The sequence below is a fragment of the Oncorhynchus mykiss genome, chromosome 15, assembly GCF_013265735.2.
Source record: "Oncorhynchus mykiss isolate Arlee chromosome 15, USDA_OmykA_1.1, whole genome shotgun sequence".
NCBI classification, from domain to species: domain Eukaryota; kingdom Metazoa; phylum Chordata; class Actinopteri; order Salmoniformes; family Salmonidae; genus Oncorhynchus; species Oncorhynchus mykiss.
Genome location: NC_048579.1, coordinates 78,660,950 through 78,733,038, shown reverse-complemented (window position 1 = coordinate 78,733,038; position 72,089 = coordinate 78,660,950). Strand labels below are relative to the sequence as shown.

At 38.6% G+C, this 72,089-nt stretch overlaps 1 protein-coding gene across 5 annotated transcripts; it reads left to right on the top strand.

Annotated features, from left to right (window-relative positions):
* Positions 1-37,257: 37,257 nt before the first annotated feature.
* Positions 37,258-55,645, top strand: LOC118936340. 5 transcript variants are annotated; one of them, XM_036945460.1, is made up of 13 exons: positions 37,258-38,257; positions 39,060-39,121; positions 39,717-39,865; positions 40,245-40,373; positions 40,548-40,659; positions 40,740-40,806; positions 40,902-40,948; positions 47,188-47,369; positions 47,504-47,617; positions 50,736-51,022; positions 51,343-51,441; positions 54,339-54,417; positions 55,372-55,645. In XM_036945460.1, the coding sequence occupies exons 2-13, from the start codon at positions 39,073-39,075 to the stop codon at positions 55,381-55,383; spliced, it is 1,326 nt and encodes a 441-aa protein (XP_036801355.1). In that variant the 5' UTR covers positions 37,258-38,257; positions 39,060-39,072; the 3' UTR covers positions 55,384-55,645. The 5 variants fall into 5 exon arrangements, with proteins under 5 accessions (XP_036801355.1, XP_036801356.1, XP_036801352.1 ...); XM_036945461.1 differs by having other exon boundaries at positions 37,258-38,340; XM_036945457.1 differs by having other exon boundaries at positions 37,258-38,425.
* The last annotated feature ends 16,444 nt before the right edge of the window (positions 55,646-72,089 follow it).

Sequence of the window (72,089 nt, the reverse complement as noted above, 5' to 3'; positions counted from 1 at the left end):
GGTCTGTGATAATATAATAGAGACCGTAGATCTAGCTGGTCTGTCATAATATAATAGAGACAGTAGGTCTAGTTGGTCTGTCATAATATAATAGAGACAGTAGATCTATCTGGTCGGTCATAATATAAATGAGACAGTAGATCTAGCTGGGCTGTCATAATATAAATGAGACAGTAGATCTAGCTGGTCTGTCATAATGTAAATGAGACAGTAGATCTAGCTGGTCTGTCATAATATAATAGAGACAGTAGATCTAGCTGGTCTGTCATAATATAACAGAGACAGTAGATCTAGTAGGTCTGTCATTATATAATAGAGACAGTAGGTCTAGTTGGTCTGTCATAATATAATAGAGACAGTAAATCTAGCTGGTCTGTCATAATGTAACAAAGGCAGTAGATCTAGCTGGTCTGTCATAATGTAATAGAGACAGTAGATCTAGCTGGTCTGTGATAATATAATAGAGACCGTAGATCTAGCTGGTCTGTCATAATATAATAGAGACAGTAGGTCTAGTTGGTCTGTCATAATATAATAGAGACAGTAAATCTAGCTGGTCTGTCATAATGTAACAAAGGCAGTAGATCTAGCTGGTCTGTCATAATGTAATAGAGACAGTAGGTCTAGCTGGTCTGTCATACTGTAATAGAGACAGTAGATCTAGCTGGTCTGTCATAATATAATAGAGACAGTAGATCTAGCTGGTCTGTCATAATATAACAGAGACAGTAGATCTATCTGGTCTGTGATAATATAATAGAGACAGTAGATCTAGCTGGCCTGTCATAATATAATAGAGACAGTAGATCTAGCTGGTCTGTCATTATATAATAGAGACAGTAGATCTAGCTGGTCTGTAATAATATAAATGAGACAGTAGATCTAGCTGGTCTGTCATAATATAAATGAGACAGTAAATCTAGCTGGTCTGTCATAATGTAAATGAGACAGTAGATCTAGCTGGTCTGTCATTATATAATAGAGACAGTAGATCTAGCTGGTCTGTCATTATATAATATAGACAGTATATCTAGCTGGTCTGTCATAATATAACAAAGACAGTAGATCTAGCTGGTCTGTCATAGTACAATAGAGACAGTAGATCTAGCTGGTCTGTCATATTATAATAGTGACACTAGACATAGCTGGTCTGCCATAATATAATAGAGACAGTAGATCTAGCTGGTCTGTCATAATGTAATAGAGACAGTAGATCTAGCTGGTCTGTCATAATGTAATAGAGACAGTAGATCTAGCTGGTCTGTGATAATATAATAGAGACATTAGATCTAGCTGTTCTGTCACAATATAATAGAGACAGTAGATCTAGCAGGTCTGTCATTATATAATAGAGACAGTAGATCTATCTGGTCGGTCATAATATAAATGACACAGTAGATCTAGCTGGTCTGTCAAAATGTAATAGAGACATAGAGACAGTAGATCTAGCTGGTCTGTCATAATAAAATAGAGACAGTAGGTCTAGCTGGTCTGACATAATATAAATAGAGACAGTAGATCTAGCTGGTCTGTCATAATGTGATAGACACAGTAGGTCTAGCTGGTCTGTCATAATGTAATAGAGACAGTAGATCTAGCTGGTCTGTAATCATATAAATGAGACAGTAGATCTAGCTGGTCTGTCATAATATAAATGAGACAGTAGAACTAGCTGGTCTGTCATAATGTAATAGAGACAGTAGATCTAGCTGATCTGTAATCATATAAATGAGACAGTAGATCTAGCTGGTCTGTCATAATATAAATGAGACAGTAGAACTAGCTGGTCTGTCATAATGTAATAGAGACAGTAGATCTAGCTGGTCTGTCATAATATAATAGAGAAAGTAGATCTAGCTGGTCTGTGATAATATAATAGAGACAGATCTAGCTGTTCTGTCATAATATAATAGAGACAGTAGATCTAGCTGGTCTGTCATAATATAATAGAGACAGTAGATCTAGCTGGTCTGTCATAATATAATAGAGACAGTAGATCTAGCTGGTCTGTCATATTATAATAGTGACACTAGACATAGCTGGTCTGCCATAATATAATAGAGACAGTAGATCTAGCTGGTCTGTCATAATATAATAGAGACAGTAGATCTAGCTGGTATGTCATAATATAATAGAGACAGTAGATCTAGCTGGTCTGTAATAATATAAATGAGACAGTAGATCTAGCTGGTCTGTCATAATATAAATGAGACAGTAGACCTAGCTGGTCTGTCATAATGTAATTGAGACAGTAGATCTAGCTGGTCTGTCATTATATAATAGAGAAATTAGATCTAGCTGGTCTGTCATTATATAATAGAGACAGTATATCTAGCTGGTCTGTCATAATGTAATCGAGACAGAAGATCTAGCTGGTCTGTGATAATGTGATAGAGACAGTAGATCTAGCTGGTCTGTCATAATGTAATAGAGACAGTAGATCTAGGTGTTCTGTCATAATGTAATAGAGACAGTAGATCGAGCTGGTCTGTCATAATGTAATAGAGACAGTAGATCTAGCTGGTCTGTCATAATGTAATAGAGACAGTAGATCTAGCTGGTCTGTCAAAATATAATAGAGACAGTAGATCTAGCTGGTCTGTCATAATGTAATAGAGACAGTAGATCTAGCTGGTCTGTCATAATGGAATAGAGACAGTAGATCTAGCTGGTCTGTCATAATGTAATAGAGACAGTAGATATAGCTGGTCTGTCATACTATAATAGAGACAGTAGATCTAGCTGGTCTGTCATAATATAATAGAGACAGTAGATCTAGCTGGTCTGTCATACGATAATAGAGACAGTAGATCTAGGTGGTCTGTCATAATATAATAGAGACAGTAGATCTAGCTGGTCTGTCATAATGTAACAAAGAAAGTAGATCTAGCTGGTCTGTCATAATGTAATAGACACAGTAGGTCTAGCTGGTCTGTCATAATGTAATAGAGACAGTAGATCTAGCTGGTCTGTCATAATATCATAGAGACAGTAGATCTAGCTGGTCTGTCATAATATAATAGAGACAGTAGATCTAGCTGGTCTGTTATTATATAATAGAGACAGTAGATCTAGCTGGTCTGTAATCATATAAATGAGACAGTAGATCTAGCTGGTCTGTCATTATATAATACAGACAGTAGATCTAGCTGGTCTGTAATCATATAAATGAGACAGTAGATCTAGCTGGTCTGTCATAATATAAATGAGACAGTAGAACTAGCTGGTCTGTCATAATGTAATAGAGACAGTAGATCTAGCTGATCTGTAATCATATAAATGAGACAGTAGATCTAGCTGGTCTGTCATAATATAAATGAGACAGTAGAACTAGCTGGTCTGTCATAATGTAATAGAGACAGTAGATCTAGCTGGTCTGTCATAATATAATAGAGAAAGTAGATCTAGCTGGTCTGTGATAATATAATAGAGACAGATCTAGCTGTTCTGTCATAATATAATAGAGACAGTAGATCTAGCTGGTCTGTCATAATATAATAGAGACAGTAGATCTAGCTGGTCTGTCATAATGTAATAGAGACAGTAGATCTAGCTGGTCTGTCATAATGGAATAGAGACAGTAGATCTAGCTGGTCTGTCATAATGTAATAGAGACAGTAGATATAGCTGGTCTGTCATACTATAATAGAGACAGTAGATCTAGCTGGTCTGTCATAATATAATAGAGACAGTAGATCTAGCTGGTCTGTCATACGATAATAGAGACAGTAGATCTAGGTGGTCTGTCATAATATAATAGAGACAGTAGATCTAGCTGGTCTGTCATAATGTAACAAAGAAAGTAGATCTAGCTGGTCTGTCATAATGTAATAGACACAGTAGGTCTAGCTGGTCTGTCATAATGTAATAGAGACAGTAGATCTAGCTGGTCTGTCATAATATCATAGAGACAGTAGATCTAGCTGGTCTGTCATAATATAATAGAGACAGTAGATCTAGCTGGTCTGTTATTATATAATAGAGACAGTAGATCTAGCTGGTCTGTAATCATATAAATGAGACAGTAGATCTAGCTGGTCTGTCATTATATAATACAGACAGTAGATCTAGCTGGTCTGTAATCATATAAATGAGACAGTAGATCTAGCTGGTCTGTCATAATATAAATGAGACAGTAGAACTAGCTGGTCTGTCATAATGTAATAGAGACAGTAGATCTAGCTGATCTGTAATCATATAAATGAGACAGTAGATCTAGCTGGTCTGTCATAATATAAATGCGACAGTAGAACTAGCTGGTCTGTCATAATGTAATAGAGACAGTAGATCTAGCTGGTCTGTCATAATATAATAGAGAAAGTAGATCTAGCTGGTCTGTGATAATATAATAGAGACAGATCTAGCTGTTCTGTCATAATATAATAGAGACAGTAGATCTAGCTGGTCTGTCATAATATAATAGAGACAGTAGATCTAGCTGGTCTGTCATAATATAATAGAGACAGTAGATCTAGCTGGTCTGTCATATTATAATAGTGACACTAGACATAGCTGGTCTGCCATAATATAATAGAGACAGTAGATCTAGCTGGTCTGTCATAATATAATAGAGACAGTAGATCTAGCTGGTCTGTCATAATATAATAGAGACAGTAGATCTAGCTGGTCTGTAATAATATAAATGAGACAGTAGATCTAGCTGGTCTGTCATAATATAAATGAGACAGTAGACCTAGCTGGTCTGTCATAATGTAATTTAGACAGTAGATCTAGCTGGTCTGTCATTATATAATAGAGAAATTAGATCTAGCTGGTCTGTCATTATATAATAGAGACAGTATATCTAGCTGGTCTGTCATAATGTAATCGAGACAGAAGATCTAGCTGGTCTGTGATAATGTGATAGAGACAGTAGATCTAGCTGGTCTGTCATAATGTAATAGAGACAGTAGATCTAGGTGTTCTGTCATAATGTAATAGAGACAGTAGATCGAGCTGGTCTGTCATAATGTAATAGAGACAGTAGATCTAGCTGGTCTGTCATAATGTAATAGAGACAGTAGATCTAGCTGGTCTGTCAAAATATAATAGAGACAGTAGATCTAGCTGGTCTGTCATAATGTAATAGAGACAGTAGATCTAGCTGGTCTGTCATAATGGAATAGAGACAGTAGATCTAGCTGGTCTGTCATAATGTAATAGAGACAGTAGATATAGCTGGTCTGTCATACTATAATAGAGACAGTAGATCTAGCTGGTCTGTCATAATATAATAGAGACAGTAGATCTAGCTGGTCTGTCATACGATAATAGAGACAGTAGATCTAGGTGGTCTGTCATAATATAATAGAGACAGTAGATCTAGCTGGTCTGTCATAATGTAACAAAGAAAGTAGATCTAGCTGGTCTGTCATAATGTAATAGACACAGTAGGTCTAGCTGGTCTGTCATAATGTAATAGAGACAGTAGATCTAGCTGGTCTGTCATAATATCATAGAGACAGTAGATCTAGCTGGTCTGTCATAATATAATAGAGACAGTAGATCTAGCTGGTCTGTTATTATATAATAGAGACAGTAGATCTAGCTGGTCTGTAATCATATAAATGAGACAGTAGATCTAGCTGGTCTGTCATTATATAATACAGACAGTAGATCTAGCTGGTCTGTAATCATATAAATGAGACAGTAGATCTAGCTGGTCTGTCATAATATAAATGAGACAGTAGAACTAGCTGGTCTGTCATAATGTAATAGAGACAGTAGATCTAGCTGATCTGTAATCATATAAATGAGACAGTAGATCTAGCTGGTCTGTCATAATATAAATGAGACAGTAAAACTAGCTGGTCTGTCATAATGTAATAGAGACAGTAGATCTAGCTGGTCTGTCATAATATAATAGAGAAAGTAGATCTAGCTGGTCTGTGATAATATAATAGAGACAGATCTAGCTGTTCTGTCATAATATAATAGAGACAGTAGATCTAGCTGGTCTGTCATAATATAATAGAGACAGTAGATCTAGCTGGTCTGTCATAATATAATAGAGACAGTAGATCTAGCTGGTCTGTCATATTATAATAGTGACACTAGACATAGCTGGTCTGCCATAATATAATAGAGACAGTAGATCTAGCTGGTCTGTCATAATATAATAGAGACAGTAGATCTAGCTGGTCTGTCATAATATAATAGAGACAGTAGATCTAGCTGGTCTGTAATAATATAAATGAGACAGTAGATCTAGCTGGTCTGTCATAATATAAATGAGACAGTAGACCTAGCTGGTCTGTCATAATGTAATTGAGACAGTAGATCTAGCTGGTCTGTCATTATATAATAGAGAAATTCGATCTAGCTGGTCTGTCATTATATAATAGAGACAGTATATCTAGCTGGTCTGTCATAATTTAATTGAGCCAGAAGATCTAGCTGGTCTGTGATAATGTGATAGAGACAGTAGATCTAGCTGGTCTGTCATAATGTAATAGAGACAGTAGATCTAGGTGTTCTGTCATAATGTAATAGAGACAGTAGATCGAGCTGGTCTGTCATAATGTAATAGAGACAGTAGATCTAGCTGGTCTGTCATAATGTAATAGAGACAGTAGATCTAGCTGGTCTGTCAAAATATAATAGAGACAGTAGATCTAGCTGGTCTGTCATAATGTAATAGAGACAGTAGATCTAGCTGGTCTGTCATAATGGAATAGAGACAGTAGATCTAGCTGGTCTGTCATAATGTAACAGAGACAGTAGATATAGCTGGTCTGTCATACTATAATAGAGACAGTAGATCTAGCTGGTCTGTCATAATATAATAGAGACAGTAGATCTAGCTGGTCTGTCATACGATAATAGAGACAGTAGATCTAGGTGGTCTGTCATAATATAATAGAGACAGTAGATCTAGCTGGTCTGTCATAATGTAACAAAGAAAGTAGATCTAGCTGGTCTGTCATAATGTAATAGACACAGTAGGTCTAGCTGGTCTGTCATAATGTAATAGAGACAGTAGATCTAGCTGGTCTGTCATAATATCATAGAGACAGTAGATCTAGCTGGTCTGTCATAATATAATAGAGACAGTAGATCTAGCTGGTCTGTTATTATATAATAGAGACAGTAGATCTAGCTGGTCTGTAATCATATAAATGAGACAGTAGATCTAGCTGGTCTGTCATTATATAATAGAGACAGTAGATCTAGCTGGTCTGTAATCATATAAATGAGACAGTAGATCTAGCTGGTCTGTCATAATATAAATGAGACAGTAGAACTAGCTGGTCTGTCATAATGTAATAGAACCAGTAGATCTAGCTGGTCTGTGATAATATAATAGAGACAGTAGATCTAGCTGGTCTGTCATAATATAATAGAGACAGTAGATCTAGCTGGTCTGTCATAATATAAATGAGACAGTAGATCTAGCTGGTCTGTCATAATGTAACAAAGACAGTAGATCTAGCAGGTCTGTCATAATATAATAGAGACAGTAGAAATAGCTGGTCTGTCATAATACAATAGAGACATAGAGACAGTAGATCTAGCTGGTCTGTCATAATAAAATAGAGACAGTAGGTCTAGCTGGTCTGACATAATATAAATAGAGACAGTAGATCTCGCTGGTCTATCATAATGTAATAGACACAGTAGGTCTAGCTGGTCTGTCATAATGTAATAGAGACAGTAGATCTAGCTGGTCTGTAATCATATAAATGAGACAGTAGATCTAGCTGGTCTGTCATAATATAAATGAGACAGTAGAACTAGCTGGTCTGTCATAAAGTAATAGAGACAGTAGATCTAGCTGATCTGTAATCATATAAATGAGACAGTAGATCTAGCTGGTCTGTCATAATATAAATGAGACAGTAGAACTAGCTGGTCTGTCATAATGTAATAGAGACAGTAGATCTAGCTGGTCTGTCATAATATAATAGAGACAGTAGATCTAGCTGGTCTGTGATAATATAATAGAGACAGTAGATCTAGCTGTTCTGTCATAATATAACAGAGACAGTAGATCTAGCTGGTCTGTCATAATATAATAGAGACAGTAGATCTAGCTGGTCTGTCATAATATAATAGAGACAGTAGATCTAGCTGGTCTGTCATATTATAATAGTGACACTAGACATAGCTGGTCTGCCATAATATAATAGAGACAGTAGATCTAGCTGGTCTGTCATAATATAATAGAGACAGTAGATCTAGCTGGTCTGTCATAATATAATAGAGACAGTAGATCTAGCTGGCCTGTCATAATATAATAGAGACAGTAGATCTAGCTGGTCTGTCATTATATAATAGAGTCAGTAGATCTAGCTGATCTGTAATAATATAAATGAGACAGTAGATCTAGCTTGTCTGTCATAATATAAATGAGACAGTAGATCTAGCTGGTCTGTCATAATGTAAATGAGACAGTAGATCTAGCTGGTCTGTCATTATATAATAGAGACAGTAGATCTAGCTGGTCTGTCATTATATACTAGAGACAGTATATCTAGCTGGTCTGTCATAATGTAATAGAGACAGAAGATCTAGCTGGTCTGTGATAATGTGATAGAGACAGTAGATCTAGCTGGTCTGTCATAATGTAATAGAGACAGTAGATCTAGCTGTTCTGTCATATAGTAATAGAGACAGTAGATCGAGCTGGTCTGTCATAATGTAATAGAGACAGTAGATCTAGCTGGTCTGTCATAATGTAATAGAGACAGTAGATCTAGCTGGTCTGTCAAAATATAATAGAGACAGTAGATCTAGCTGGTCTGTCATAATGTAATAGAGACAGTAGATCTAGCTGGTCTGTCATAATGTAATAGAGACAGTAGTTCTAGCTGGTCTGTCATAATGTAATAGAGACAGTAGATGTAGCTGGTCTGTCATACTATAATAGAGACAGTAGATCTAGCTGGTCTGTCATAATATAATAGAGACAGTAGATCTAGATGGTCTGTCATACGATAATAGAGACAGTAGATCTAGGTGGTCTGTCATAATATAATAGAGACAGTAGATCTAGCTGGTCTGTCATAATGTAATAGACACAGTAGGTCTAGCTGGTCTGTCATAATATAATAGAGACAGTAGATCTAGCTGGTCTGTTATTATATAATAGAGACAGTAGATCTAGCTGGTCTGTAATCATATAAATTAGACAGTAGATCTAGATGGTCTGTCATTATATAATAGAGACAGTAGATCTAGCTTGTCTGTCAAAATATAATAGAGACAGTAGATCTAGCTGGTCTGTCATAATGTAATAGAGACAGTAGATCTAGCTGGTCTGTCATAATGGAATAGAGACAGTAGATCTAGCTGGTCTGTCATAATGTAATAGAGACAGTAGATATAGCTGGTCTGTCATACTATAATAGAGACAGTAGATCTAGCTGGTCTGTCATAATATAATAGAGACAGTAGATCTAGCTGGTCTGTCATACGATAATAGAGACAGTAGATCTAGGTGGTCTGTCATAATATAATAGAGACAGTAGATCTAGCTGGTCTGTGATAATATAATAGAGACAGTAGATCTAGCTGGTCTGTCATAATGTAATAGAGACAGTAGATCTAGCTGGTCTGTCATATTATAATAGTGACACTAGATATAGCTGGTCTGCCATAATATAATAGAGACAGTAGATCTAGCTGGTCTGTCATTATATAATAGAGAAATTAGATCTAGCTGGTCTGTCATTATATAATAGAGACAGTATATCTAGCTGGTCTGTCATAATGTAATCGAGACAGAAGATCTAGCTGGTCTGTGATAATGTGATAGAGACAGTAGATCTAGCTGGTCTGTCATAATGTAATAGAGACAGTAGATCTAGGTGTTCTGTCATAATGTAATAGAGACAGTAGATCGAGCTGGTCTGTCATAATGTAATAGAGACAGTAGATCTAGCTGGTCTGTCATAATGTAATAGAGACAGTAGATCTAGCTGGTCTGTCAAAATATAATAGAGACAGTAGATCTAGCTGGTCTGTCATAATGTAATAGAGACAGTAGATCTAGCTGGTCTGTCATACGATAATAGAGACAGTAGATCTAGGTGGTCTGTCATAATATAATAGAGACAGTAGATCTAGCTGGTCTGTCATAATGTAACAAAGAAAGTAGATCTAGCTGGTCTGTCATAATGTAATAGACACAGTAGGTCTAGCTGGTCTGTCATAATGTAATAGAGACAGTAGATCTAGCTGGTCTGTCATAATATCATAGAGACAGTAGATCTAGCTGGTCTGTCATAATATAATAGAGATAGTAGATCTAGCTGGTCTGTTATTATATAATAGAGACAGTAGATCTAGCTGGTCTGTAATCATATAAATGAGACAGTAGATCTAGCTGCTCTGTCATTATATAATAGAGACAGTAGATCTAGCTGGTCTGTAATCATATTAATGAGACAGTAGATCTAGCTGGTCTGTCATAATATAAATGAGACAGTAGAACTAGCTGGTCTGTCATAATGTAATAGAACCAGTAGATCTAGCTGGTCTGTGATAATATAATAGAGACAGTAGATCTAGCTGGTCTGTCATAATATAATATAGACAGTAGATCTAGCTGGTCTGTCATAATAAAATAGAGACAGTAGGTCTAGCTGGTCTGACATAATATAAATAGAGACAGTAGATCTCGCTGGTCTATCATAATGTAATAGACACAGTAGGTCTAGCTGGTCTGTCATAATGTAATAGAGACAGTAGATCTAGCTGGTCTGTAATCATATAAATGAGACAGTAGATCTAGCTGGTCTGTCATAATATAAATGAGACAGTAGAACTAGCTGGTCTGTCATAAAGTAATAGAGACAGTAGATCTAGCTGATCTGTAATCATATAAATGAGACAGTAGATCTAGCTGGTCTGTCATAATATAAATGAGACAGTAGAACTAGCTGGTCTGTCATAATGTAATAGAGACAGTAGATCTAGCTGGTCTGTCATAATATAATAGAGACAGTAGATCTAGCTGGTCTGTGATAATATAATAGAGACAGTAGATCTAGCTGTTCTGTCATAATATAACAGAGACAGTAGATCTAGCTGGTCTGTCATAATATAATAGAGACAGTAGATCTAGCTGGTCTGTCATAATATAATAGAGACAGTAGATCTAGCTGGTCTGTCATATTATAATAGTGACACTAGACATAGCTGGTCTGCCATAATATAATAGAGACAGTAGATCTAGCTGGTCTGTCATAATATAATAGAGACAGTAGATCTAGCTGGTCTGTCATAATATAATAGAGACAGTAGATCTAGCTGGCCTGTCATAATATAATAGAGACAGTAGATCTAGGTGGTCTGTCATTATATAATAGAGTCAGTAGATCTAGCTGATCTGTAATAATATAAATGAGACAGTAGATCTAGCTTGTCTGTCATAATATAAATGAGACAGTAGATCTAGCTGGTCTGTCATAATGTAAATGAGACAGTAGATCTAGCTGGTCTGTCATTATATAATAGAGACAGTAGATCTAGCTGGTCTGTCATTATATACTAGAGACAGTATATCTAGCTGGTCTGTCATAATGTAATAGAGACAGAAGATCTAGCTGGTCTGTGATAATGTGATAGAGACAGTAGATCTAGCTGGTCTGTCATAATGTAATAGAGACAGTAGATCTAGCTGTTCTGTCATATAGTAATAGAGACAGTAGATCGAGCTGGTCTGTCATAATGTAATAGAGACAGTAGATCTAGCTGGTCTGTCATAATGTAATAGAGACAGTAGATCTAGCTGGTCTGTCAAAATATAATAGAGACAGTAGATCTAGCTGGTCTGTCATAATGTAATAGAGACAGTAGATCTAGCTGGTCTGTCATAATGGAATAGAGACAGTAGATCTAGCTGGTCTGTCATAATGTAATAGAGACAGTAGATCTAGCTGGTCTGTCAAAATATAATAGAGACAGTAGATCTAGCTGGTCTGTCATAATGTAATAGAGACAGTAGATCTAGCTGGTCTGTCATAATGGAATAGAGACAGTAGATCTAGCTGGTCTGTCATAATGTAATAGAGACAGTAGATCTAGCTGGTCTGTCATACGATAATAGAGACAGTAGATCTAGGTGGTCTGTCATAATATAATAGAGACAGTAGATCTAGCTGGTCTGTCATAATGTAACAAAGACAGTAGATCTAGCTGGTCTGTCAAAATATAATAGAGACAGTAGATCTAGCTGGTCTGTCATAATGTAATAGAGACAGTAGATATAGCTGGTCTGTCATACTATAATAGAGACAGTAGATCTAGCTGGTCTGTCATAATATAATAGAGACAGTAGATCTAGCTGGTCTGTCATACGATAATAGAGACAGTAGATCTAGGTGGTCTGTCATAATATAATAGAGACAGTAGATCTAGCTGGTCTGTCATAATGTAACAAAGAAAGTAGATCTAGCTGGTCTGTCATAATGTAATAGACACAGTAGGTCTAGCTGGTCTGTCATAATGTAATAGAGACAGTAGATCTAGCTGGTCTGTCATAATATCATGGAGACAGTAGATCTAGCTGGTCTGTCATAATATAATAGAGACAGTAGATCTAGCTGGTCTGTTATTATATATTAGAGACAGTAGATCTAGCTGGTCTGTAATCATATAAATGAGACAGTAGATCTAGCTGCTCTGTCATTATATAATAGAGACAGTAGATCTAGCTGGTCTGTAATCATATTAATGAGACAGTAGATCTAGCTGGTCTGTCATAATATAAATGAGACAGTAGAACTAGCTGGTCTGTCATAATGTAATAGAACCAGTAGATCTAGCTGGTCTGTGATAATATAATAGAGACAGTAGATCTAGCTGGTCTGTCATAATATAATATAGACAGTAGATCTAGCTGGTCTGTCATAATATAAATGAGACAGTAGATCTAGCTGGTCTGTCATAATGTAACAAAGACAGTAGATCTAGCAGGTCTGTCATAATATAATAGAGACAGTAGAAATAGCTGGTCTGTCATAATACAATAGAGACATAGAGACAGTAGATCTAGCTGGTCTGTCATAATAAAATAGAGACAGTAGGTCTAGCTGGTCTGACATAATATAAATAGAGACAGTAGATCTCGCTGGTCTATCATAATGTAATAGACACAGTAGGTCTAGCTGGTCTGTCATAATGTAATAGAGACAGTAGATCTAGCTGGTCTGTAATCATATAAATGAGACAGTAGATCTAGCTGGTCTGTCATAATATAAATGAGACAGTAGAACTAGCTGGTCTGTCATAAAGTAATAGAGACAGTAGATCTAGCTGATCTGTAATCATATAAATGAGACAGTAGATCTAGCTGGTCTGTCATAATATAAATGAGACAGTAGAACTAGCTGGTCTGTCATAATGTAATAGAGACAGTAGATCTAGCTGGTCTGTCATAATATAATAGAGACAGTAGATCTAGCTGGTCTGTGATAATATAATAGAGACAGTAGATCTAGCTGGTCTGTCATAATATAATAGAGACAGTAGATCTAGCTGGCCTGTCATAATATAATAGAGACAGTAGATCTAGCTGGTCTGTCATTATATAATAGAGTCAGTAGATCTAGCTGATCTGTAATAATATAAATGAGACAGTAGATCTAGCTTGTCTGTCATAATATAAATGAGACAGTAGATCTAGCTGGTCTGTCATAATGTAAATGAGACAGTAGATCTAGCTGGTCTGTCATTATATAATAGAGACAGTAGATCTAGCTGGTCTGTCATTATATACTAGAGACAGTATATCTAGCTGGTCTGTGATAATGTGATAGAGACAGTAGATCTAGCTGGTCTGTCATAATGTAATAGAGACAGTAGATCTAGCTGTTCTGTCATATAGTAATAGAGACAGTAGATCGAGCTGGTCTGTCATAATGTAATAGAGACAGTAGATCTAGCTGGTCTGTCATAATGTAATAGAGACAGTAGATCTAGCTGGTCTGTCAAAATATAATAGAGACAGTAGATCTAGCTGGTCTGTCATAATGTAATAGAGACAGTAGATCTAGCTGGTCTGTCATAATGTAATAGAGACAGTAGTTCTAGCTGGTCTGTCATAATGTAATAGAGACAGTAGATGTAGCTGGTCTGTCATACTATAATAGAGACAGTAGATCTAGCTGGTCTGTCATAATATAATAGAGACAGTAGATCTAGATGGTCTGTCATACGATAATAGAGACAGTAGATCTAGGTGGTCTGTCATAATATAATAGAGACAGTAGATCTAGCTGGTCTGTCATAATGTAATAGACACAGTAGGTCTAGCTGGTCTGTCATAATATAATAGAGACAGTAGATCTAGCTGGTCTGTCATAATAAAATAGAGACAGTAGGTCTAGCTGGTCTGACATAATATAAATAGAGACAGTAGATCTCGCTGGTCTATCATAATGTAATAGACACAGTAGGTCTAGCTGGTCTGTCATAATGTAATAGAGACAGTAGATCTAGCTGGTCTGTAATCATATAAATGAGACAGTAGATCAAGCTGGTCTGTCATAATATAAATGAGACAGTAGAACTAGCTGGTCTGTCATAAAGTAATAGAGACAGTAGATCTAGCTGATCTGTAATCATATAAATGAGACAGTAGATCTAGCTGGTCTGTCATAATATAAATGAGACAGTAGAACTAGCTGGTCTGTCATAATGTAATAGAGACAGTAGATCTAGCTGGTCTGTCATAATATAATAGAGACAGTAGATCTAGCTGGTCTGTGATAATATAATAGAGACAGTAGATCTAGCTGTTCTGTCATAATATAACAGAGACAGTAGATCTAGCTGGTCTGTCATAATATAATAGAGACAGTAGATCTAGCTGGTCTGTCATAATATAATAGAGACAGTAGATCTAGCTGGTCTGTCATATTATAATAGTGACACTAGACATAGCTGGTCTGCCATAATATAATAGAGACAGTAGATCTAGCTGGTCTGTCATAATATAATAGAGACAGTAGATCTAGCTGGTCTGTCATAATATAATAGAGACAGTAGATCTAGCTGGCCTGTCATAATATAATAGAGACAGTAGATCTAGCTGGTCTGTCATTATATAATAGAGTCAGTAGATCTAGCTGATCTGTAATAATATAAATGAGACAGTAGATCTAGCTTGTCTGTCATAATATAAATGAGACAGTAGATCTAGCTTGTCTGTCATAATATAATAGAGACAGTAGATCTAGCTGGTCTGTCATTATATAATAGAGTCAGTAGATCTAGCTGATCTGTAATAATATAAATGAGACAGTAGATCTAGCTTGTCTGTCATAATATAATAGAGACAGTAGATCTAGCTGGTCTGTCATAATGTAAATGAGACAGTAGATCTAGCTGGTCTGTCATTATATAATAGAGACAGTAGATCTAGCTGGTCTGTCATTATATACTAGAGACAGTATATCTAGCTGGTCTGTCATAATGTAATAGAGACAGAAGATCTAGCTGGTCTGTGATAATGTGATAGAGACAGTAGATCTAGCTGGTCTGTCATAATGTAATAGAGACAGTAGATCTAGCTGTTCTGTCATATAGTAATAGAGACAGTAGATCGAGCTGGTCTGTCATAATGTAATAGAGACAGTAGATCTAGCTGGTCTGTCATAATGTAATAGAGACAGTAGATCTAGCTGGTCTGTCAAAATATAATAGAGACAGTAGATCTAGCTGGTCTGTCATAATGTAATAGAGACAGTAGATCTAGCTGGTCTGTCATAATGTAATAGAGACAGTAGTTCTAGCTGGTCTGTCATAATGTAATAGAGACAGTAGATGTAGCTGGTCTGTCATACTATAATAGAGACAGTAGATCTAGCTGGTCTGTCATAATATAATAGAGACAGTAGATCTAGATGGTCTGTCATACGATAATAGAGACAGTAGATCTAGGTGGTCTGTCATAATATAATAGAGACAGTAGATCTAGCTGGTCTGTCATAATGTAATAGACACAGTAGGTCTAGCTGGTCTGTCATAATATAATAGAGACAGTAGATCTAGCTGGTCTGTTATTATATAATAGAGACAGTAGATCTAGCTGGTCTGTAATCATATAAATGAGACAGTAGATCTAGATGGTCTGTCATTATATAATAGAGACAGTAGATCTAGCTTGTCTGTCAAAATATAATAGAGACAGTAGATCTAGCTGGTCTGTCATAATGTAATAGAGACAGTAGATCTAGCTGGTCTGTCATAATGGAATAGAGACAGTAGATCTAGCTGGTCTGTCATAATGTAATAGAGACAGTAGATATAGCTGGTCTGTCATACTATAATAGAGACAGTAGATCTAGCTGGTCTGTCATAATATAATAGACACAGTAGATCTAGCTGGTCTGTCATACGATAATAGAGACAGTAGATCTAGGTGGTCTGTCATAATATAATAGAGACAGTAGATCTAGCTGGTCTGTGATAATATAATAGAGACAGTAGATCTAGCTTGTCTGTCATAATGTAATAGAGACAGTAGATCTAGCTGGTCTGTCATATTATAATAGTGACACTAGATATAGCTGGTCTGCCATAATATAATAGAGACAGTAGATCTAGCTGGTCTGTCATAATGTAATAGAGACAGTAGATCTAGCTGGTCTGTCATAATGTAATAGAGACAGTAGATCTAGCTGGTCTGTCATAATGTATTAGAGACAGTAGATCTAGCTGGTCTGTGATAATATAATAGAGACATTAGATCTAGCTGGTCTGACACAATATAATAGAGACAGTAGATCTAGCAGGTCTGTCATAATATAATAGAGACAGTAGATCTATCTGGTCGGTCATAATATAAATGACACAGTGGATGTAGCTGGTCTGTCATACGATAATAGAGACAGTAGATCTAGCTGGTCTGTCATACGATAATAGAGACAGTAGATCTAGCTGGTCTGTCATAATATAATAAAGACAGTAGATCTAGCTGGTCTGTCATAATATAATAGAGACAGTAGATCTAGCTGGTCTGTCATAATATAATAGAGACAGTAGATCTAGCTGGTCTGTTATTATATAATAGAGACAGTAGATCTATCTGGTCTGTAATCATATAAATGAGACAGTAGATCTAGCTGGTCTGTCATTATATAATAGAGACAGTAGATCTAGCTGGTCTGTAATCATATAAATGAGACAGTAGATCTAGCTGATCTGTCATAATATAATAGAGACAGCAGGTCTAGCTGGTCTGATATAATATAACAAAGACAGTAGATCTAGCTGGTCTGTCATAATATAATAGAGACAGTAGATCTAGCTGGTCTGTCATAATGTAATAGAGACAGTAGATCTAGCTGGTCTGTCATAATGTAATAGAGACAGTAGATCTAGCTGGTCTGTCATAATGTATTAGAGACAGTAGATTTAGCTGGTCTGTGATAATATAATAGAGACATTAGATCTAGCTGGTCTGACACAATATAATAGAGACAGTAGATCTAGCAGGTCTGTCATAATATAATAGAGACAGTAGATCTATCTGGTCGGTCATAATATAAATGACACAGTAGATCTAGCTGGTCTGTCATAATATAATAGAGACAGTAGGTCTAGCTGGTCTGACATAATATAAATAGAGACAGTAGATCTAGCTGGTCTGTCATAATGTAATAGACACAGTAGGTCTAGCTGGTCTGTCATAATGTAATAGAGCCAGTAGATCTAGCTGGTCTGTCATAATATTATAGAGACAGTAGATCTAGCTGGTCTGTCATTATATAATAGAGACAGTAGATCTAGCTGGTCTGTAATCATATAAATGAGACAGTAGATGTAGCTGGTCTGTCATAATATAAATGAGACAGTAGATCTAGCTGGTCTGTGATAATATAATAGAGACAGTAGATCTAGCTGTTTTGTCATAATATAATAGAGACAGTAGATCTAGCTGGTCTGTCATAATGTAATAGAGACATTAGATCTAGCTGGTCTGTCATAATGTAATAGAGACAGTAGATATAGCTGGTCTGTCATACTATAATAGAGACAGTAGATCTAGCTGGTCTGTCATAATATAATAGAGACAGTAGATGTAGCTGGTCTGTCATACGATAATAGAGACAGTAGATCTAGCTGGTCTGTCATAATATAATAGAGACAGTAGATCTAGCTGGTCTGTCATAATATAATAGAGACAGTAGATCTAGCTGGTCTGTCATAATATAATAGAGACAGTAGATCTAGCTGGTCTGTTATTATATAATAGAGACAGTAGCTCTAGCTGGTCTGTCATCATATAATAGAGACAGTAGATCTAGCTGGTCTGTCATTATATAATAGAGACAGTAGATCTAGCTGGTCTGTAATCATATAAATGAGACAGTAGATCTAGCTGGTCTGTCATAATATAAATGAGACAGTAGAACTAGCTGGTCTGTCATAATGTAATAGAGACAGTAGATCTAGCTGGTCTGTGATAATATAATAGAGACAGTAGATCTAGCTGGTCTGTCATAATATAATAGAGACAGTAGATCTAGCTGATCTGTCATAATATAATAGAGACAGCAGGCCTAGCTGGTCTGACATAATATAACAAAGACAGTAGATCTAGCTGGTCTGTCATAATATAACAAAGACAGTAGATCTAGCTGGTCTGTCATAATGTCATAGAGACGGTAGATCTAGGTGGTCTGTCATATTATAATAGTGACACTAGATATAGCTGGTCTGCCATAATATAATAGAGACAGTAGATCTAGCTGGTCTGTCATAATGTAATAGAGACAGTAGATCTAGCTGGTCTGTCATAATGTAATAGAGACAGTAGATCTAGCTGTTCTGTCATAATGTATTAGAGACAGTAGATCTAGCTGGTCTGTGATAATATAATAGAGACATTAGATCTAGCTGGTCTGACACAATATAATAGAGACAGTAGATCTAGCAGGTCTGTCATAATATAATAGAGACAGTAGATCTATCTGGTCGGTCATAATATAAATGACACAGTAGATCTAGCTGGTCTGTCAAAATGTAATAGAGACAGTAGATCTAGCTGGTCTGTCATAATGTAACAAAGACAGTAGATCTAGTAGGTCTGTCATAATATAATAGAGACAGTAGAAATAGCTGGTCTGTCATAATACAATAGAGACAAAGAGACAGTAGGTCTAGCTGGTCTGACATAATATAAATAGAGACAGTAGATCTAGCTGGTCTGTCATAATGTAATAGACACAGTAGGTCTAGCTGGTCTGTCATAATGTAATAGAGCCAGTAGATCTAGCTGGTCTGTCATAATATAATAGAGACAGTAGATCTAGCTGGTCTGTCATTATATAATAGAGACAGTAGATCTAGCTGGTCTGTAATCATATAAATGAGGCAGTAGATCTAGCTGGTCTGTCATAATATAAATGAGACAGTAGATCTAGCTGGTCTGTGATAATATAATAGAGACAGTAGATCTAGCTGTTTTGTCATAATATAATAGAGACAGTAGATCTAGCTGGTCTGTCATAATGTAATAGAGACAGTAGATCTAGCTGGTCTGTCATAATGTAATAGAGACAGTAGATATAGCTGGTCTGTCATACTATAATAGAGACAGTAGATCTAGCTGGTCTGTCATAATATAATAGAGACAGTAGATGTAGCTGGTCTGTCATACGATAATAGAGACAGTAGATCTAGCTGGTCTGTCATAATATAATAGAGACAGTAGATCTAGCTGGTCTGTCATAATGTAACAAAGACAGTAGATCTAGCTGGTCTGTCATAATGTAATAGAGACAGTCGATCTAGCTGGTCTGTCATTATATAATAGAGACAGTAGATCTAGCTGGTCTGTCATAATATAATAAAGACAGTAGATCTAGCTGGTCTGTCATAATATAATAGAGACAGTAGATCTAGCTGGTCTGTCATAATATAATAGAGACAGTAGATCTAGCTGGTCTGTTATTATATAATAGAGACAGTAGATCTATCTGGTCTGTAATCATATAAATGAGACAGTAGATCTAGCTGGTCTGTCATTATATAATAGAGACAGTAGATCTAGCTGGTCTGTAATCATATAAATGAGACAGTAGATCTAGCTGATCTGTCATAATATAATAGAGACAGCAGGTCTAGCTGGTCTGATATAATATAACAAAGACAGTAGATCTAGCTGGTCTGTCATAATATAACAAAGACAGTAGATCTAGCTGGTCTGTCATAATGTAATAGAGACAGTAGATCTAGCTGGTCGGTCATATTATAATAGTGACACTAGATATAGCTAGTCTGCCATAATATAATAGAGACAGTAGATCTAGCTGGTCTGTCATAATGTAATAGAGACAGTAGATCTAGCTGGTCTGTCATAATGTAATAGAGACAGTAGATCTAGCTGGTCTGTCATAATGTATTAGAGACAGTAGATTTAAATGGTCTGTGATAATATAATAGAGACATTAGATCTAGCTGGTCTGACACAATATAATAGAGACAGTAGATCTAGCAGGTCTGTCATAATATAATAGAGACAGTAGATCTATCTGGTCGGTCATAATATAAATGACACAGTAGATCTAGCTGGTCTGTCATAATATAATAGAGACAGTAGGTCTAGCTGGTCTGACATAATATAAATAGAGACAGTAGATCTAGCTGGTCTGTCATAATGTAATAGACACAGTAGGTCTAGCTGGTCTGTCATAATGTAATAGAGCCAGTAGATCTAGCTGGTCTGTCATAATATAATAGAGACAGTATATCTAGCTGGTCTGTCATTATATAATAGAGACAGTAGATCTAGCTGGTCTGTAATCATATAAATGAGACAGTAGATGTAGCTGGTCTGTCATAATATAAATGAGACAGTAGATCTAGCTGGTCTGTGATAATATAATAGAGACAGTAGATCTAGCTGTTTTGTCATAATATAATAGAGACAGTAGATCTAGCTGGTCTGTCATAATGTAATAGAGACATTAGATCTAGCTGGTCTGTCATAATGTAATAGAGACAGTAGATATAGCTGGTCTGTCATACTATAATAGAGACAGTAGATCTAGCTGGTCTGTCATAATATAATAGAGACAGTAGATGTAGCTGGTCTGTCATACGATAATAGAGACAGTAGATGTAGCTGGTCTGTCATAATATAAATGAGACAGTAGATCTAGCTGGTCTGTGATAATATAATAGAGACAGTAGATCTAGCTGTTTTGTCATAATATAATAGAGACAGTAGATCTAGCTGGTCTGTCATAATGTAATAGAGACATTAGATCTAGCTGGTCTGTCATAATGTAATAGAGACAGTAGATATAGCTGGTCTGTCATACTATAATAGAGACAGTAGATCTAGCTGGTCTGTCATAATATAATAGAGACAGTAGATGTAGCTGGTCTGTCATACGATAATAGAGACAGTAGATCTAGCTGGTCTGTCATAATATAATAGAGACAGTAGATCTAGCTGGTCTGTCATAATATAATAGAGACAGTAGATCTAGCTGGTCTGTCATAATATAATAGAGACAGTAGATCTAGCTGGTCTGTTATTATATAATAGAGACAGTAGATCTAGCTGGTCTGTCATCATATAATAGAGACAGTAGATCTAGCTGGTCTGTCATTATATAATAGAGACAGTAGATCTAGCTGGTCTGTAATCATAGAAATGAGACAGTAGATCTAGCTGGTCTGTCATAATATAAATGAGACAGTAGAACTAGCTGGTCTGTCATAATGTAATAGAGACAGTAGATCTAGCTGGTCTGTGATAATATAATAGAGACAGTAGATCTAGCTGGTCTGTCATAATATAATAGAGACAGTAGATCTAGCTGATCTGTCATAATATAATAGAGACAGCAGGTCTAGCTGGTCTGACATAATATAACAAAGACAGTAGATCTAGCTGGTCTGTCATAATATAACAAAGACAGTAGATCTAGCTGGTCTGTCATAATGTCATAGAGACGGTAGATCTAGGTGGTCTGTCATATTATAATAGTGACACTAGATATAGCTGGTCTGCCATAATATAATAGAGACAGTAGATCTAGCTGGTCTGTCATAATGTAATAGAGACAGTAGATCTAGCTGGTCAGTCATAATATAATAGAGACAGCAGGTCTAGCTGGTCTGACATACTATAACAAAGACAGTAGATCTAGCTGGTCTGTCATAATATAACAAAGACAGTAGATCTAGCTGGTCTGTCATAATGTAATAGAGACAGTAGATCTAGCTGGTCTGTCATAGTACAATAGAGACAGTAGATCTAGCTGGTCTGTCATATTATAATAGTGACACTAGACATAGCTGGTCTGCCATAATATAATAGAGACAGTGGATCTAGCTGGTCTGTCATAATGTAATAGAGACAGTAGATCTAGCTGGTCTGTCATAATGTAATAGAGACAGTAGATCTAGCTGGTCTGTCATAATGTAATAGAGACAGTAGATCTAGCTGGTCTGTGATAATATAATAGAGACATTAGATCTAGCTGGTCTGTCACAATATAATAGAGACAGTAGATCTAGCTGGTCTGTCATATTATAATAGTGACACTAGACATAGCTGGTCTGCCATAATATAATAGAGACAGTAGATCTAGCTGGTCTGTCATAATATAATAGAGACAGTAGATCTAGCTGGTCTGTCATAATGTAATAGAGACAGTAGATCTAGCTGGTCTGTCATAATGTAATAGAGACAGTAGATCTAGCTGGTCTGTGATAATATAATAGAGACATTAGATCTAGCTGGTCTGTCACAATATAATAGAGACAGTAGATCTAGCTGGTCTGTCATATTATAATAGTGACACTAGACATAGCTGGTCTGCCATAATATAATAGAGACAGTAGATCTAGCTGGTCTGTCATAATATAATAGAGACAGTAGATCTAGCTGGTCTGTCATAATATAATAGAGACAGTAGATCTAGCTGGCCTGTCATAATATAATAGAGACAGTAGATCTAGCTGGTCTGTCATTATATAATAGAGACAGTAGATCTAGCTGGTCTGTAATAATATAAATGAGACAGTAGATCTAGCTGGTCTGTCATAATATAAATGAGACAGTAGATCTAATTGGTCTGTCATAATGTAATAGACACAGTAGGTCTAGCTGGTCTGTCATAATATAATAGAGACAGTAGATCTAGCTGGTCTGTTATTATATAATAGAGACAGTAGATCTAGCTGGTCTGTAATCATATAAATGAGACAGTAGATCTAGATGGTCTGTCATTATATAATAGAGACAGTAGATCTAGCTTGTCTGTCAAAATATAATAGAGACAGTAGATCTAGCTGGTCTGTCATAATGTAATAGAGACAGTAGATCTAGCTGGTCTGTCATAATGGAATAGAGACAGTAGATCTAGCTGGTCTGTCATAATGTAATAGAGACAGTAGATATAGCTGGTCTGTCATACTATAATAGAGACAGTAGATCTAGCTGGTCTGTCATAATATAATAGAGACAGTAGATCTAGCTGGTCTGTCATACGATAATAGAGACAGTAGATCTAGGTGGTCTGTCATAATATAATAGAGACAGTAGATCTAGCTGGTCTGTGATAATATAATAGAGACAGTAGATCTAGCTTGTCTGTCATAATGTAATAGAGGCAGTAGATCTAGCTGGTCTGTCATATTATAATAGTGACACTAGATATAGCTGGTCTGCCATAATATAATAGAGACAGTAGATCTAGCTGGTCTGTCATAATGTAATAGAGACAGTAGATCTAGCTGGTCTGTCATAATGTAATAGAGACAGTAGATCTAGCTGGTCTGTCATAATGTATTAGAGACAGTAGATCTAGCTGGTCTGTGATAATATAATAGAGACATTAGATCTAGCTGGTCTGACACAATATAATAGAGACAGTAGATCTAGCAGGTCTGTCATAATATAATAGAGACAGTAGATCTATCTGGTCGGTCATAATATAAATGACACAGTGGATGTAGCTGGTCTGTCATACGATAATAGAGACAGTAGATCTAGCTGGTCTGTCATACGATAATAGAGACAGTAGATCTAGCTGGTCTGTCATAATATAATAAAGACAGTAGATCTAGCTGGTCTGTCATAATATAATAGAGACAGTAGATCTAGCTGGTCTGTCATAATATAATAGAGACAGTAGATCTAGCTGGTCTGTTATTATATAATAGAGACAGTAGATCTATCTGGTCTGTAATCATATAAATGAGACAGTAGATCTAGCTGGTCTGTCATTATATAATAGAGACAGTAGATCTAGCTGGTCTGTAATCATATAAATGAGACAGTAGATCTAGCTGATCTGTCATAATATAATAGAGACAGCAGGTCTAGCTGGTCTGATATAATATAACAAAGACAGTAGATCTAGCTGGTCTGTCATAATATAACAAAGACAGTAGATCTAGCTGGTCTGTCATAATGTAATAGAGACAGTCGATCTAGCTGGTCGGTCATATTATAATAGTGACACTAGATATAGCTAGTCTGCCATAATATAATAGAGACAGTAGATCTAGCTGGTCTGTCATAATGTAATAGAGACAGTAGATCTAGCTGGTCTGTCATAATGTAATAGAGACAGTAGATCTAGCTGGTCTGTCATAATGTATTAGAGACAGTAGATTTAGCTGGTCTGTGATAATATAATAGAGACATTAGATCTAGCTGGTCTGACACAATATAATAGAGACAGTAGATCTAGCAGGTCTGTCATAATATAATAGAGACAGTAGATCTATCTGGTCGGTCATAATATAAATGACACAGTAGATCTAGCTGGTCTGTCATAATATAATAGAGACAGTAGGTCTAGCTGGTCTGACATAATATAAATAGAGACAGTAGATCTAGCTGGTCTGTCATTATATAATAGAGACAGTAGATCTAGCTGGTCTGTAATCATATAAATGAGACAGTAGATGTAGCTGGTCTGTCATAGTATAAATGAGACAGTAGATCTAGCTGGTCTGTGATAATATAATAGAGACAGTAGATCTAGCTGTTTTGTCATAATATAATAGAGACAGTAGATCTAGCTGGTCTGTCATAATGTAATAGAGACATTAGATCTAGCTGGTCTGTCATAATGTAATAGAGACAGTAGATATAGCTGGCCTGTCATACTATAATAGAGACAGTAGATCTAGCTGGTCTGTCATAATATAATAGAGACAGTAGATGTAGCTGGTCTGTCATACGATAATAGAGACAGTAGATCTAGCTGTTCTGTCATAATATAATAGAGACAGTAGATCTAGCTGGTCTGTCATAATATAATAGAGACAGTAGATCTAGCTGGTCTGTCATAATATAATAGAGACAGTAGATCTAGCTGGTCTGTTATTATATAATAGAGACAGTAGATCTAGCTGGTCTGTCATCATATAATAGAGACAGTAGATCTAGCTGGTCTGTCATTATATAATAGAGACAGTAGATCTAGCTGGTCTGTAATCATATAAATGAGACAGTAGATCTAGCTGGTCTGTCATAATATAAATGAGACAGTAGAACTAGCTGGTCTGTCATAATGTAATAGAGACAGTAGATCTAGCTGGTCTGTGATAATATAATAGAGACAGTAGATCTAGCTGGTCTGTCATAATATAATAGAGACAGTAGATCTAGCTGATCTGTCATAATATAATAGAGACAGCAGGTCTAGCTGGTCTGACATAATATAACAAAGACAGTAGATCTAGCTGGTCTGTCATAATATAACAAAGACAGTAGATCTAGCTGGTCTGTCATAATGTCATAGAGACGGTAGATCTAGGTGGTCTGTCATATTATAATAGTGACACTAGATATAGCTGGTCTGCCATAATATAATAGAGACAGTAGATCTAGCTGGTCTGTCATAATGTAATAGAGACAGTAGATCTAGCTGGTCTGTCATAATGTAATAGAGACAGTAGATCTAGCTGTTCTGTCATAATGTATTAGAGACAGTAGATCTAGCTGGTCTGTGATAATATAATAGAGACATTAGATCTAGCTGGTCTGACACAATATAATAGAGACAGTAGATCTAGCAGGTCTGTCATAATATAATAGAGACAGTAGATCTATCTGGTCGGTCATAATATAAATGACACAGTAGATCTAGCTGGTCTGTCAAAATGTAATAGAGACAGTAGATCTAGCTGGTCTGTCATAATGTAACAAAGACAGTAGATCTAGTAGGTCTGTCATAATATAATAGAGACAGTAGAAATAGCTGGTCTGTCATAATACAATAGAGACAAAGAGACAGTAGGTCTAGCTGGTCTGACATAATATAAATAGAGACAGTAGATCTAGCTGGTCTGTCATAATGTAATAGACACAGTAGGTCTAGCTGGTCTGTCATAATGTAATAGAGCCAGTAGATCTAGCTGGTCTGTCATAATATAATAGAGACAGTAGATCTAGCTGGTCTGTCATAATATAATAGAGACAGTAGATCTAGCTGGTCTGTCATTATATAATAGAGACAGTAGATCTAGCTGGTCTGTAATCATATAAATGAGGCAGTAGATCTAGCTGGTCTGTCATAATATAAATGAGACAGTAGATCTAGCTGGTCTGTGATAATATAATAGAGACAGTAGATCTAGCTGTTTTGTCATAATATAATAGAGACAGTAGATCTAGCTGGTCTGTCATAATGTAATAGAGACAGTAGATCTAGCTGGTCTGTCATAATGTAATAGAGACAGTAGATATAGCTGGTCTGTCATACTATAATAGAGACAGTAGATCTAGCTGGTCTGTCATAATATAATAGAGACAGTAGATGTAGCTGGTCTGTCATACGATAATAGAGACAGTAGATCTAGCTGGTCTGTCATAATATAATAGAGACAGTAGATCTAGCTGGTCTGTCATAATGTAACAAAGACAGTAGATCTAGCTGGTCTGTCATAATGTAATAGAGACAGTCGATCTAGCTGGTCTGTCATTATATAATAGAGACAGTAGATCTAGCTGGTCTGTCATAATATAATAAAGACAGTAGATCTAGCTGGTCTGTCATAATATAATAGAGACAGTAGATCTAGCTGGTCTGTCATAATATAATAGAGACAGTAGATCTAGCTGGTCTGTTATTATATAATAGAGACAGTAGATCTATCTGGTCTGTAATCATATAAATGAGACAGTAGATCTAGCTGGTCTGTCATTATATAATAGAGACAGTAGATCTAGCTGGTCTGTAATCATATAAATGAGACAGTAGATCTAGCTGATCTGTCATAATATAATAGAGACAGCAGGTCTAGCTGGTCTGATATAATATAACAAAGACAGTAGATCTAGCTGGTCTGTCATAATATAACAAAGACAGTAGATCTAGCTGGTCTGTCATAATGTAATAGAGACAGTAGATCTAGCTGGTCGGTCATATTATAATAGTGACACTAGATATAGCTAGTCTGCCATAATATAATAGAGACAGTAGATCTAGCTGGTCTGTCATAATGTAATAGAGACAGTAGATCTAGCTGGTCTGTCATAATGTAATAGAGACAGTAGATCTAGCTGGTCTGTCATAATGTATTAGAGACAGTAGATTTAGCTGGTCTGTGATAATATAATAGAGACATTAGATCTAGCTGGTCTGACACAATATAATAGAGACAGTAGATCTAGCAGGTCTGTCATAATATAATAGAGACAGTAGATCTATCTGGTCGGTCATAATATAAATGACACAGTATATCTAGCTGGTCTGTCAAAATGTAATAGAGACAGTAGATCTAGCTGGTCTGTCATAATATAATAGAGACAGTAGAAATAGCTGGTCTGTCATAATACAATAGAGACATAGAGACAGTAGATCTAGCTGGTCTGTCATAATATAATAGAGACAGTAGGTCTAGCTGGTCTGACATAATATAAATAGAGACAGTAGATCTAGCTGGTCTGTCATAATGTAATAGAGACAGTAGATCTACCTGGTCTGTCATAATGTAATAGAGACAGTAGATCTAGCTGGTCTGTCATAATGTAATAGAGACAGTAGATCTAGCTGGTCTGTCATAATGTAATAGAGACAGTAGATCTAGCTGGTCTGTCATAATATAATAGAGACAGTACATCTAGCTGGTCTGTCATAATATAATGGAGACAGTAGATCTAGCTGGTCTGTGTCATTATATAATAGAGACAGTAGATCTAGCTGGTCTGTCATAATATAAATGAGACAGTAGATCTATCTGGTCTGTCATAATATAATAGAGACAGTATATCTAGCTGGTCTGTCATGTTATAATAGAGACAGTAGATCTAGCTGGTCTGTCATAATATAATAGAGACAGTAGAAATAGCTGGTCTGTCATAATATAATAGAGACAGTAGGTCTAGCTGGTCTGACATAATATAAATAGAGACAGTAGATATAGCTGGTAAATCATAATATAAATGACACAGTAGATCTAGCTGGTCTGTCAAAATGTAATAGAGACAGTAGATCTAGCTGGTCTGTCATAATATAATAGAGACAGTAGATCTAGCTGGTCTGTCATAATGTAATAGAGACAGTAGATCTAGCTGGTCTGTCATAATGTAATAGAGACAGTAGATCTAGCTGGTCTGTCATAATGTAACAAAGACAGTAGATCTAGCAGGTCTGTCATAATATAATAGAGACAGTAGAAATAGTTGGTCTGTCATAATACAATAGAGACATAGAGACAGTAGATCTAGCTGGTCTGTCATAATATAATACAGACAGTAGGTCTAGCTGGTCTGACATAATATAAATAGAGTCAGTAGATCTAGCTGGTCTGTCATAATGTAATAGAGACAGTAGATCTACCTGGTCTGTCATAATGTAATAGAGACAGTAGATCTAGCTGGTCTGTCATAATGTAATAGAGACAGTAGATCTAGCTGGTCTGTCATAATGTAATAGAGACAGTAGATCTAGCTGGTCTGTGATAATATAATAGAGACATTAGATCTAGCTGGTCTGTCACAATATAATAGAGACAGTAGATCTAGCAGGTCTGTCATAATATAATAGAGACAGTAGATCTATCTGGTCGGTCATAATATAAATGACACAGTAGATCTAGCTGGTCTGTCAAAATGTAATAGAGACAGTAGATCTAGCTGGTCTGTCATAATGTAACAAAGACAGTAGATCTAGCAGGTCTGTCATAATATAATAGAGACAGTAGAAATAGCTGGTCTGTCATAATACAATAGAGACATAGAGACAGTAGATCTAGCAGGTCTGTCATAATATAATAGAGACAGTAGAAATAGCTGGTCTGTCATAATACAATAGATACATAGAGACAGTAGATCTAGCTGGTCTGTCATAATATAATAGACACAGTAGGTCTAGCTGGTCTGACATAATATAAATAGAGACAGTAGATCTAGCTGGTCTGTCATAATGTAATAGAGACAGTAGATCTACCTGGTCTGTCATAATGTAATAGAGACAGTAGATCTAGCTGGTCTGTCATAATATAATAGAGACAGTAGATCTAGCTGGTCTGTGATAATATAATAGAGACAGTAGATCTAGGTTTTCTGTCATAATATAATAGAGACAGTAGATCTAGCTGGTCTGTCATAATATAATAGAGACAGTAGATCTAGCTGTTCTGTCATAATATAATAGAGACATTAGACATAGCTGGTCTGTCATAATATAATAGAGACAGTAGATCTAGCTGGTCTGTCATAATATAATAGAGACAGCAGGTCTAGCTGGTCTGACATAATATAACAGAGACAGTAGGTCTAACTGGTCTGTCATAATATAACAAAGACAGTAGATCTAGCTGGTCTGTCATAATGTAATAGAGACAGTAGATCTAGCTGGTCTGTCATAGTACAATAGAGACAGTAGATCTAGCTGGTCTGTCATATTATAACAGTGACACTAGACATAGCTGGTCTGCCATAATATAATAGAGACAGTAGATCAAGCTGGTCTGTCATAATATAACAAAGACAGTAGATCTAGCAGGTCTGTCATAAAATAATAGAGACAGTAGATCTAGCAGGTCTGTCATTATATAATAGAGACAGTAGATCTATCTGGTCGGTCATAATATAAATGACACAGTAGATCTAGCTGGTCTGTCAAAATGTAATAGAGACAGTAGATCTAGCTGGTCTGTCATAATGTAACAAAGACAGTAGATCTAGCAGGTCTGTCATAATATAATAGAGACAGTAGAAATAGCTGGTCTGTCATAATACAATAGAGACATAGAGACAGTAGATCTAGCTGGTCTGTCATAATATAATAGAGACAGTAGGTCTAGCTGGTCTGACATAATATAAATATAGACAGTAGATCTAGCTGGTCTGTCATAATGTAATAGAGACAGTAGATCTACCTGGTCTGTCATAATGTAATAGAGACAGTAGATCTAGCTGGTCTGTCATAATATAATAGAGACAGTAGATCTAGCTGGTCTGTGATAATATAATAGAGACAGTAGATCTAGCTGTTCTGTCATAATATAATAGAGACAGTAGATCTAGCTGGTCTGTCATAATATAATAGAGACAGTAGATCTAGCTGGTCTGTGATAATATAATAGAGACAGTAGATCTAGGTGTTCTGTCATAATATAATAGAGACATTAGACATAGCTGGTCTGTCATAATATAATAGAGACAGTAGATCTAGCTGGTCTGTCATAATATAATAGAGACAGCAGGTCTAGCTGGTCTGACATAATATAACAAAGACAGTAGGTCTAACTGGTCTGTCATAATATAACAAAGACAGTAGATCTAGCTGGTCTGTCATAATGTAATAGAGACAGTAGATCTAGCTGGTCTGTCATAGTACAATAGAGACAGTAGATCTAGCTGGTCTGTCATATTATAATAGTGACACTAGACATAGCTGGTCTGCCATAATATAATAGAGAAAGTAGATCTAGCTGGTCTGTCATAATGTAATAGAGACAGTAGATCTAGCTGGTCTGTCATAATGTAATAGAGACAGTAGATCTAGCTTGTCTGTCATAATGTAATAGAGACAGTAGTTCTAGCTGGTCTGTGATAATATAATAGAGACATTAGATCTAGCTGGTCTGTCACAATATAATAGAGACAGTAGATCTAGCAGGTCTGTCATAATATAATAGAGACAGTAGATCTATCTGGTCGGTCATAATATAAATGACACAGTATATCTAGCTGGTCTGTCAAAATGTAATAGAGACAGTAGATCTAGCTGGTCTGTCATAATATAATAGAGACAGTAGAAATAGCTGGTCTGTCATAATACAATAGAGACATAGAGACAGTAGATCTAGCTGGTCTGTCATAATATAATAGAGACAGTAGGTCTAGCTGGTCTGACATAATATAAATAGAGACAGTAGATCTAGCTGGTCTGTCATAATGTAATAGAGACAGTAGATCTAGCTGGTCTGTCATAATGTAATAGAGACAGTAGATCTAGCTGGTCTGTCATAATGTAATAGAGACAGTAGATCTAGCTGGTCTGTCATAATGTAATAGAGACAGTAGATCTAGCTGGTCTGTCATAATATAATAGAGACAGTACATCTAGCTGGTCTGTCATAATATAATGGAGACAGTAGATCTAGCTGGTCTGTGTCATTATATAATAGAGACAGTAGATCTAGCTGGTCTGTCATAATATAAATGAGACAGTAGATCTATCTGGTCTGTCATAATATAATAGAGACAGTATATCTAGCTGGTCTGTCATATTATAATAGAGACAGTAGATCTAGCTGGTCTGTCATAATATAATAGAGACAGTAGAAATAGCTGGTCTGTCATAATATAATAGAGACAGTAGGTCTAGCTGGTCTGACATAATATAAATAGAGACAGTAGATATAGCTGGTAAATCATAATATAAATGACACAGTAGATCTAGCTGGTCTGTCAAAATGTAATAGAGACAGTAGATCTAGCTGGTCTGTCATAATGTAACAAAGACAGTAGATCTAGCAGGTCTGTCATAATATAATAGAGACAGTAGAAATAGTTGGTCTGTCATAATACAATAGAGACATAGAGACAGTAGATCTAGCTGGTCTGTCATAATATAATACAGACAGTAGGTCTAGCTGGTCTGACATAATATAAATAGAGACAGTAGATCTAGCTGGTCTGTCATAATGTAATAGAGACAGTAGATCTACCTGGTCTGTCATAATGTAATAGAGACAGTAGATCTAGCTGGTCTGTCATAATGTAATAGAGACAGTAGATCTAGCTGGTCTGTCATAATGTAATAGAGACAGTAGATCTAGCTGGTCTGTGATAATATAATAGAGACATTAGATCTAGCTGGTCTGTTACAATATAATAGAGACAGTAGATCTAGCAGGTCTGTCATAATATAATAGAGACAGTAGATCTATCTGGTCGGTCATAATATAAATGACACAGTAGATCTAGCTGGTCTGTCAAAATGTAATAGAGACAGTAGATCTAGCTGGTCTGTCATAATGTAACAAAGACAGTAGATCTAGCAGGTCTGTCATAATATAATAGAGACAGTAGAAATAGCTGGTCTGTCATAATACAATAGAGACATAGAGACAGTAGATCTAGCTGGTCTGTCATAATATCATAGAGACAGTAGGTCTAGCTGGTCTGACATAATATAAATAGAGACAGTAGATCTAGCTGGTCTGTCATAATGTAATAGAGACAGTAGATCTACCTGGTCTGTCATAATGTAATAGAGACAGTAGATCTAGCTGGTCTGTCATAATGTAATAGAGACAGTAGATCTAGCTGGTCAGTCATAATGTAAATTAGACAGTAGATCTAGCTGGTCTGTCATTATATAATAGAGACAGTAGATCTAGCTGGTCTGTCATAATGTAATAGAGACAGTAGATCTAGCTGGTCTGTCATAATATAATAGAGACAGTAGATCTAGCTGGTCTGTCATAATATAATAGAGACAGTAGATCTAGCTGGTCTGTCAGTAGATATAGCTGGTGTGTCATAATATAATAGAGACAGTAGATCTAGCTGGTTTGTCAAAATGTAATAGAGACAGTAGATCTAGCTGGTCTGTCATAATATAATAGAGAGTAGATCTAGCTGGTCTGTCATAATATAATAGAGACAGTAGATCTAGGTGGTCTGACATAATATAATAGAGACAGTAGATCTTACTGGTCTGTAATAATATAATAGAGACAGTAGATCTAGCTGGTCTGTCATAGTATAATAGAGACAGTAGATCTAATTAATGATCTAATCCCTGAGCTGACAAGGTACAAATCTGTCGTTCTGCCCCTGAACAAAGCAGTTAACCCACTGTTACTAGGCTTAATTGCAAAGAATAATTTGTTCTTAACTGACTTGCCTAGTTAAATAAAGGTTAAATAAATAAAGTCATAGGCTCTGTACTGATAAGTGGCTCTGGCACGGGCTGCTTGGGGCTGGGGGTAAGAGTCCATGGGTTGGGTAGGATATGGCAAATCCGACCACAATGCTATCTTTCTGCTTCCTGTTTACAAGCAAAAACTCAACCATGAAGTGCCAGTGACATGCTCAGTACAGAAGTGGTCAAGACGAAGAGGACGCTATGCTACAAGACTGTTTCTTACAGACTGGAATATGTTCCCCGGACTCGTCCGACCACATCAAGGACTTTCATTAATTATTGCATCGATGAAGACGTCCCCACTTTGACTGTATGTATACAAACCAAAAATAATGGATTAAAGGAGACAACCACGCTGGGCTAAAGGCTACCGCTTTCCAGGAACCGGACATGCACATGGACGCATGTAAGATATTGTGTTATGAAACATGCAGAAGAACAATATACACAGAGTATAAACAAACATTAGGGAACACCTTCCTAATATCGAGCTAAAAATCTTTCTTTAAACCTGTTTCCTCCCTTTCATCTGCACCGGTTGAAGTGACATCAATATGGGATCATATCGTTCACCTGGATTCATCTGGTCAGTCTATGTCATAGAAAGAGCAGGTGTTCTTTAATGTGTTGTTTACTCAGTGTAGGATTAAGACGGAATCCAACTACAACGGGTCTGACGCTAGTCAGGTGTAGCAGGGCTTGCAGACTACTACGGATTATAAATGGAGACCCAGCCGTGAGTTGCCCAGTGACGCAGACTACCCTGATGAGCTAAATGCCTTCTATGCTCGCTCCGGGGTGAACACTGAGCTATATATGAGAGCCCCTGCTGTTCCGGACGGCTGTCTCGCTCTCCGTGGCTGACGTGAGTAAGACATTTAACTTCTCTGCGCAACAAACCCGTTAGCGGTATTAAATTCGACAACATACGGTGATCGCTACATAAATAGTCATATTAAACATTCATGAAAATACAAGTGTCTCACATGGTTCGAAAGCCTAGAATCTTGCTAATCCAACTGCGTTGTCAGATTAAAAAAATGATTTATTGCGAAAGAACACGCTGCGATAAACTACTTATTCAGCCAGCACTTGCGTAACAAAATCACAGATTGCATTGAAATAAATCGTTTACCTTTGAAGATCTTGCTCTGGTTGCAATCCCAAGGCTCATTGTTACACAATGAATGGTCTTTTGTTCGGTTAAATCAATTTTTTATAGCCTAACACAAAACATTTTGTGAACGCTTATCTCGTTGAATTTCGTGTCATTCAATTTTCAACGTAACATCCAACGTAAAATAGACAGACTTGTCAGAGTGTGACTGTTTGAGGTTGTGGACAGGTGACTTTTATACTGATAACAAGTTCAAACAGGTGCCATTAATACAGGTAACGAGTGGAGGACAGAGGAGCCTCTTAAATAAGAAGTTACAGGTCTGTGAGAGCCAGAAATCTTGCTTGTTTGTAGGTGACCAAATACTTATTTTCCACCATAATTTGCAAATAAATTCATTAAAAATCCTACAATGTGATTTTCTGGATTTTTTTCTCATTTTGTCTGTCATAGTTGAAGTGTACCTATGATGAAAATTACAGGCCTCTCTTATCTTTTTAAGTGGGAGAACTTGCACAATTGGTGGCTGACTAAATACTTTTTTGCCCCACTGTATGTATATGTATAATGTATGTATGTATGTATAAATATGTATATATGTAAATGAATGGTATGGTGTAGAATGCAAACCCATACATCTCAACACAACCAGCATGCTTCCTACAATCAGTCTACATTAGAGGGAGCATCAAGGAGCTTGCTGGCTACAGCACCACTGAACCAAGCCCTGTCCCTTCTGCTCCTGCCACAAGTGTTCATCTGCCCAAATATATTTGTGCAGGCATGGATGTGCCTAAGGTCCAAAAGGGCTCATCATGGAGGCGTTGCTGTGTTGTCTGCAAGATGAAGTCCCCCATCACATGCCCCACATGCTCAGTGACCCTCTGCTTTACATCAGAAAGAGACTGCTATGGCATCTGGCATCAGCAGCAGAATATTGTCTAGAGTTTTGGCAAAGTTGGTGGGGTTATATGGCAAAATGGGTGGGGGCTAGGGTCAGTATGTTATATCTGGTGTACTTTTCCTGTCTTATCCGGTGTCTTCTGTGAATTCATAGCCTGCGGCTATGGAACCCTAAACTGTTCATTGTTACTCTTGAGGTTCTGTTGCACCCTCTACAACCACTGTGATCTCCACCCGACACAGCTAGAAGAGGACTGGCCACCCCTCATAGCCTGGTTCCTCTCTAGGTTTCTTCCTAGGTTTTTTTTTCTGAAACTTTGCACATGTACTGTTGCCCTCATATTTTTCACTGAAATTGTCCCCATCATCCTATCTGAATGTTTGTTTTATCTTGTTCATTTTAAAGACGATGATACAAAAATAAAAAATAAAAAATGTAGTTTTTTTTTATTGTTTTATCTAAACCAGATCTTATTTTTCTACTGTATTATTGACTGTATGTTTTGTTTTACCCCATGTGTAACTCTGTGTCGTTGTATGTGTCAAACTGCTTTGCTTTATCTTGGCCAGGTCGCAGTTGTAAATGAGAACTTGTTCTCAACTGGCCTACCTGGTTAAATAAAGGTGTTCTCAACTAGCCTACCTGGTTAAATAAAGGTGTTCTCAACTGGCCTACCTGGTTAAATAAAGGTGTTCTCAACTGGCCTACCTGGTTAAATAAAGGTGTTCTCAACTAGCCTACCTGGTTAAATAAAGGTGTTCTCAACTGGCCTACCTGGTTAAATAAAGGTGAAATAAATAAATAATAATCCAAATGAAGAAATAAAAGTGCTGTAGATTAGACTAAACACTAAACTAAAACAAGCTAAGAACTCACATGCCAAACGAATAAAAAACACCAGCAACATACTATTATGCTAGAAGTTTTTTGAGAACTCTATCACAGAGGGTATTCAAAGTAGTCTGAGCCTGGCCGTCAGTAAAATGTGAAGACACTTGCCTGCTGGTCTGTGCATGCTCTGAGAACGTGCCCCAAGCTAATAGTGTTAGTCTAATTGTGTTTTTATTCATGGCTGGGCCCGAATACCAAGATGATTTGCACGCAAGAGGAGGGACATTTCGGGAAGAGATTCTCCTGCTGTTAGCTCAGCTGCGGCAGCTTGAACCTGTCCGCCACTCGCCTGAAACTCTCCTGCCTCAGGGAGGACTACACCCTATTTCCAATGGGTCCACCTCTGTGAGGCATTAGAGGAGCCAAGCCCTCACACAGTATCCCGAACAAGATAAAGAATCTATTAGCTCGGTCTTTCAGCTAAAAAACACTCAACAATCTTGGAGGAATCTGTAATTCATTGGTGTTGTTACTGGACAATTGCAATGCAAATAGGCAGCTTATGTAGGTTTATAGGGCAGAATATCTTTAACAGTATAATTTATGAGGATGGTGTTACTAAATTAATGAATTATTGGTAAATTATTGGTAAAACTTTCTACATCTGGACATTGAAATATGTATTTCATTATTTTGATATAAACTACCGTTCAAAAGTTTGGGATTTTCTTAAAAATGTCCTTGTTTACGGAAGAAAAGCAAATGTTTTGCCCGTTACAATAACATGAAATTGATCAGAAATACAGTGTAGACATTGTTAATGTTGTAAGTGACTATTGTAGCTGGAAACAGGTTATTTTTTTTTAGTGGAATATCTACATTGATTGAACTGAGGCCCATTATCAGCAACCATCATTCCTCTGACGGCACGTTGTGTTAGCTAATCTAACTTTATCTTATTAAAAAGGCTAATTGATCATTAGAAAACCCTCTTGCAATTATGTTAGCACAGCTGAAAAACTTTTGTGTTGATTAAAGAAGAAATAAAACTGGCCTTCTTTAGACTAGTTGAGTATCTGGAGCATCAGCATTTGTGGGTTGGATTACAGGCTCAAAATGGCCAGAAACAAAGAACTTTCTTCTGAAACTCGTCAGTCTATTCTTGTTCTGAGAAATGAAGGCTGTTCCATGCGAGAAATTGAGGGTTTTCTCTGTGTCTTCTGTCAGAGCAGGAGATGTGTTGTTAGAACTAGCAGGTTGTTGGTGTGATTCTAGTCTGTCAGAGCAGGAGATGTGTTGTTAGAACTAGCAGGTTGTTGATGTGATTCTAGTCTGTCAGAACAGGAGATGTGTTGTTAGAACTAGCAGGTTGTTGATGTGATTCTAGTCTGTCAGAACAGGAGATGTGTTGTTAGAACTAGCAGGTTGTTGATGTAATTCTAGTCTGTCAGAGCAGGAGATGTGTTGTTAGAACTAGTAGGTTGTTGATGTGATTCTAGTCTGTCAGAACAGGATATGTATTGTTAGAACTAGCAGGTTGTTGATGTGATTCTAGTCTGTCAGAACAGGAGATGTGTTGTTAGAACTAGCAGGTTGTTGATGTAATTCTAGTCTGTCAGAACAGGAGATGTGTTGTTAGAACTAGTAGGTTGTTGATGTGATTCTAGTCTGTCAGAACAGGAGATGTGTTGTTAGAACTAGCAGGTTGTTGATGTGTTTCTAGTCTGTCAGAACAGGAGATGTGTTGTTAGAACTAGCAGGATGTTGATGTGATTCTAGTCTGTCAGAACAGGATATGTATTGTTAGAACTAGTAAGATGTTGATGTGATTCTAGTCTGTCAGAACAGGAGATGTGTTGTTGGAACTAGCAGGATGTTGATGTGATTCTAGTCTGACTGATAATGAGAGTGGGCAGGGCTGAGGCTTTTAGGACACACCCACTAGTGTAGAGAGGAGGATATGGTCGGTCTGGTTGCTGTTCTGCAGTACCTTATTATTTCCTCATCTCTTCTCCTTACATCACTTCATTTCACTCCTCCTCCTCCTCCTCAACAGTGACTAATCCAAGCCAGAAGCAGTAGCCAGCTCAGGTACTCTCAACATTCTCTGATTCTGAGCTATACTACCAAGACCAAGCTACTACTACTACAGTCACTGTTTCTAGCCAGCTCAGGTACTCTCAACATTCTCTGATTCTGAGCTATGCTACCAAGACCAAGCTACTACTACTACTGTCACTGTGTTACTAGCCAGCTCAGGTACTCTCAACACTCTCTGATTCTGAGCTATACTACCAAGACCAAGCTACTACTACTACTGTCACTGTGTTACTAGCCAGCTCAGGTACTCTCAACACTCTCTGATTCTGAGCTATACTACCAAGACCAAGCTACTACTACTACTGTCACTGTGTTACTAGCCAGCTCAGGTACTCTCAACACTCTCTGATTCTGAGCTATACTACCAAGACCAAGCTACTACTACTACTGTCACTGTGTTACTCTCAACATTCTCTGATTCATGTCCAGGTAATGTGCTACTTTACAGATGGAGCTGCTCTGTTATGTCATGTTAACTGATGTCACTTAAAAGTTAATTTGTGTTGTTGTGTCATGTTAAGCGATGTCATTTTAAAATAAGTTATGTTAAATGCACAATGTACGATTCTAGTTCAATGACTGGAAGTCTACAGGTGTATTAGCAATGCTAACGTACCTGTAGACTTCCAGTCATTGTGCTACTGCTAGATAGCATTTGCTCGTGAAACAACCACTACCTTCCTTCCTAATGCACACGGAGACATTAAAATGGTATCCAGGATCCCTTTAACACTATTAGAGGTTGTTAAATGTAGAGTTGTTATGTAAAGTAATATCATTGTTTCTTCTGTAGGTCGGTTGGCAGAATGTCTCTGCTGCTTTGTTGTATAGTGATGGCTCTGCACCTCTCAACAGGTGAATATGAAACTTGAAAAACAGACGGTGTGTGTAAACAGTTAAAATGATTGATAGAAAACACCCTCTGTGTTCTGTTAAAACACTTTTTTATTTAACCTTTATATAAATAGGCAGGTCAGTTAAGAACAAATTCTTAACCTTTATTTAACTAGGCAGGTCTGTAATCAAGAACACATTCTTATATACAAATTGTTATTTATTTAAACAGGCGACTCTTTATCTACATTATAGCAGGAGGTGTAAAGCCATAGACTATGAATGATGACGTCAAAGGCCACACTGAAGTCTAACAAAACAACTCCTACAATCTTTTGATCATGAATTTCACTCGGCCAAACATCATCAACCATCTGTGTAAACGCTGTGCATGTTGAAGCCTGCTGAAAGTCTGTTGTCAATTTGTTTACAGTAAAATAGCATTGTATCTGGTCAAACCCAACTCTAGATGCTATAAAGTATTTGAGGTGCTACTTGATCTAGCTTAGTTTGCATTTTTGGGATTATTCCATTAATTGCTTCCAATGTACCAGGTAAACTAAGTCAAGCACAGCTCTTGAACAGTACATACTGTCGGTGTGTGTTGTTGTTCCAGGGTTGGATGCTGCCCCGGGGGTAGTGAACACTACAGAGGAGGAGGTGGAAGGCGTGGACTCCCAGTCACCATGCCCAGCCGGGTGGCATCAGAATGAGCATCGCTGCTTCTCCTTCTACCCCGTCTGGGCCACCTGGGCCACTGCAGAGGTAACTCTTGTAATTGGGAGAAACTAAAGGTCACCTTGTTCTGTTGCTGTAGTAGAGTTGGTTAGGCATTGATTTAGGGCAAATCCATGGTAAAAGAATGAAGCTAAAATCTGTTTTTCACATAAAATTGTATGCTTTAAAATCTAGTTAAATTAAAAACTACTACTACTAATAGTACTACTTCTGTCACCAATACTACTACTTCTACTGCTGTCACTCCTACAACTAATACTATTTCACAACCATTGATACTTCAAGACAAACACACATTTAATTCAGGAAATTTCCATTTCTAGCCTGCATTGATCTTTGCTCCCTGAGGTACTGCCAGGACTTTAGCTCAGCGGGCTAACACAGTGTTCTCTGACTGTCTCTCTAGTTGTACTGCTCCCAGCACAGAGGGAACCTGGTGTCGGTTCACAGCCCGGGTCAACAGGTGTTTGTCCAGGATCTGGTCAGGAGACACACAGACCATCCGGTCTGGATGGGAGGCTACGATGCAGCTCAGGTACACTGGGTCAATAATTCATCAGTCAGTCTGTCAGTCTGTCAACCAGTCTGTCAAATGTCTACAGTTTACAGAGGCAAAAGCTCAACGTACTTTCTGTTTAAAAACAATGAAGTGGTTTCAATCCATCAATCAAACATCAAACATCAAACATCAATGTGTTTCTGTGATAAGGAGGGGATGTGGCTGTGGAGTGACGGCTCAGCTGTTGACAGTTTCTACTGGGAGGAGGATGAGCCCAGTAACTCTGGACAGGGGGAGAACTGTATGGAGCTACACACTGGAGGTACACACACACACACACACACACACACACACTCTCTGAGCACATTGAAATAACTGAAGTGAGATTTGTCTTGACAACAGGTGGGCAGGGCTGGAATGACGTGTCCTGTGCAGAGCTGAGGTTCTATGTGTGTTCTATGGAGACAAGGTAGCAGCACTGTCTTGTATCTGGACATGTTTTATACAGGCACCATATTAAAACTCAATTACATTCAAGTCTTTTTTTATTTCATTTTCTTTTAGATCTGGTTTAGCATCATTGCCAAGTCAGAAGAAATCACACGAGAGAGGTAGGAATGTCTTGGCCCATTGCCTCGGATAGACAATAAGTTAATTATGTTACGGGTGCAGCTCCTTGTTGAATGGCACTCTGACATTTAGAAGTGAACAGCTGTCATCTTCTAAATGTCAGAGTGCCATTCAACAAGGAGCTGCACCTGTATTGCCCTTTAAAACGTGTTGACCGATCTGGAATTGATTTTAAACTAGTAAGCTTTTTTGTCCTCCTAGAAAACCTCTTCCTCTTTAACGGGATTTCTTCAACATTTTAAATATCCCTTGATTCAAATCTCCCATTTTAAATCTGACTTCCAACAGTCTATTCACTCTGAACAATGTGACTTTGACCACTTTCCCTGTAGCTTCGACAAAAACATAGAGCACATTATTAGTATACTCTGCTATTCAAATCTAAAATTAGAACAGAAAAACCTTCTACCAATTAAACTATACAGCTGTTTTGGTAACTTCATCAACTCATTTAATGTAGCTAACTTCCTACTGTTGAATTAACTACCATATAACTAGTTTAATGTAGCTAACTTGCTACTGTTGAATTAACTACCATAGAACTAGTTTAATGTAGCTAACTTCCTACTGTTGAATTAACTACCATAGAACTAGTTTAATGTAGCTAACTTCCCACTGTTGAATTAACTACCATAGAACTAGTTTAATGTAGCTAACTTCCTACTGTTGAATTAACTACCATAGAACTAGTTTAATGTAGCTAACTTGCTACTGTTGAATTAACTACCATAGAACTAGTTTAATGTAGCTAACTTCCTACTGGTGAATTAACTACCATAGAACTAGTTTAATGTAGCTAACTTCCTGCTGTTGAATTAACTACCATAGAACTAGTTTAATGTAGCTAGCGTCCTACTGTTGAATTAACTACCATAGAACTAGTTTAATGTAGCTAACTTCCTACTGTTGAATTAACTACCATAGAACTAGTTTAATGTAGCTAACTTCCTACTGTTGAATTAACTACCACAGAACTAGTTTAATGTAGCTAGCGTCCTACTGTTGAATTAACTACCATAGAACTAGTTTAATGTAGCTAGCGTCCTACTGTTGAATTAACTACCATAGAACTAGTTTAATGTAGCTAACTTCCTACTGTTGAATTAACTACCATAGAACTAGTTTAATGTAGCTAACTTCCTACTGTTGAATTAACTACCACAGAACTAGTTTAATGTAGCTAGCGTCCTACTGTTGAATTAACTACCATAGAACTAGTTTAATGTAGCTAGCGTCCTACTGTTGAATTAACTACCACAGAACTAGTTTAATGTAGCTAACTTCCTACTGTTGAATTAACTACCATAGAACTAGTTTAATGTAGCTAACTTCCTACTGTTGAATTAACTACCACAGAACTAGTTTAATGTAGCTAACTTCCCACTGTTGAATTAACTACCATAGAACTAGTTTAATGTAGCTAACTTCCTACTGTTGAATTAACTACCATAGAACTAGTTTAATGTAGCTAACTTCCTACTGTTGAATTAACTACCACAGAACTTTTAGAATGTTCTCATTAAGACTGATTATGCATTATGCTAATTATATCACCTCTAACCCACTTTCCTGTGGTAGCAATTCTACAGGAAGAGAGAGACTGCAGATTCTTTCAAACAACATTTTTATAAGATTTGCATTAAATGAACCAATCAACCATCTCCAAGAAGGGTTCAGAGTTGAAAGATTAACACACATAGTCGGGTCTCTGCTTTAATAGAAGAATACATCCTTCTTGTATACATGGCAGTCAGCAGACAGTGTATAAGGTCATTAGTCGTCTGTGCAGATTTAAGATCGCACGAGGTTGATAGTCCGAGGACTCAACCGTCTAACTGCATTTACAACAACAACAACAAAATGAAATAAAATAACATTTTATTGGTCACATACATGTGTTTAACAGATGTTATTGCGAGTTCAGCGAAATGCTTGTGCTTCTAGTTCCGACAGTGCAGTAAAATGTAACAGTTATCTACTGCTACTAATATCTATCTACTACTACCCACTGAAGACTACTATTCTACAACAGTCACTCCCTCTACTAAAACCAACCTACTAAAATTTAACCCTAACAAACTTCTAAACTACTTCCACTAGATGCACCACATCATATTTCCTCCCTAAATAATATCCTGAAACATTTCTAATTCCTTATGAGTGAAAGTGTAGTAGTCTGACTGTAGTTGTTAGTGGTGAAATATGTGATCTGTCACGCGGGACTAGGTGGGTGAAGGAATCAGACGCAGAGAAAAGTGCTCTTTACTTCGGGCAAAAAAATGATAACCCCAACAATACAGGGCACGGACAACAACGTGACAACCCAAAAAACACAGGTGTGCCCAGTTAAGAAAATTAATCCACCTCTACCTAAAACGCACACGTGACATAAAGACAATCCTGCACAAAATAAGGGCGGGTCCACCTACTAAAAATAGGGAAGCTCATTAAACAACAAACACAGGTGAAACGAATAAGACAAACGAAAAAGGGATCGGTGGCGGCTAGTAGGACGGTGACGACGACCGCCGAGCGCCGCCCGAAACGGGCAGGGGAGCCACCTTCTAGTAGGACGGTGACGACGACCGCCGAGCGCCGCCCGAAACAGGCAGGGGAACCAACTTCGGGGGAAGTCGTGACATGATCTAACTGCCTCACACTCCAAAGGAATAAGATTCACATAGCAGTCCATCAAAGTAAACAGACCAGATAGTGGCATATATTTTTTATAATTTTTTTGTTTTTACATTATACCATATTTCACTACTTTGCTTAAATAAAGCATTTTAACATTTCTTCCACTGCCACAACAATACTTGTAGAGTTAAAATGACCATCTAGTGATTTTTTTTTTCTTACTGATATTGGTGCTATTTAAGTATTTGGGGATTTTTCCAGAACTCTTAGTACCGAACTCTGAACTGGTAACAGGTGCAGCCAGTTGTCTATTCCAAACCTTTTTATAGAGCATCCATTTTGTTTGGAGACATCTCTCTCACCACACAACCAGAGATCCAAAATATATGTTCACAGTAAAATACATTGAAAACATTGATTTAATCACCAAAACATAATGACATCTTCTCAGACTCGGGAGTAAACATTATTTATAATAAGGGTCACATGGATAAAATTGACCTCTCTAAAAAATGTAAAACTAACAAACTTCGAAACTACTTCCACTAGATGCACCATATCATATTTCCTCCCTAAATAATATCCTAAAACTTGTCTAATTCCTTATGAGTGAAAGTGTAGTAGTCTGACTGTAGTTGTTAGTGGTGAAATATGTGACCTAACTGCCCCACACTCCAGGGTCACATGGATAAAACCTCTCTGAAATGAAAATGGATTACCCTCCCTTCAGCAACATATATTTTCCCTCAACATTTGAAAACCCCCCCAGAAAAAACAAAGGCAAGTTGTTTCACCCCCTGGAGTCGATTAACGCACCGGTCAATCAATTGAAGTTACATAACAACAAAAATCACGTCAAACACTCTGGCTTTCTGAAAGCATTCTGTTCATCAGCAAGCTGACCAGCTTGTTCTAGATAATATATAGTAGACTGTTCTAGATAGTGGATAGCAGACTGTTCTAGATAGTGGATAGCAGACTGTTCTAGATAGTGGATAGCAGACTGTTCTAGATAGTAGATAGTATACTGTTCTAGATAACGGATAGCGGACTGTTCTAGATAGTGGATAGCAGACTGTTCTAGATAGTGGATAGCAGACTGTTCTAGATAGTAGATAGTATACTGTTCTAGATAGTGGATAGTAGACTGTTCTAGACAGTAGATAGTAGACTGTTCTAGATAGTAGATAGTAGACTGTTCTAGATAGTAGACTGTTCTAGATAGTAGATAGTGGATAGCAGACTGTTCTAGATAGTGGATAGCAGACTGTTCTAGATAGTGGATAGCAGACTGTTCTAGATAGTGGATAGCAGACTGTTCTAGATAGTGGATAGCAGACTGTTCTAGATAGTGGATAGCAGACTGTTCTAGATAGTGGATAGCAGACTGTTCTAGATAGTAGATAGTATACTGTTCTAGATAGTGGATAGCAGACTGTTCTAGATAGTGGATAGCAGACTGTTCTAGATAGTAGATAGTATACTGTTCTAGATAGTGGATAGCAGACTGTTCTAGATAGTGGATAGTAGATAGTATACTGTTCTAGATAGTGGATAGTAGACTGTTCTAGACAGTAGATAGTAGACTGTTCTAGATAGTAGATAGTAGACTGTTCTAGATAGTAGACTGTTCTAGATAGTAGATAGTAGATAGTAGACTGTTCTAGATAGTGGATAGTGGACTGTTCTAGATAGTGGATAGTGGACTGTTCTAGATAGCAGACTGTTCTAGATAGTGGATAGCAGACTGTTCTAGATAGTGGATAGCAGACTGTTCTAGATAGTGGATAGCAGACTGTTCTAGATAGTGGATAGCAGACTGTTCTAGATAGTAGATAGTATACTGTTCTAGATAACGGATAGCGGACTGTTCTAGATAGTGGATAGCAGACTGTTCTAGATAGTGGATAGCAGACTGTTCTAGATAGTAGATAGTATACTGTTCTAGATAGTGGATAGTAGACTGTTCTAGACAGTAGATAGTAGACTGTTCTAGATAGTAGATAGTAGACTGTTCTAGATAGTAGACTGTTCTAGATAGTAGATAGTGGATAGCAGACTGTTCTAGATAGTGGATAGCAGACTGTTCTAGATAGTGGATAGCAGACTGTTCTAGATAGTGGATAGCAGACTGTTCTAGATAGTGGATAGCAGACTGTTCTAGATAGTGGATAGCAGACTGTTCTAGATAGTAGATAGTATACTGTTCTAGATAGTGGATAGCAGACTGTTCTAGATAGTGGATAGCAGACTGTTCTAGATAGTAGATAGTATACTGTTCTAGATAGTGGATAGCAGACTGTTCTAGATAGTGGATAGCAGACTGTTCTAGATAGTAGATAGTAGATAGTATACTGTTCTAGATAGTGGATAGTAGACTGTTCTAGACAGTAGATAGTAGACTGTTCTAGATAGTAGATAGTAGACTGTTCTAGATAGTAGACTGTTCTAGATAGTAGATAGTAGATAGTGGACTGTTCTAGATAGTGGATAGTGGACTGTTCTAGATGGTGGATAGTGGACTGTTCTAGATAGTGGATAGTGGACTGTTCTAGATAGTAGACTGTTCTAGATAGCAGACTGTTGTCGATAGTGGATAGCAATAGTAGACTGTTCTAGATAGTAGACTGTTCTAGATAGTGGATAGTAGACGGTTCTAGATAGTGGATAGTAGACTGTTCTAGATAGTAGGAGAGCCTGTTATTTAGAATTCAGGAATACAGGTTACATACATTGCTAATTCGACTAATCCCTCCATGGTTCAATGTGATTTTAGTGTCTTATGTATTATATTCTTATGTAATATAGTGTGTGGCTCAGTTAGTATGAGCATGGCACCAGCAACACCAGAGCTGTGGGTTTGATTCTTATGTATTATAGTGTGTGTGGCTCAGTTAGTATGAGCATGGCACCAGCAACATCAGAGCTGTGGGTTTGATTCTTACGTATTATATTCTTATGTATTATAGTGTGTGTGGCTCAGTGTGTATGAGCATGGCACCAGCAACACCAGAGCTGTGGGTTTGATTCTTATGTATAATATTCTTATGTATTATAGTGTGTGTGGCTCAGTGTGTATGAGCATGGCACCAGCAACACCAGAGCTGTGGGTTTGATTCTTATGTATAATATTCTTATGTATTATAGTGTGTGTGGCTCAGTTAGTATGAGCATGGCACCAGCAACACCAGAGCTGTGGGTTTGATTCCCACTGAGGTTACATACCAACACTTTGGAGAAAAACACCTGCCACACAAATGGCATGTATTAGAGTGATAGTAAAATGTATTTTAACAAATGAGAAGAGAATCATACCTAAAGTAAAGAGTGGGTTGCATTGTGAAACATGTTTTTCTAGATGAAACACCGATTAAGTTTGGTGAATAAGTGACTGTATGATTTTGTGTCTTGTAATAGTCAATTTTAAAAAAAATTGCTTCGTTTTGAAACAACTGTCTTTTTGATGAACTGTTTAGAGTTTTGTACTAATCATTAAAAATAAAATGTCCCACATAGTTGTGAACACTGTCCCTCCCTCCCTCCCTCTCTCTCCCTCCCTCCCCTCCCTCCCTCCCTCCCCCAGAGCTGGTTAGAGAGGTGAGTATTTATGACGTCCTGTGGGAGACCAATGAGAGAGTAGCAGATGAGATCCTCTACTCAGCCTTCCTCAGAGGGATGTATTCCAGACGTCTGCCTGCCCGCTGCTATGCTGACTTCTGCCACCAGGAGGTGCTATACTTGGACAGAGTCATCCCCATGCTGCGGGTGAAAAGAAAATACATGAAATTAAACCAATACCGCAAAGATTTACTTACTATGACTGTGATACGTGGTTGTCGTTCCTAGTTATCTTAAGAGAAGTTGCTCTGTATAACAGTACAAATGTGTGTATGAGCCAGGTGCTGATCAGAACAGTCCAGGGTCCTCCAGACATCATGATGTTTCTCCAGAGAACACATCAACGCTACCAGGAGTCTCTGAAGGAGGCCCAGATCCAAACTCAACCACACCTGGTAGGAAGCTGTTATAACAATCACCCTTAATATACAATTTAAGATAATACATCTTAATATACAATTTAAGATAATACATCTTAATATACAATTTAAGATAATACACTGGTCAAAAAAATAAAGGGAACACTTAAACAACACAAGTTCAGAAGGATTCTTTGGAAGTTCAGAAGGATTCTTTGGAAGTTCAGAAGGATTCTTTGGAAGTTCAGAAGGATTCTTTGGAAGTTCAGAAGGATTCTTTGGAAGTTCAGAAGGATTCTTTGGAAGTTCAGAAGGATTCTTTGGAAGTTCAGAAGGATTCTTTGGAAGTCTAGAATGATTCTTTGGAAGTCTAGAAGGGTTCTTTGGAAGTCCAGAAGGGTTCTAAATAGAAACATACACTGCTCAAAAAAATAAAGGGAACACTTAAACAACACAAGTTCAGAAGGATTCTTTGGAAGTTCAGAAGGATTCTTTGGAAGTTCAGAAGGATTCTTTGGAAGTTCAGAAGGATTCTTTGGAAGTTCAGAAGGATTCTTTGGAAGTTCAGAAGGATTCTTTGGAAGTTCAGAAGGATTCTTTGGAAGTTCAGAAGGATTCTTTGGAAGTTCAGAAGGATTCTTTGGAAGTTCAGAAGGATTCTTTGGAAGTTCAGAAGGATTCTTTGGAAGTTCAGAAGGATTCTTTGGAAGTTCAGAAGGATTCTTTGGAAGTCTAGAACGATTCTTTGGAAGTCTAGAAGGGTTCTTTGGAAGTCCAGAAGGGTTCTAAATAGAAACATACTCTGCTCAAAAAAATAAAGAGAACACTTAAACAACACAATGTAATTCCAAGTCAATTACACTTCTGTGAAATCAAACTGTCCACTTAGGAAGCAACACTGATTGACAATACATTTCACATGCTGTTGTGCAAATGGAATAGACAACAGGTGGAAATTATAGGCAATTAGCAAGACACCCACCAATAAAGGAGTGGTTCTGTAGGTGGTGACTACAGACCACTTCTCAGTACCTATGCTTCATGGCTGATGTTTCTGTCACTTTTGAATGCTGGCGTTGCTTTCACTCTAGTGGTAGCATGAGACGGAGTCTACAACCCACACAAGTGGCTCAGGTAGTGCAGCTCATCCAGGATGGCACATCAATGCGAGCTGTGGCAAGAAGGTTTTCTGTGTCTGTCAGCGTATTGTCTAGAGCATGGAGGCGCTACCAGGAGACAGGCCAGTACATTAGGAGACATGGAGGAGGCCGTAGGAGGGCAACAACCCAGCAGCAGGACCGCTACCTCCGCCTTTGTGCAAGTGGGAGCAGGAGGAACACTGCCAACGTTCTGCTGCCTGCAACATCCTCCAGCATGACCGGTTTGGCGGTGGGTCAGTCATGGTGTGGGGTGGCTTTTCTTTGGGGGCCGCACAGCCCTCCATGTGCTCGCCAGAGGTAGCCTGACTGCCATTAGGTACCGAGATGAGATCCTCAGACCCCTTGTGAGACCATATGCTGGTGCGGTTGGCCCTGGGTTCCTCCTACTGTAAGACAATGCTAGACCTCATGTGGCTGGAGTGTGTCAGCAGTTCCTGCAAGAGGAAGGCATTGATGCTATGGACTGGCCCGCCCGTTCCCCAGACCTGAATCCAATTGAGCACATCTGGGACATCATGTCTTACTCCATCCACCAACGCCACGTTGCACCACAGATGTCCAGGAGTTGGGGGATGCTTTAGTCCAGGTCTGGGAGGAGATCCCTCAGGAGACCATCCGCCACCTCATCAGGAGCATGCCCAGGCGTTGTAGGGAGGTCATACAGGCACGTGGAGGCCACACACACACTACTGAGCCTAATTCTGACTTGTTTCAAGGACATTACATCAAAGTTGGATCAGCCTGTAGTGTGGTTTTCCACTTTAATTTTGAGTGTGACTCCAAATCCAGACCTCCATGGGTTGATAAATTTGATTTCCATTGATAATTTTTGTGTGATTTTGTTTTCAGCACATTCAACTAAGTAAAGAAAAAATTATTTAATAAGAATATTTCATTCATTCAGATCTAGGATGTGTTATTTTAGTGTTCCCTTTATTTTTTTGAGCAGTGTATATCTTAATGTACAATTTAAGATAATATTACTTAATGTACAATTTAAGATAACATATCTATTTATACAATTTAAGATAATATATATTAATATATAATTTAAGAGGATTTATAGCAAGAAAATTCAACTAGAACGTAGTAGGTGATTTATCAATTCCAAAAACCTTCCATAAACATTTTCAATTACTCAATTTTAACCTTTTTTTGTTTTGGTTAATTTCTAGTTCAATTTCAGTTACCCAGGTTTTGGTGTATTTAGACACACCCCCAAAACGTAAACCAATCATATCTTCTATCTTTTCCCTTTTTGACTCCATTCAGTTCAAGGTCTTTTAGCATTACAGTTTATAGCTGGTTTCCAGTCATCTGGGAATATTAAAACATCTTCATATAATCAGTAAGCCACTTCAGAGTTTCCTTTAAGAACATTTGGTGCCTGAAACATGACAGGGAAGGTTTTAATTTACAGGATATTTGAGAAACCCAATTACATTCAGATCCAACCTGGTGCAGCTATAAAAACAACTATAATAAATTACAAAACGGACAATGACCCCAAGAATACTTCCAAAGTTGTGGCAAAATGGCTCAAGGACAACAAAGTCAAGGTATTGGAGTGGCCATCACAAAGCGCTGACCTCAATCCCATAGAAGATTTGTGGGCAGAACTGAAACAGCGTATGCGAACAATGAGGCATACCCACCTGAATGTGGGAAGCTTGTGGAAGGCTAACCGAAATGTTTGACCCAAGTTAAACAATTTATAGGCAATGCTACCTAATACTAATTGAGTGTATATACATTTCTGACTCACTGGGAATGTGATGAAATAAATAAAAGCTGAAATAAATCATTCTCTCTACTATTATGCTGACACTTCACATTCTTAAAATAAAGTGGTGATCCTAAGACATTGAATTTAACTTTTATTAAATGTCACGAACTGTGAAACTGAGTTGAAATGTATTCGGCTAAGCTTAGCCATAACCACATAGTAAACTCTTTGTCTCACTTCCTCCATCTCTTCCTCTTCCTGCCTACAGAACCTGTCCTCCATCCAGCCCTCTGCAGCTGTGCGTCAGTACCTCCAGAGCTTCCATGACATTGTAAATGAGGAGCCCATCTACTGGCTGGTGTCTCTGCTGCCCAGAGCCCTGCTCAGACCTTACCTGGCACAGAACCTGCCCCTGGGAGAGAGGACCAGACAAGGCCCCAGCCCCTGCCTCTACCCCTGGCTAAACCTCTTCCCCTGCCCCTGCTACCAGTGGGGGAGAGAGGACATGAAGCCAGACCAGAGGAACCAGAAGGATGAGTCTGGGACATATTACAGGTATATTAAGGATATTATAATGTAATACAACTGATACAATATAATGTATGCTGATTTATATTGTTGATATAATATATGCTGGTTGATATTGATGATATGAGGTATGCTGGTTGATATTGATGATATGAGGTATGCTGGTTGATATTGATGATATGAGGTATGCTGGTTGATATTGATGATATAATACATGTTAATTGATATTGATGATATTGATTGCCAATGGAAGTTTATAGTGTCTGAACTCCACATTGTTGTGTTTAATCTTGTCAGGTGTGGTGATATTGTGGAGTGACTCTTTTCTATCCTGTCTCTCTCTTCAGGCATCTACTGGAGAAGTACCAGGATGTGATAGACATCTACAAGGCTGTCAACATCTTCAGAGCCCAGATGATCAACGAGAAGGCTCTCTTCACCTCCAGGTGCGGTTAGCCTGACTTAGGTCTACAGTTAGCCTAACTTACGAATGCTGCTATCTAAGTCTACAGTTAGCCTGGTCCTGCTAATCAAGTTTACAGTTAGCCTTGTCCTGCTATCTAAGTCTACAGTTAGCCTGGTCCTGCTATCTAATTCCACAGTTAGCCTGGTCCTGCTATCTAATTCCACAGTTAGCCTGGTCCTGCTATCTAATTCTACAGTTAGCCTGGTCCTGCTATCTAATTCTACAGTTAGCCTGGTCCTGCTATCTAATTCCACAGTTAGCCTGGTCCTGCTATCTAATTATACAGTTAGCCTGGTCCTGCTATCTAAGTCGACAGTTAGCCTGGTCCTGCTAACTAAGTGTACAGTTAGCCTGGTCCTGCTAACTAAGTCTACAGTTAGCCTGGTCCAGCTATCTAATTCTACAGTTAGCCTGGTCCTGCTAACTAAGTCTACAGTTAGCCTGGTCCTGCTAACTAAGTCTACAGTTAGCTAGGTCCTGCTAAACAAGTCTTGCCAGGTCTCCCTCGAAAAAAAGGCTCTCAACCCTACGGATCTCCATAGCCTGGTGTCATGACGTTGCCCTCTTTGGGTACAGCAAGCCCCATCCCCCTTTCCCTGTCTTCTACACACAGGCTGCTGTGGTCAGAGAGAGGTCGTAAATTCTTGGAGGAGATTATTTCCTCATGGCCACAGTATAGAGACAGAGAGAATTTTCATAGAGAACAAAGGAATTTCTTCAACCTCACAGAACTTGAGGTCCCAACAACATTTATGTTCTGAAGCAGGTATAAAAGATTGGTGAAGAATCCAGCTACGAACTGGTCCATTTGCGACAATTTGGTGAAACTCATGGTAGCCAATGCGACCACATTACCATAATGCTGTTTATATAATAGCCTCAGATATGAGGTTTACATCTAATTGTTGTATAAGATGAATGAGTAAGGATGATACTGTTTGAAATGAGTGTAATGTGATTTTGGACAGTTTAATGAAGGAAACTCCAATTCTCTTTGGAGTTTAACTACATCAGAGGACCGTCCATGAGCCCAGTAGGGTCGGGCATCCTGGGACAGGCCCTTTTCTGCAACTCCCGAATAAAACCCCCACTTTGAGAATTTCTCATCAGACCATGTTTCTCTCAATCACAAGAGGACAAAGGTTGCAGACCAGCTTACCTCGATAACGAGAGGGCCAAGGTTTGAGTAGATGGCTGAATCTTTTAATCATACCACGTGGTTAAAATCTTAGACTATCGATACTGACAGAATAAGAACAAGTCTTTGATATGAATTACTAGTCTGCAGCTAGGAATTTGGTATCATTGAACGCGAAGACCGACAACTGCCGAAACATCTATTCTATAACCACATGAATGAATGTCACTCTGAACTATCCATTCTAACTACGAGACAGAGAGCGAGAGAGGACAGACACTCTCCAACAGAAACAAACTTTTCAACAGAGACCCCGACGACACACTAATTGATCAGATATTAAAATATCTATTAGGAAAATTACAATTTAGTAATCTGAATATTTTCCTTGGTGCCCCGACTTCCTAGTTAATTACAGTTACATGATTAATCAGTTTAATCGCGTAATAATAATTACAGAGAGTTATTTGATAAAGATGAATCTTCAGTTTAATGATAGTAAAGACACAACACTGGGTACCAGTCTATTTTGTGGTAACATTCTACTCCTTGTCAACATAACTTGGCATATGACATGGAGTACAAGAAGTGGAATCCCAACTAGCGCATATGGTTTATTTAAAGTTGTGGGAACATTCATGTTTGGTTTACCATTGGTTCTTGGGAGGAAACCATAACTTTACTGACTGGTAAAATGGAGCGTTTTTTAAACGTTCTGAAAACGAAGAGTTAGCCTGTTCTGGGAACGTTACGTTTTAGGTTGCAGGGAGGTTCTGGGAACGTTTTACTATGGTTCCAGGGAGGTTCTGAGAACGTCTAACTATGGTTCCAGGGAGGTTCTGAGAACGTCTAACTATGGTTCCAGGGCGGTTCTGAGGTTCTGAGAACTATCTCTAGAGGAGATCTGCATTGAAGAATGGGCCAAAATACCAGCAACAGTGTGTGAAAACCTTGTGAAGACTTACAGAAAACGTTTGACCTCTGTCATTGCCAACAAAGGGTATATAACAAAGTATTGAGAAACTTTTGTTATTGACCAAATACTTATTTTCCACCATAATTTGCAAATAAATTAATTAAAAATCCTACAATGTGATTTTCTGGATTTTTTTTCTGATTTTGTCTGTCATAGTTGAAGTGTACCTATGATGAAAATGACAGGCCTCTCTCATCTTTTTAAGTGGGAGAACTTGCACAATTGGTTGCTGACTAAATACTTTTTTGCCCCACTGTAATGTTGTCTCTGTGATGTTCATCTCTGTGTTACTAGTTGACAGAGTAATATAACTGAGGTCATATATAATGTTGTCTCTGTGATGTTCATCTCTGTATTAATGTTTAATATCTCTGTGATGTTCATCTCTGTGTTACTAGTTGACAGAGTAATATAACTGAGGTCATATATAATGTTGTCTCTGTGATGTTCATCTCTGTATTACTAGTTGACAGAGTAATATAACTGAGGTCATATATAATGTTGTCTCTGTGATGTTCATCTCTGTGTTACTAGTTGACAGAGTAATATAACTGAGGTAATATATAATGTTGTCTCTGTGATGTTCATCTCTGTATTAATGTCTCTGTGATGTTCATCTCTGTGTTACTAGTTGACAGAGTAATATAACTGAGGTCATATATAATGTTGTCTCCGGCTGGAGAGTCCCAATACTTTAAATATCAAATCAATAAATCAACGAATATCTGATGTAATCTAATCCGTCTGTGTAATATTATCCTAGCTGGTTTCCCACTGGTGACGAGGAGGAAGAGGAGGACCAACCCAACCTGTTGTCTGTGGAGTCTGGTCCTGACGTTACGGTGAGTGACGTATTTATTTATGACATGTTTATCTTGTCTTGAAATCAGTCGAGGATTGTGAACAGTTTTTATATTTTATTTCACCTTTATTTAACCAGGTAGGCCAGTTGAGAACACCTTTATTTAACCAGGTAGGCTAGTTGAGAACACCTTTATTTAACCAGGTAGGCAAGTTGAGAACACCTTTATTTAACCAGGTAGGCTAGTTGAGAACACCTTTATTTAACCAGGTAGGCCAGTTGAGAACACCTTTATTTAACCAGGTAGGCTAGTTGAGAACACGTTCTCATTTACAACTGCGACCTGGCCAAGATAAAGCAAAGCAGTTCGACACAAACAACAACACAGAGTTACACATGGAGTAAAACAAACATACAGTCAATAATACAGTATAAACAAGTCTATATACGATGTGAGCAAATGAGGTGAGATAAGGGAGGTAAAGGCAAAAAGGCCATGGTGGCAAAGTAAATACAATATAGCAAGTAAAACACTGGAATGGTAGATTTGCAATGGGAGAATGTGCAAAGTAGAAATACAAATAATGGGGTGCAAAGGAGCAAAATAAATAAATAAATAAAATACAGTAGGGAAAGAGGTAGTTGTTTGGGCTAAATTATAGGTGGGCAATGTACAGGTGCCATCTGTGATGATTGATATGTGACTGTTTTTCTTTTCAACATTTACATGTATCTTCTAACACACTAGCCCCCCCCCCCCCCCCCCCCCCCCCAAACAGTTGTTCTTTGCAAACACACAATTTAGGCCAGCCCACTCTGCTTAAAGATGGACCGGCCCATCTGGTCCCAAAATGTCCTATGGCCAGTCCGTTTCTGGATCATAGTGACTCTATTGGGACATTTATGTCAGGAGTCTTTCAGATAAGATGTGTTGTCTGTCATTGGTCTTGTTTGTCCTGTCCCTTAAATCGTGTTGTTTCTGTCGCCCCTCCAGGTGAAGCTGTAGAAGTGCAGCTGATTGAATACAGGGAGCTGAGTGTGTAAGGCTGTGTGTGCTGGCTTTCACACTGGGCAGGACTGTTCCTCTTGTCAGACATATTCCAATATTCCACTTTTATGTTGGTAACTTCCCCCAAATAACTACTGTTCAGACTGTATTAATGCAATAACATAATGAATGTACACATCTAATAACACATTTAATTATTGTCAACAAAGGAGCTACAATAAAATAAATAACATTTAGGTTATGAAATCATAGAATGAAACTGTGTGAACTGTTCAACTGTATTTCCTTATGGGTATTGCAATGTCAATAATACACAGCCAATCACATTGCTGTGCTCGATCTCAATCAGAAGAATTGCTCTGACTAGCCAATGAACAGATGGTATTGCTTCCAAGAATTGACCAATCAGAAAATGCTAAGGTTGCCCCACACATAACTCCTGTAACTTTAACACTTTCACCTTTCTGGGTGTAACGTTGTGAAGTTCCAATCCTGACTAGTGGATTGACAAAAATAGAAGGTTTAATATCAGAATTTATGGTCTGGATGACGATGACAGATTTACATGTTGAGGAGCGAGGATAGTTAGAAACCAGATGTTATCTCCTGTCAGATTTACATGTTGAGGATAGTTAGAAACCAGATGTTCTCTCCTGTCAGATTTACATGTTGAGGATAGTTAGAAACCAGATGTTCTCTCCTGTCAGATTTACATGTTGAGGAGCGAGGATAGTTAGAAACCTGATGTTCTCTCCTGTCAGATTTACATGTTGAGGATAGTTAGAAACCTGATGTTATCTCCTGTCAGATTTACATGTTGAGGATAGTTAGAAACCAGATGTTATCTCCTGTCAGATTTACATGTTGAGGAGCGAGGATAGTTAGAAACCAGATGTTATCTCCTGTCAGATTTACATGTTGAGGATAGTTAGAAACCAGATGTTTTCTCCTGTCTGATTTACATGTTGAGGATAGTTAGAAACCAGATGTTCTCTCCTGTCAGATTTACATGTTGAGGAGCGAGGATAGTTAGAAACCAGATGTTCTCTCCTGTCAGATTTACATGTTGAGGAGCGAGGATAGTTAGAAACCAGATGTTCTCTCCTGTCAGATTTACATGTTGAGGATAGTTAGTAACCAGATGTTTTCTCCTGTCAGATTTACATGGCGAGGAGCGAGGATAGTTAGAAGCCTTCCACAAGCTTCCCTCAATAAGTTGGGTAAATGTTGGTCCATTCCTCCTGACAGAGCTGTTGTAACTGAGGCAGATTTGTAGGCCTCCTTGCTCGCACACACTTTTTCAGTTCTGCCCACAAATGTTGTATGGGATTGAGGTCAGGGCTTTGTGATGGCCACTCCAATACCTTGACTTTGTTGTCTTTAAGCCAATTTGCTACAATTTTGGAAGTATGCTTGGGGTCGTTGTCCATTTGAAAGACCCATTTACGACCAAGCTTTAACTTCCTGAATGAAATTTTTTGATTTTGTTTCAATATATCCACATAATTTTCCTGCTTCATGATGCCATCTATTTTGTGAAGGGAACCAGTCCCTCCCTCCCTTTGTGAATTTATGTAACCTGTGCTGGTGGAAAAATATTTCTATGTGGGGCGCTGTCCTCAAACAATCACATGGCATGCTTTCGCTGTAAAGCCTATTGTAAATCGGACAGTGCAGTTAGAGTAACAGGAATTTAAGCTTTTATTCGATATAAGACACTTGTATGTTCCTAAGTGTTTAATATTCATTATTTTTATGATTATTTATTTGAATTGCGTGCCCTCCAGTTTCACCAGAAGTTGTCCTGCTAGCCGGACGCCTAGCCTGAAGTTTTAATGAGTCACTTAATTTATTTCACCCTTCCACCAGATAATACACAGACTGTACAAAACATTAGGAACACCTTACTAATGTTGAGTTGCTCCCCCTTTTGCCATCAGAACAGCCTACATTCGTCGGGGCGTGGACTAGGTGTTTGAAAGCGCTCCACAGGGATGCTGGTCCATGTTGACTCCAATGCTTCCCACAGTTGTGTCAAGTTGGCTGGATGTTCTTTGGGTGGTGGACCATTCTTGATACACACAGGAAAACTGTTGAGCATGAAAAATTACTTAACTTTTTATGGCTGCAGGGGCAGTATTGTGTAGCTTGGATGAAAAGGTGCCCATTGTAAACGGCCAGCTCCTCAGTCTCAGTTGCTAATATATGCATGTTATTATTATTATTAATGCTTTGTGTGCTGGGCGCTGTCCTCAGATAATCACATGGTGTGTTTTCGCGGTAAAGCCTTTTGGAAATTGAACAATGCGGCTGAATTAACAAGAAGTTAAGCTTTTAAATGATGTATGACACTTGTATTTTCATGAATGTTTAATATTACGCTTTCTGTAATTTGAATTTCGCCCTCTGCAATTTCACCGGATGTTGTCAACATGAGACGCTCGCGTCCCAGTGATCCGTAAGAAGTTATTAATGGACCCCAGGAAGAGTAGCTTCTGCCTATTCAGTAGGTAATGGACCCCAGGAAGAGTGGCTGCTGCATGTTCAGTAGGTAATGGACCCCAGTAAGAGTAGCTGCTGCATATTCAGTAGGTAATGGACCCCAGGAAGAGTGGCTACTGCCTATTCAGTAGGTAATGGACCCCAGGAAGAGTAGCTTCTGCCTATTCAGTAGGTAATGGACCCCAGGAAGAGTAGCTTCTGCCTATTTAGTAGGTAATGGACCCCAGGAAGAGTGGCTGCTGCATGTTCAGTAGGTAATGGGCCCCAGGAAGAGTAGCTGCTGCATATTTAGTAGGTAATGGACCCCAGGAAGAGTAGCTGCTGCATATTCAGTAGTTAATGGACCCTTGGAAGAGTTGCTGCTGCATTTTCAGTCGTTAATGTTTCAGTGCACGGTCTAGTTTCCTGAATTTCCGCCTGTCTGACGTGCCCAACGTAAACTGCCTGTTACTCAGGCCCAGAAGCTATATGCATATATGGATATGCATATAATTGGTATAGTTGGATAGAAAACACTCTGACGTTTCTAAAACTGTTTGAATCATTTCTGTGTGTATAACACAACTGATATGGCAGGGAGAAAAGTGGAAATCCATCCTGAATTCTTTTTTTGAGCTCCCAGCCACTTCAAATGTGAAGCTATGGAAAACTATGACGTTCGCCTCCCAGATTGCAGTTCCTATAGCTTCCACTAGATGTCAGCAGTCTTTATACATAGATTCCGGCTTGTTTTCTGAAAAACCAACGAGGAATAGTAGTTTATCCAAGAGAAGCACTAAGGCAAAAATAGTCTGTGCGCGCGTGAATGAGGGCGAGCTCTTCGTTATTATCCTTCCCTATTGAAAATACTAGTCTCCGTATAAAATGATCATTTATTTAAATATTATACTACCTGAGGATGAATTAGAAATGTTGTTTGACTTGTTTGGACGAACTTTAGTGGTACCTTTCGGGACTTATTTTTATGCAACTGGTGGATTATTGAACTCAATGATGCCTACTAAACAGACTTTTGGGGATGCAAAGAAGGACTTTATCGAACAAAACGACCATTCATTGCGTAGCTGGGACCCTTGGGATTGCAAACAGAAGAAGATCTTCAAAGGTAAGTGATGTATTTTAGCGCCATTTATGATTTTGTGATGCCTGTGCTGGTTTGAAAACATATGTTGTTGTGGGGCATTGTCCTCAGATAATCGAATGCTATGCTTTCGCCGAAAGCCTATTGTAAATCGAGCAACGCGGTTCGATTACCAAGATTCTAAGCTGAAGAATCAAGTATGACACTTGTATTTTCATGAATGTTTAATATTACGATTTTGTATTTTGTATTTTGAATTTGGCGCGCTCCGATTTCACTAGAAAGCTAGTGGGATCTGTGCGCAAAGAGGTTTTAATGGGGATCCTAACAAACTAAATAATCCTATCAACATTAAATATTTTTTTATTTATTACACTGAATCAGTTTATGGGTCTATACTGTACATGGCAAATCCTCTCCGTATTAACAAAACATTACTTTTTACAGTCAAAAGGACTGATTTAAATACATGTAAAGGATAATGGATAATGGTAAAATCATTATCCATTAATAATGGATTGTGCAGATGTGACACCAGCATCTTCCTCCTGAATCCTCACGATGGTTCCAGAAGCTGGGCTCCATGGGATATGTTGCCTCCTGGATTTGAGGTTTTACCAATGCCTTTTCCAGCTCCTCGAGAAAGAGCCGTCTCCTCTGGAGCTTCCCTCTGTTCCAATCTGGGTTCAACACCATCCAGATGACAAACATGTTGTACACCGAGATGTCCAAGATGTTGTAGATTATCACCGGGTAGGGTTCAGCGTAGGGTTCTTCTGTTGCAGCTGTAGCTAGTCACCAACTTGTCTACATTTTCAATCCCTCCTTTTGTGGCCTTGTAATCCATTATGATTTCTGGTTTTAGATGTTCCTGGCCACAAAATCTGTCATTCTGCCAGGAGAACCTTCATCCCTTGGTTCTTCTCAGAGGCTCCTCCATCTGGCTTCCCCGTATACACTTATGAGTTCCACACATATGATGAAGCAGCATCACAGGCAGCCCAGATCTTGATTCCATATTTTGCGGGTTTAGACTGTATGTACTGCCTGAAGGGGCAGCGGCCTCTAAATGGCATAAGCTGCTCATCAATAGTAACGTCGGGCCCAGGGTTGTAAAACAGGGGAAGGCGGTCCACCCACTTGTCCCACACTGACCTGATTGCAAATAGCTTGTCTCTCTGCAGCCGAGCTAGTCTGGTGTCTCGGGTATTGAAGCGGATAATCCTGGAAATAATGTGGAACTTTTCCAGAGACATTGTTGCACGGAAAAATTCTCTGTCAGTTTCTGCATCCCACATGGATTCTGTGATCCCCCATTGGACCTGAAAACACCAGCAAGGATAAGACCCCCAAAGTATGCATTTAAATGAGTTTGGTCCATCTCTTTCCATCTCTCTCCAAAAACATCGCCTTCCCTCCATATTCGTGCAGTCCAGAATGATTTTCTGGATGGTGTCTGGGATGAACAGCTCAAAAGAAGACTGTATGTCCTGTACATGAGTAACCTCCATCCACATCGGCCCTGGTTGCATCCTTATCACATTGGCAACCATGTTGGGTGGCTCATGCCTTGGCCAAGAACACCATTCAATTTCACAATTTGTTGACATTCATATTTCTCCTACGGCAGGTTGCTGTTGAGCTGATTGCTGACCGACTGGTCCTGGGGCTGGCTGCTGACGGACTGGTCCTGGGGCTCGCTGCTGACGGGCTGGCTGCTGACGGACTGGTCCTGGGGCTGGCTGCTGAAGGGCTGGTCCTGGGGCTGGTTGCTGACGGGCTGGTCCTGGGGCTGGCTGCTGACGGGCTGGTTGCTGATGGGCTGGTTGCTGACGGGCTGGTCCTGAGGCTGGCTGCTGAAGGGCTGGTCCTGGGGCTGGCTGCTGAAGGGCTGGTCTTGGGGCTGGCTGCTGACCGGTATGGTCATGGGGCTGGCTGCTGAAGGACTGGTCATGGGGCTGGCTGCTGAAGGGCTGGTCCTGGGGCTGGCTGCTGACGGGCTTGCTGCTGACGGGCTGGCTGCTGATGGGCTGGTCCTGGGGCTGGCTGCTGACAGGCTGGTCCTGGGGCTGGGGCTGGTTGCTGACGAGCTGGCTGCTGACGGCTGGTCCTGGGGCTGTCTGCTGAAGGGCTGGTCCTGAGGCTTTCTGCTGCCGGGTTGGTCCTGGGGCTAGCTGAAGGTCAATCTCATCCTCTTCTTACAACTCACTGTCAGACTCCGAATTGACAGAGACGTATTCTTAAAATTCTTAATCTTGCAAAGTGGAAGACGCTCCTTCCACACTAGCATCTCTATCTGCAAAGATGATTTCTAAGACCCTCTGAGCAGAGATTATTTCTGCCATACTGATTGATTGTGGAAAGGAGCCACACATGCAAAGCTATTGATTTGTTGTGTTCCTCCTCCAATTTGCACCGGGCCGGGGTAGAGTGTTTTACAATGTATTGGAATAATGTATTGAAGTAATGTATTGTAATAACATCGAATAGGTTCCTGCAAGACATTGTGTAGTTTCTCACACTACAACGGGTAAAGAGTGTGAGAAAAACGGTAGACCAGCAGACAAGGCAGGGAGACAAACAGACAAGGCAGGGAGACAAACAGACAAGGCAGGGAGACCAGCAGACAAGGCAGGGAGACAAACAGACAAGGCAGGGAGACAAGCAGACAAGGCAGGGAGACAAACAGACAAGGCAGGGAGACAAGCAGACAAGGCAGGGAGACAAGCAGACAAGGCAGGGAGACAAACAGACAAGGCAGGGAGACAAGCAGACAAGGCAGGGAGACAAACAGGTTCTTGGTGCTCTGTTGAAACAGCAGGCCCAGGGAAGAGGAAGACAGAGTGTCGGCACACTGCATACATTTGTTTCATTTGTACTTGTTTTCACCAACACACACACACACACACACACACACACCTACACACACACACACACACACACACACACACACACACACACACACACACACACACACACACACACACACACACACACACACACCTACCTACACACACCTACCTACACACACCTACACACACCTACACACACCTACACACACCTACACACACCTACACACACCTACACCTACACCTTCACACACCTACACACACCTACACACACCTACACACACACACACCTACACCTACACCTTCACACACACACACACACACACCTACACACACACACACACACACACACACCTACACACACACACACACACCTACACACACCCACACACACACACACACACCTACACACACACACACACACACACACACACACACACACACACACACACACACACACACACACACCTACACACACCTACACACACACACACCTACACCTACACCTTCACACACACACACACACACACACACCTACACACACACACACACACACACACACACACACACACACACACACCTACACACACCCACACACACACACACACACACCTACACACACACACACACACACCCACACACACACACACACATGCCTACACACACACACACACACACACACACCTACACACACACACACACACACACACCTACACACACACACACACACACACACACTTTTATTACCCTCTGGTCCAGTGGACCCAAACACCACATATGGAATATCAGATTATCAGAATGTTTTATTTGAATTAAAATGTTTTATTTGTCACAGAAAATGACAAAAAATATATGTAATTGTGTAATCTTTCTTCTGGTAAAAATTGAAAATGGTTCAGACAGACCCGAACACCACACAAGGGTTAAGCATCCTCATCACCATCTCTACACACCCTGCTTTCATGCTAACTTTTACTGTGGTTTCAACCACATGGAATGCAGCCCAGCAGATGCTGTTAAAGGAGATCTACCTCTACAGTGTTATTGTCAGAACATTAAAGTCTCTCCCTACTATTATAATTGAGACAGAAAGGCCTAGCAGGGTGCAACGTACTTCAATTCCTTTACATACTATTATAATTGAGACAGAAAGGCCTGTGGGGGTTCAACTTGTCAAGAAGATACATGCCTGTGGGCAACACCCAATCATGCGATGTCATGCAAATATAACACTGGCTTACAAACTTCTACATGTCAACTTCAACCTGAAGAGGAGCAGAAATCTACCGGGTTAGTTGACAAAGTCCTGGTACTTTAAACACAGGTTCCTGTTATTCGTAATATCATGTTACAGCGATGACATTATATATTACAGAGATGTTACTAGTGGTGGGCACCAATATTGATCCTTCTGTAACAGTGGGGACCAGAATTACTGGATCCCTTGATAAAGATGAACTAAAAAGACTGTATGAAATAAATAATACCAATACTGCTCTATATTCTCTATGTTCTCTATATTCTCTATGTTCCCTACATTCTCTATATTCTCTATGTTCTCTATGTTCTCTATGTTCTCTATGTTCTCTATATTCTCTATGTTCTCTATGTTCTCTATGTTCTCTATGTTCTCTATATTCTCAGCTCCAAGTGTATTTTTTATACATTTGCTTTGAGAAAGACATTTTGTTCAACAAGAAATAAAGACCAATCGAATAAAGGTAGGGGTCATAATGATTGTTACCCCTTGTTTACAATAGTCTAGCACCCTCCCCTTGTGAGGATAACCCCACTGAGCCTTGCTTTCAATAGTCTAGCACCCTCCCCATGTGAGGATAACCCCACTGAGCCTTGTTTTCAATAGTCTAGCACCCTCCCCTTGTGAGGATAACCCCACTGAGCCTTGTTTTCCATAGTCTAGCACCCTCCCCTTGTGAGGATAACCCCACTGAGCCTTGTTTTCCATAGTCTAGCACCCACCCCTTGTGAGGATAACCCCACTGAGCCTTGTTTTCAATAGTCTAGCACCCTCCCCTTGTGAGGATAACCCCACTGAGCCTTGTTTTCAATAGTCTAGCACCCTCCCCTTGTGAGGATAACCCCACTGAGCCTTTTACTAAAATGATTGTTACCCCTTGTTTTCAATAGTCTAGCACCCTCCCCTTGTGAGGATAACCCCACTGAGCCTTGTTTTCAATAGTCTAGCACCCTCCCCTTGTGAGGATAACCCCACTGAGCCTTTTACTAAAATGATTGTTACTCCTTGTTTTCAATAGTTTAGCACCCTCCCCTTGTGAGGATAACCCCACTGAGCCTTTAACTAAAATGATTGTTACCCCTTGTTTTCAATAGTTTAGCACCCTCCCCTTGTGAGGATAACCCCACTGAGCCTTTAACTAAAATTATTGTTACCCCTTGTTTTCAATAGTCTAGCACCCTCCCCTTGTGAGGATAACCCCACTGAGCCTTGTTTTCAATAGTCTAGCACCCTCCCCTTGTGAGGATAACCCCACTGAGCCTTGTTTTCAATAGTCTAGCACCCTCCCCTTGTGAGGATAACCCCACTGAGCCTTGTTTTCAATAGTCTAGCACCCTCCCCTTGTGAGGATAACCCCACTGAGCCTTGTTTTCAATAGTCTAGCACCCTCCCCTTGTGAGGATAACCCCACTGAGCCTTGTTTTCAATAGTCTAGCACCCTCCCCTTGTGAGGATAACCCCACTGAGCCTTGTTTTCAATAGTCTAGCACCCTCCCCTTGTGAGGATAACCCCACTGAGCCTTGTTTTCCATAGTCTAGCACCCTCCCCTTGTGAGGATAACCCCACTGAGCCTTGTTTTCAATAGTCTAGCACCCACCCCTTGTGAGGATAACCCCACTGAGCCTTGTTTTCAATAGTCTAGCACCCTCCCCGTTGTTATTGTCTTGAATATTCACTTGCGGCCAAGGTTCAGCCTCCTTTCAGAGGCAACCAGGTTTTTGGTGTAAAACGTGTTGGTACTTTGGTAAAGATCATGGAGCCGCTGACCTTTACAAGGTCACCAGGACCAGCGGAGGCAAAACAGGCCCATTAGATCAAAGATCCACCATCATATTTTACAGTCGTTTTACAGGTCTATTTGCTGCGTATGAATCCGTCTTTTGAGGCCAAACCCACCACTGGTGTGTGTTGCCAAAGAGCTCTATGTTCCTCTCATCTGTCCATTGAACCTGGTTCCAATACAATGACGTTTATCGAACTCCTGGCCTTTACATGTGTTGGTTGATCTCAATAAAGGCTTTTTTCCCCACCTGGCAACCCTTCCAAATAACCTATTGGCACGGAGGTGGCGTCTAATTGGAGATTTGTAGACGCCACGATACAGCAAACCTTCCGTCCTCTTCCAGGCTAGTTTACCTCTGTTCCAGTGGGTTTAAACTGCTCTATTGTTGCCCTGATAATAGTGGTTAGTGTTTGATTCAGTAGTTTTTCTGTTCTCAGTCAACAGCCATTTGTTTCCTTCCATGTGTTCTTTGTCTTTCACATACAAAAGCTGAAGAACACATGCACATCCAGGTGCTTTCAGCAGGTGCTGGAGTTGTAGGTGAACTCATGGAAAACAGAAAGGAGAACGCAGCACACTGCTGCTCGTGGTCCCAGGTGCTGGAGTTGTAGGTGAACTCATGGAAAACAGAAAGGAGAACGCAGCACACTGCTGCTCGTGCTCCCAGGTGATATTTATTTACAAAGTTTCGACCCTGTAGGTCTTCATCAGGCATCCATATCCCAGGTGGGGGTGGAAGGTCCTATATATAGGAGCGGTACTCAGTGACATCACTTCCTGAAACAGGAGGTAAAAATGTATAACGTAGTTTCACGATATTAACATTCAACGTATCAAAATATATGATCGTACACGGAGAATGTGATCAATATTTATAGTAATATACAAACTCAATATTTATAGTAATATACAAACTCAATATTTATAGTAATATACACACACAATATCTATAGTAATATACAAACTCAATATTTATAGTAATATACACACTCAATATTTATAGTAATATACAAACTCAATATCTATAGTAATATACAAACTCAATATTTATAGTAATATACAAACTCAATATCTATAGTAATATACAAACTCAATATTTATAGTAATATACACACACAATATTTATAGTAATATACACACACAATATTTATAGTAATATACACACTCAATATTTATAGTAATATACAAACTCAATATTTATAGTAATATACAAACTCAATATTTATAGTAATATACAAACTCAATATTTATAGTAATATACAAACTCAATATTTATAGTAATATACACACACAATATCTATAGTAATATACAAACTCAATATTTATAGTAATATACAAACTCAATATCTATAGTAATATACAAACTCAATATCTATAGTAATATACAAACTCAATATCTATAGTAATATACAAACTCAATATCTATAGTAATATACAAACTCAATATCTATAGTAATATACAAACTCAATATCTATAGTAATATACAAACTCAATATTTATAGTAATATACACACTCAATATTTATAGTAATATACACACTCAATATTTATAGTAATATACACACACAATATTTATAGTAATATACAAACTCAATATTTATAGTAATATACAAACTCAATATTTATAGTAATATACAAACTCAATATTTATAGTAATATACAAACTCAATATCTATAGTAATATACAAACTCAATATCTATAGTAATATACAAACTCAATATCTATAGTAATATACAAACTCAATATCTATAGTAATATACAAACTCAATATTTATAGTAATATACACACTCAATATTTATAGTAATATACACACTCAATATTTATAGTAATATACACACACAATATTTATAGTAATATACAAACTCAATATTTATAGTAATATACAAACTCAATATTTATAGTAATATACAAACTCAATATTTATAGTAATATACACACACAATATTTGATCAGGATACAAAAACAGTATTTAGAGTTATTGAAACTATAAGAACGGTTTCTTTGTCTTTCCCCATGGTGATGGATCAGTGATGGATTTTACATGTGTGTTACCTCATTTTTATACCCCAGTGAAACAGGAAGCCATGAAAGGCCACAATACAGTTCCTTCAACTGAGATTAAGAGTTGAATGTTAATCCAGATAACATTTTGTTGGATTTAATTTACATTAATTGTTAGGAGTGCCAATATTTTCAGATCTGACTGTAATTATTTATGGTCCCAGCTAGCACATTTGGTTCCTTGTCAGTTGTGGGAACGTTTGTTTTTGGTTTTACATTGGTTGTGGGAACGAAGCCATACGTTTCCTGACTGGAAAAACAGAACGTTTTTAAACGTTCTGAGAACAGAAGTGAACACATCACCTGTTCTGGGAACGTTAATTTTTAGTTTGCAGGGAGGTTCTGAGAACGTCTAACTATGGTTCGAGGGAGGTTCTGAGAACCTCTTACTATGGTTCCAGGGAGGTTCTGAGAACGTCTAACTATGGTTCCAGGGAGGTTCTGAGAACGTCTAACTATGATTCCAGGGAGGTTCTGAGAACGTCTAACTATGGTTCCAGGGAGGTTCTGAGAACATCTTAATATGGTTCCCTGAAAGTTTTGATGGGAGGATTTATTAACGCTCAGAGAATACACATTTTTGATCATTTGGAGGTCTTTGAGTGTCCCCACAATAGCTATCTTTTCACGTGGCGCCGACTGGTAGGACGATTTAGGAGGGCGGTTAGCAAGGCAGAGGTACTCGTCAAGCAGCGTGACGTCCTTAAGGGCTGAGACACAACATTGTTGTTAGAATGCAGTGGGAGTTGACCATTCCCTTGTTATTCAACATCTGTTTCCTCATTTCATTTCTATTATTACTGAGGTAAAAGGCCTGGGGGGGGTGCAACTTGTCAAGAAGATAAACATTATGGGACAGGCTGTGTCCCAAGTGGCACCCTATTACCTATGGACCCTGGTCAAAGGTAGTGGACTATGTAGGGAATAGGGTGCCATTTGGAACGCAGAGGAGTCCCCTGACTACCCTCTACCTGCTCTTTCTCTCAATCAGCATTTTTACCAGCTAGGAGAGAGTGTCTTTGAGGAGCTGAGGCAGGTAGTGCTGAATTAATGGAGGCTGACTTCTAATATCGACCAATCGTTATATTTGGCGCCCTCATGTGGTAGTCAAGGTGCATTTCAGGTATACATATAAATTATGGACCTTCGTGATTTGGACAGTTCTAATATTACTGTCATCAAGTGTAGAGAAAAACACATATTATACAGTGCCTTGCGAAAGTATTCGGCCCCCTTGAACTTTGCGACCTTTTGCCACATTTCAGGCTTCAAACATAAAGATATAAAACTGTATTTTTTTGTGAAGAATCAACAACAAGTGGGACACAATCATGAAGTGGAACGACATTTATTGGATATTTCAAACTTTTTTAACAAATCAAAAACTGAAAAATAGGGAGTGCAAAATTATTCAGCCCCCTTAAGTTAATACTTTGTAGCGTCACCTTTTGCTGCGATTACAGCTGTAAGTCGCTTGGGGTATGTCTCTATCAGTTTTGCACATCGAGAGACTGACATTTTTTCCCATTCCTCCTTGCAAAACAGCTTGAGCTCAGTGAGGTTGGATGGAGAGCATTTGTGAACAGCAGTTTTCGGTTCTTTCCACAGATTCTCGATTGGATTCAGGTCTGGACTTTGACTTGGACATTCTAACACCTGGATACGTTTATTTTTGAACCATTCCATTGTAGATTTTGCTTTATGTTTTGGATTATTGTCTTGTTGGAAGACAAATCTCCGTCCCAGTCTCAGGTCTTTTGCAGACTCCATCAGGTCTTCTTCCAGAATGGTCCTGTATTTGGCTCCATCCATCTTCCCATCAATTTTAACCATCTTCCCTGTCCCTGCTGAAGAAAATCAGGCCCAAACCATGATGCTGCCACCACCATGTTTGACAGTGGGGATGGTGTGTTCAGCTGTGTTGCTTTTACGCCAAACATGACGTTTTGCATTGTTGCCAAAAAGTTCAATTTTGGTTTCATCTGACCAGAGCACCTTCTTCCACATGTTTGGTGTGTCTCCCAGGTGGCTTGTGGCAAACTTTAAACAACACTTTTTATGGATATCTTTAAGAAATGGCTTTCTTCTTGCCACTCTTCCATAAAGGCCAGATTTGTGCAATATACAACTGATTGTTGTCCTATGGACAGAGACTCCCACCTCAGCTGTAGATCTCTGCAGTTCATCCAGAGTGATCATGGGCCTCTTGGCTGCATCTCTGATCAGTCTTCTCCTTGTATGAGCTGAAAGTTTAGAGGGACGGCCAGGTCTTGGTAGATTTGCAGTGGTCTGATACTCCTTCCATTTCAATATTATCGCTTGCACAATGCTCCTTGGGATGTTTAAAGCTTGGGAAATCTTTTTGTATTCAAATCCGGCTTTAAACTTCTTCACAACAGTATCTCGGACCTGCCTGGTGTGTTCCTTGTTCTTCATGATGCTCTCTGCGCTTTTAACGGACCTCTGAGACTATCACAGTGCAGGTGCATTTATACGGAGACTTGATTACACACAGGTGGATTGTATTTATCATCATTAGTCATTTAGGTCAACATTGGATCATTCAGAGATCCTCACTGAACTTCTGGAGAGAGTTTGCTGCACTGAAAGTAAAGGGGCTGAATAATTTTGCACGCCCAATTTTTCAGTTTTTGATTTGTTAAAAAAGTTTGAAATATCCAATAAATGTCGTTCCACTTCATGATTGTGTCCCACTTGTTGATTCTTCACAAAAAAATACAGTTTTATATCTTTATGTTTGAAGCCTGAAATGTGGCAAAAGGTCGCAAAGTTCAAAGGGGCCGAATACTTTCGCAAGGCACTGTAACTTTAAATGGAGGGGATATCTTATATAACATACATTTTATTTATCTTCAATATCCTTGTTGTATGAAGTGCATGATATGGGAGTGGGAATAGTGCACAACAACATTTTATGTACACCGTCATATAGTGCATTCAGAAACTAGGCTGTGTAAGGGCTATTCGACCAAGAAGAAGAGTGATGGAGTGCTGCCCCAGATGACCTGGCCTCCACAATCACCAAACCTCAACCCAATTGAGATTGTTTTGGATGAGTTGGAAGGCAGAGAAGTAAAATCAACCAACAAGTTATCATCATATGGGAACTCCTTCAAGACTGTTGGAAAAGTGTAACAGGTGAAGCTGGTTGAGAGAATGCCAAGACTGTTGGAAAAGTGTAACAGGTGAAGCTGGTTGAGAGAATGCCAAGACTGTTGGAAAAGTGTAACAGGTGAAGCTGGTTGAGAGAATGCCAAAACTGATCAAAGCTGTCTTCAAGGCAGAGGGAGGCTACTTTGAAAAATCTCAAATATTAAATATATTTTGATTTGTTTAACACTTTTTTGGTTACTACATGATTCCATATGTGTTATTTCATAGTGTTGATGTCTTCACTATTATTCTACAATGTAGAAGATGTTACAAATAAAGAAATAACCCTTGAATGAGCAGAAACCTTTGACTGCTGTCTGTATGTAAGTACATATATATGTTTTATGTAAATTTGCAAAGACCTGTTTTCGATTTGTCATTATGGAGTCTGTGTGGTCATTTTGGGGTATTGTGATGTAATTTTGGGGGTCTTGTGATGTCATTATGGGGTCTTGTGATGTCATTATGGGGTGTTGTGATGTCATTATGGAGTCTGTGTGGTCATTTTGGGGGATAGTGATGTAATTTTGGGGGGTCTTGTGATGTCATTATGGGGTCATGTGATGTCATTATGGGGTGTTGTGATGTCATTATGGAGTCTGTGTGGTCATTTTGGGGTATAGTGATGTAATTTGGGGGTCTTGTGATGTCATTATGGGGCGTTGTGATGTCATTATGGGGTGTTGTGATGTCATTATGGGGTCTTGTGATGTCATTATGGGGTCTCGCGATGTCATTATGGGGTCTCGCGATGTCATTATGGGGTCTCGCGATGTCATTATGGGGTCTCGCGATGTCATTATGGGGTCTCGCGATGTCATGGGGTCTTGTGATGTCATTATGGGGTATTGTGATGTCATTATGGGGTATTGTGATGTCATTATGGAGTATTGTGATGTCATTATGGGGTATTGTGATGTCTTTATGGGGTATTGTGATGTCATTATGGGGTATTGTGATGTCATTATGGGGTATTGTGATGTCATTATGGAGTGTGGCTGTAATGTAACTTAATGTGGAAAACGTCAAGTGGTCTGAATACTTTCTGAATGCACTATATGACGGTGTACATAAAATGTTGTTGTGCACTATTCCCACTCCCATATCATGCACTTCATACAACAAAGATAAATAAAATGTATGTTATATAAGATATCCCCTCCATTTAAAGTTATAATATGTGTTTTTCTCTATACTTGATGACAGTAATATTAGAACTGTCCAAATCACGAAGATCCATAATTTATATGTATACCTGAAATGCACCTTGACTACCACACGAGGGCGCCAACTATAAAGATTGGTCGATAACAGCATTCGGACTGCATTAATTCACCCCTAACTGCCTCAGCTCCTCAAAGACACTCTCTAGCTGGCAAAAATGCTGATTGAGAGAAAGAGCAGGTAGTGGGTAGTCAGGGGACTCCTGCGTTCCAAATGGCTCAGATATGATGAGGGTTTACATCCACCCAGTGTCTATAGAGAACCAACGGCTAAACATATATGATGTAGGTTTACATCCACCCAGTGTCTATGGAGTACAACACCAAAGGCTAAAATAGATACGATGTAAGGTTACATCCACCCAGTGTCTATAGGGAACCAACGGCTAAATAAAATATGATGTAGGTTAAGATCCACCCAAACGATATCCATATTATACCGAAGGATCAATATTGGTGCCCACCACTAGTAACATATGGTACAGAAGGATCAATATTGGTGCCTACTAGTAACATCTCTGTAATATAATGTCATCGCTGTAACATGATATCATGGATGATAGGAAACAAGTGTTTAAAGTACCATGACTTTGTCAACTAACCTGGTGGTCCTCTGCTCCTCTTCAGGTAGAAGTTGACATGTAGAAGTTTGTAAGCCAGTGTTATATTTGCATGAATTTGCATGAGAGGGTGTGGCCCACAGGCATTTATCTTCTTATCCAGTTGCCCCCCCCACCCCCCAGGCCTTTTACCTCAGTAATAATAGAAA

Coding starts and splice junctions, on each gene's coding strand:
- LOC118936340 (XM_036945457.1), top strand. CDS start 38,370: ATGCTACCAAGACCAAGCTACTACTACTACTGTCACTGTGTTACTAGC. Junction 39,122..39,716: donor GGCTCTGCACCTCTCAACAG/GTGAATATGAAA, acceptor TTGTTGTTCCAG/GGTTGGATGCTGCCCCGGGG. Junction 40,807..40,901: donor GTGTGTTCTATGGAGACAAG/GTAGCAGCACTG, acceptor ATTTTCTTTTAG/ATCTGGTTTAGCATCATTGC.